The 72,089-nt window shown below is 46.7% G+C and overlaps 1 protein-coding gene across 1 annotated transcript; it reads left to right on the forward strand.

Moving 5' to 3' along the window:
- Positions 1-31,924: 31,924 nt before the first annotated feature.
- On the forward strand, positions 31,925-39,789 carry LOC311226648 (transmembrane protein 238-like; the record flags this gene model as incomplete). Its single annotated transcript, XM_084312065.1, has 3 exons — positions 31,925-32,075; positions 37,488-37,657; positions 39,683-39,789. The coding sequence occupies 2 exons, from the start codon at positions 31,925-31,927 to the stop codon at positions 37,649-37,651; spliced, it is 315 nt and encodes a 104-aa protein (XP_084168191.1). The 3' UTR covers positions 37,652-37,657; positions 39,683-39,789.
- Positions 39,790-72,089: the final 32,300 nt, after the last annotated feature.

The raw sequence follows: 72,089 nt of genomic DNA on the forward strand, positions 1-72,089 counted from the left end.
ACGTGCAACAGCACTTAAATAGAACAATCCTATTGTTACATCTTTCTTTTTCTTTTTCCAAGTACAGATATATACACAATCTCGATATTTAACTTACAGCTACTTAACCTGTGTTCTACTTACTTACTTACACCAGATCCAAACAACAACACTGTGTAAATGGCTCATTAGTACCCCTCCCCACTCAACCGCTCAAAACATGACTGTGCACACATAACCCATTTCACTCTTTTTTTTTTCTTTTTTTTTTTTCTCTCTCCAGTCCATTCTCTAATCACGAAGTATAGTCCTTCAGGTATTGAGGCCTAACAACCTGTCGACCAGACCTGGTAGTGACCGTACCTTGGCTCCCTACCGGGTTGACTGGCGGGCCGGCCTTCTCAGTCACTGGTGACGCAGGTGTGATTGTACTTGGTGTGTCTATAGTGGCGTGATCGTGTCTGAGGTGGCGACGATTTCTTCTCAGAACACCTCCCGACTCTAACTCCACCTCATATGATCTGTGGCTCACTGGTTGGATCACCTTTGCCACTCTCCAAGTCCTGTGTGTGTCACCAGGCTGTACTCTCACACTGTCTCCTCTTTTCAGAGTGTCCATGTCCTTTGCTGTGCGATTGTAGTATTTTTCCTGTCTCTGTCTGTTGCGTTTCAGTCCCTGGTCATTGTCCGTTACCTCTGGCTCCAGCAGAGTGTCTTTTGTAGGAAGCAGGGTTCTGGTCCTCCAGCTTAGGAGTCTCTGTGCTAGACTTGTGTTGAGGCCCTGGCTCGGCGTGTTACGATGGTCCAACATAGCCAGGTACGGATCCTCTCTCGCCGCTGCAGCCTTCAGCATCAGGCCCTTGGCTGTCTTTACCGCCGACTCCGCCTTCCCGTTACTCTGTGGGTATCCCGGCGAAGATGTCCTGTGTTCAAACCCCCACTTCTGACTGAAGTGTTGAAACTCTTGTGATGCATACTGTGGCCCGTTATCAGACATAACGACATCAGGTATCCCTTGCCTGGCAAAGTGGGCCTTGAGTTTTCTGATTACTGTGTTGCTCTTAGTGTCAGACAGATAGTCAACCTCCCAAAAGTTAGAGAAGTAGTCTACAGTGATCAGGTAGTCTTTGTTATGGAACGAGAAAAGGTCTGTCCCTACCTTGGCCCAGGGTCTGCTGGCCATGTCATGTGGGTGTAGTGTCTCCCTCTGTTGCCTTGGGTCCACTGACCTGCATATACCACATTTAGCGATGAAGGTCGTTAGCTCCTCGTTCATCCCCTGCCAGTATACACACTCCCTCGCTCGCCTCAGACATCCTTCTACTCCCAGATGCGAGGAGTGGATCCTGTACGTGATGTCACCCCTGAGTGCATCTGGTATCACGGCTCTTTCTCCTCAGAAAACGATGCCGTCCTGGAAACTCATTTCCTCCTGGAACGAATAGTAGTGCCTGATGTCACTTGGCAAGTCTCTTTTCCTCTTGGGCCACCCTGACAGTATTCTATTTGCCACACTCTGTAACTTTAGGTCATCCTTTGTTGCAGCTCTGATAGCGCTCAGCCTCTCTGCTGAGATGGGTAAATAGCTAACCATGTTTACCGTCTCTACCTCTGTCTCACTGTCTCCCTTAGTGCTCTCTGGTAAGTATGCTCTACTCAACGTGTCTGCAAGCAACATATCCCTTCCTGGCACATATGTCACACTAATATCATAGTGCTGCAGTCTGAGTAGCATCCTTTGTAATCTCTTCGGTGCACTAAGCAGTGGCTTGCAGTGGATATTTTCTAGAGGCTTGTGGTCGCTTTGCACGGTCACCGGTCTACCATATGTATATTGATGGAACTTTTCCATACCAAACACTATGGCTAAACACTCTTTCTCTATTTGGGCATAGCCCTTTTCAGTTGGCGTGAGCGCCCTACTACTAAATGCTACAGGCTTACCTTTCTGTGTCAGGGCGGCCCCCAGTCCTGTGTCGGACGCATCACATTGTAGCGTCAACTCCTCTTCTCTGTTGTAATACTGTAGGACTGGTGCTTTGGCTATCTTGTCTTTCAGCCTTTGAAACGCTTCCTCTTGGACATCTGCCCATTCCCACATGTTTTCCTTCCGTGTGAGTTGTCTAAGAATCTCGCAGTCATCTGACAGGTGGTCAAAGAACTTCGCCAGGTAGTTGACCATCCCAACCAGTCTTTGTACTCCTTTTACATCTGTTGGCTTCGGCATCTCTCTGACCGCCCGTACTTTCTCCGGGTCAATTCTCAGCCCCTTAGCCGTGAGCAGATGACCTATGTAGGGCACCTCTTTTTGTCGAAGCTTGAACTTATCCGCGTTCAGCTTGATGTTGCGCTCCCTGCATCTGGTTAGAAAGCCTCGGAGTTTCTTGTCGTGGTCCTTTTCTGCCTCCTCCTGCGTTGCTCCTTCCCCTGTGATTAACATATCATCTGCTATGACGTAGACTCCTGGTAGGCCCTCTAGGGCCTGCATGAGCTTTCTTTGGAACACCTCCGGTGCTGGGCTTATTCCCATCGGCATCCGGAGCCAACGGTAGCGACCAAATGGAGTGGCGAATGTGGTCAGGTAGCTTGACTCCTCTTCTAGCTTGACGTGCCAGAAACCGTGCTTCACGTCGCAGACTGTGAATACTTTTGCCGTTGACATCTCCGGCAGGATGTCATCTATAGTCGGGAGTGGATAGTGACTTCTCTTTAGTGCCCGATTCAGAGGTTTTGGGTCTATGCACAGCCTTAGTTTCCCATTCGGCTTCCTTAATGAGATCATGCTGCTGATCCAGTCAGTGCTGTGTTCCACTGGTGTGATAATCCCTCTTCTCTCCAGATCCTTGAGTTCCTCCTGTATCGGTATGATCATCGCTACAGGCACTCTGCGCTTTGGCAGTTTCACTGGCGGCACTCTGTCATCTATCTCTATTTTATACTCCCCCTCCATGCATCCATCTCCGGTGAACACATCCCCAAACTCAGCATTTATTCTGTCCCTTGTCATGTGACTGTCACTTTCTCCCCCTGTCACTGGACTCTGCTCTTTCCTCACTATGCTGTCTATAGCTAGGATATTTTCGTACTGTACCTTTATCAACTTCATAGCCTCACTGTCTTTCCTGCCCAGTAAAGGGATTCTGCTACTCTGGTCTACCACCTGAAACTCTAGCCTGTAACGCTTGTTGTTTCTGGGGTTTCTGATCCTAACCTTACATGTACCCAGAGGAATCACCCTAGTCTTATTGTACATCACCAGCACTTTCTCAGTGTGTTCTAGCTGTGTGTCAGGGTTTAACAAATGTATAGGGATGACATTACAGGTGGCCCCATAGCCCCTTTCGTGACTTTCGGTTTGCAAGCCTGTGGCTTTTGTGACCGGAGTCACTTGCCCACCCGCCCCGATCACCCAGTAGAGAAACGACCAAGCGTCGTCAAGGGGCTCGCGGTGTGTCAAGAATACATCAGATCTGAATTTCAAAGATACCCAGCGTACAATATGGGTCTAACACAGCTTCACGATGGGGTCTGGAAGCTCGGAGTTGCTAATAAACAGTTTAAAACATTGTTACTCGACGAGTGGTATTTACAGACCGAACGTCCATCTCCGCCGTTGGTGTCACAGCGCATGCGCACCATGCCGCGTTCACGTTACTGGGAAGAAGCGGAAGAACCAGTTTCCGACTGGGAAAAACCATTCACGTCAGCCTCCTAGTGGTAATTCCTACTAGGACATATGGGATTCTTTTATAGACCCCATATCTCCCACTTCGCGTCACGAATTGCGGAAGTATGGATGTGGGCGTTTCATCCATAGATATATATAGAGTCAAAGCGTGAAGGCTTCCTAGTTGTAGCAACGAGATGTCCTCTGGTTCTTCCGCTTCTTCCCAGTAACGTGAACGCGGCATGGTGCGCATGCGCTGTGACACCAACGGCGGAGATGGACGTTCGGTCTGTAAATACCACTCGTAGAGTAACAATGTTTTAAACTGTTTATTAGCAACTCCGAGCTTCCAGACCCCATCGTGAAGCTGTGTTAGACCCATATTGTACGCTGGGTATCTTTGAAATTCAGATCTGATGTATTCTTGACACACCGCGAGCCCCTTGACGACGCTTGGTCGTTTCTCTACTGGGTGATCGGGGCGGGTGGGCAAGTGACTCCGGTCACAAAAGCCACAGGCTTGCAAACCGAAAGTCACGAAAGGGGCTAGTGGCCCCACAGTCTATTTGGAAGTTAACTAGCGTTTCCCCCAACATCATCCCTGCAAAAAGCTGTTGGCCCTGCCTGTGGCCGTCTTTTACCTGATTAACATTTTCATCCTCTCTATTTACTTCTGTTATGCAGCAGAGGTCTTCCTCATAAGAATCACTATCACTGTGCTGTTCTGCTACTGCATGCACTTTCCTAGTTTTCTTGCTGCTCTCCTGTTTTGACTTGCATTTAGCCGCAAAGTGATTTTCTCTCCCACACTTTTTACACTTTTTCCCAAAAGCTGGGCATTTCTTCTTGTTCCTCTCATGTGTTTTCCCACAAAACATGCAGTCAACCTCGCTGTCTTTTTTCCACTCTTCTGACTGTTTTAGCGCATGTACCTCTTCCACTGCCTGCCCTTGTTGCAGTGTCCTGCTATTAGACCTTGACAGCTCATACGCTCTACATATTTTTAGGCATGTTTCCAGAGTCAGCCTATCCTCCCTGAGCAGTCTCTCTCTCAGTTCTGAGCTATTTGTACCACATACAATTCGATCTCTGATCAGGGAATCTCTAATGTCCTCAAAGTTGCAACTACTAGCAAGCATTCTTAAGTCTGTTACATAGCTGTCCACGTTTTCATCCAATCCTTGGTTCCTGATAAAGAATCTGTATCTTTCCACTGTTTCATTTACCTTTGGATTGCAGTACTCGTCAAATTGCTTGATAATAGTCGTCACTGTTGTCTTCGCCGACGGACTCGGCAGAGTTGTCCATAGTTCTCTGCCCTTTTCTCCGACGAGATATTTAAATAGCTTGACTTTTGTTGTCTCTTCGGCGTCGGGCATGGTAAGGTCTGTATACAATGTGAACTCCTCCTTCCAACTTTTCCATGCCTTCGCCAAGTTGCTGGAGTCCAAAAGTAGTAGACCAGGAGGTCTCAGCGCATTTAGCCCTTCCATCGCCGATAGCTAGTAAGAGTTTTCTCCCCGAAGTCCGTGTTAGCCACTGACAGCTCGCCACTGACAGCTCGCCACTGACAGCTCGCTAGCTCAACTCTTTACTTCTCCCGCTACCGCGCGAATTACTTTCCCGATCTGTACCCAGCTGTCACCATGTTTCAATGCGTTCTGTCCGTGTCCCGACTGTACACAATGAAGGGTTAAAGCAGACTTGCTTACTTGTACTTTATTCACAGTTGTTATGGTTACAACATAAGCTTGGTTCCACCCTAAGCGAACCCTCGGTGTCACCTCTAAAAGCGTCCTACGTGCAACAGCACTTAAATAGAACAATCCTATTGTTACAAAGACGAAAGTCTTTCTCTGGTCTGCATCCCCTTAACAATTGTATGTATTGAGCTGTACTGTACTGTACCCATTCTGCAATCTGTTAATAAAGTTTTCAATCAATCAATCAAAAAACTTAAAACCAGATTCTCAAACATAAACATAAAGACGGACAACACGCTCATCACAGACAAGCTGGATGTGGCCAATTACTTAAACATTTTCTTCACAAACATAGCCACAACACTGGTAAACAAACTACCCTCCCACTCAGGGCATTATGGGGTAGAACACATAGTAGCATAGGGGAGAGTGGGGTGAGAAGAGCCACTTTTTACTTAAAGTGCCTTTAAAGCAAGGGGATTACAGTAATGCCCCCACCCCAACTAAAATATGTACATATAGTTTAGGATGTTGTGCATCCCTGGGGACAATCACTTTGGATCTTAAATAAACTTTCAGAAATATAGCTTTAGAAAAAAAAAAGTGGTTGTAAGGGCAACCTAACAAGAAAAGATGCCAGTGAGGGAATACTGGGTGAAGCTCTTTCCAACGCGTGATGCTTGTTGATAATAAAATGATGTCTTCTCCTTGAGTACTGTTGAGAGTTTTTATTCTTACTTGCAGTGTGGACAAATATAAACCTACTGTAAACTCTGTGTTTAAACTGGACTTTAAACACAGGATAATTGCTACAAAATAAACCCAAAAAGTGACTCAATATAACTGAAAACAATACAAACGAGCACGATAAAAAGACAGTGTGGCTTCCCTGTGATAATTACCCAATTCCCTCCCGCTGCACACCTGTGAACACATACATATAGACTGCACCTGAGCACATCTGAGCTCCGCCTCCTGTGCCCACTGCCAGCTAATTGGTCAACACTTTCATGGTGACACGGTGCCTTCATACAATAACGTAACGGCAGAAAATCAGTAAATTGGCTACAACACACCGGCCCCAATTGATACTATATAAACATGTAACAATTCAATGCATGCAAGTGATTGTAGCCAAGTGCGTAGTCCACGTTGATATTTAATTCGTAATGTCCAAAGTTCATGTAGTCCAAAGGAAAATGGATATTAATCTAGTCAGCTTCCAAAAGAAGACAGATCTTGGTGATAGTTCAAAGTTCATGTAATCCAGTAGGGTTGGTAACCCCAGTAATAGAAAATTGGCTTCAGTCTATTCAGCGTCCAATAGAAGATAGGTCTTTGCGATGGTTTGCTCCAGGACGTTGTACTTGATCCGGACATTCAAACTGCACAAGTCCATGTCTGACAGGATCCACGAGGCGCATTAGAGTCCGCTACCATGGAAACGTCTCCTATGAAAAGTTCATCTTGTTCTTTGGCCACCGTTGTCTTTGTCTTTTCCTCGCTGGCATCCCTCTTGTCCGACAGCTCCTGTTTCCTTTTCTTTTCCTAATTAGAGTCAATTGACATTGTCTTTACGTTCCTTGTGTTCCTTGTGTGTGTGTAGCATCCACAGAGTCTCTTATCTTTGTTGTGTTTCTCCAGGGAGTCCTTCCTCTCTTTAGCCATGTCAAATATGCCCTTTTTCCTCCTTCTTCTCTTTATGGTCTTTCTCTTTTGTTTTTCTGTTGGGAAGTGGTTCAGTTCATCCTGATCAGGTGTTGAGTCTTTCCTATGGGAGTCAGAGAGGCCTGGAGAGTCACTTAACTTAGCTACACAGCGTTTGTGGGATTTGTATTCCTTGTACTCCTTCACAGGACCGTCCCAACTGTTGTCCCCGTAGAGGCAGGAATCAAAGAAGGGGTCTGAGGCCCACCTGTCGTGGTGGTCATCGGAGGCACTGAGCTTGGTATCTTCCATGTTCAGGAAACAGTTGTTGACGTCGTAACCTTCATGTTTCGGCTCCCCCTTTGGTGCCTTTTCATTTTTAGATTTCTCCTTCTCCTCCCTGGTGTTCTTCTCCTTGTCCATCTGCAGATGTTTCTCCTCGTTCTGTTCACTTTTCCTGTCAGCCTTTGAGGAGGACTTCTCCAGGGACCTTTTCTCCTCTTTGTGAGCCTTAGGTTTCTCCTCCTTGAGCTTGTCTCTCTTTGAGGGTCCTTTCCTTCTTGGCTGATTCTTTAACTTTCTTAATTTTCTCCTTCTTCGCCGTTCTCTGCAGCTCTTTCCCAGAAGACCAGTCCTCGTCCTCAGGTTCCATTTTTGAAAGCCGCTCCTTTGACTTATCTTTCTGAGAAATGGAGATGCGGTTGGCTGTGACTGTGGGGCAGCTAATCCCACTCTCATTGCCTCCTCTAAATGGTCCGTTGACAACCCATCCCAAAAGGGTTCTAACAGCGTAAGGTCCTCTACTCCTGCTGTTTATCACCTCCCATGGCTCCATTGCTTCTGGAGTGTTCGTTCCAATTAACAGCTCCACATCAGCATTGATAGTAGGAATGTCTACAGTGTTCAAGTACGGCCAAGCCCACAAGTCTTCCTGTCGTGGGATGTTATTGCGAGTTACAGGCATCTTATGTTGTGTGTACACATCAGGCAACTCGATGTAGGCGTCACCATTTAGTGCAGCGACCTCTAGTCCTGAGATGACATGACTGTTGACAAAACTCTCTTTGTTCATTGTTTTCATTAGGAATCTAGTGTTCCTTCCTCTCACATTGAGCTTCCTCATCAGTTGTTCAGAGCAGAAAGTGGATGAACTGCCGGGATCTAGGAATGCATACGTTTTTATGATTGTGCTGCCTTTCTTTGCCTTGATCTTTACAGGCACAATAGACAAAACGCAGTCCTGTGCTCCGGCCCCTATGTGGCCACAAGTCTTGGGAATGGTGACTTGACTCATTCTGTTTTCATCTCGTGTGTCATCTTGTCGTGATCTTAGTTCTTTCCATTCCCTTTCATGAATATGGAGAATGGTAGGATGTCTCAGGTTACATATCTTACAAAATAGCCTACTATGGCACTGTGAACTTATGTGCCCGACATATAGACATCCAAAGCAAGCACCCTTTCTTTTTAGAAAATCTATTTTTTCACCATGCCGCTTCTTCTCCATCTTAGGACATGCTTCCAAACTGTGGTCCTCTTCACACAGCAGGCAGGATCCTCTTGTTGGTTTGTCTCTCTCCTCTTGATTGTCAAACTCAACAGGTGCCACAGACGTAGCAAAACTGCTTCCTCTCTCCTGTATGCGTCCTTGTGATGTTGTATTTCCGATCTTCAATTTTGACATTGAGACAACAGTGTCTAGAATGTCCCCGTACAGTGGATCAGATGCAATAGACACTTGTCTTTCAATGAAGGTGACAACTTCACTGAAACCTGCTCGACGATGGTGTCTCTCCTGGTACTCAAAAGCAATGTTTCTCCATCTGTTTCTGAGTTTGTAAGGTAGCTTCATGATTATTGCCCGTAGGTTTGATGGCATATTCATCTCAAACATGTAGCTGATGTCCTCCATAGCATTACAGCAGATGCGTAGAAATAGTGAAAATGCGGGGGTAGTGATAGGGAAGATTGCTGTTGCACAAGTAATGCTGTGATGTCATTTTGCTTCTGCATGATCGTGAAAATATTGCCCTGATCCTCACTGCTTTGAATGGGCTGCTGTGGTGGATATACAGCATGAGGTAGGTGTTGAGACCCTTGTGGCATGCTTGCAGTGAGAGTTGGAGCACTTGGTTTTGTTTTGGTTCCTTGAGAAATGATTTCCTTGTGCCGGGTGGCTTCAGTACTGAGCTGATTGTATGGCTTTTGGTGTGATTGAGTTGGTCTTGCAGGTTTGCTAGTTGACATGACAGTCTGACATTGATGGAATTAATTGTACAGCAGAGGGGTTGAGAGCAGCCTTTTCTTTTGACGCATAAGAGTTCATTCCATCTGTAACTCTGCTTTCAATGTCAGACCCTCTGTTCCTGAGAACAGTCACCTTAGCTGTCTGAGCAGCAATTTGACTTTGTATTTGAAGCAATTGCCTTTTTTTTTATCTTATTTGTGCCTCCTGGGCTTCCATTTGTGCTTTTAGTTGTGCTTGCTGGGCTTCCATTTGTGCCTTTAATTGTACCTCCTGAGCTTCCAGTTCATGACTTTCTTTTAACGCCATTTCCAATACCACGAGTGCCGCCACCTCGGCCTGTGCCAAGATGGATGCAGAAATGTTTGATGACATTGAGTGTCTGGTAGAGCTACCACGTGACACCCTTGATTTACCCGTATTGGAAACACTGTCATCTGGCCCAATACTATCCACCTCCTCATTTCCATTTGACACAAAGTTGAAATTTGAACCGTCATTATCAAGAACCTCGTTTGTATATGACACAGCATTGTTATTTGAACCGTTGTTATTCAGAACCTCATTTGTACTCGACACAGCATTGTTCTTTGGGTCAACCACAACCTCAGTTGCATTGGGCACACCACTGAATTCATAATCATTGTCATCAACTTGTGTGGGCGTGCACTGCTCCCTGTTAGCACGCACCCATTTCTCCATTTTGTCAATGATTTGATTAACATTGTGCATGTGACCTTGAAACCATTTTGTTTGTTTAGACATTTCGTCTTCAGGCAATAGAGGTTTTAGTGATTCATGCACCCGTGTAGTTTCACCAAACAACTTCCACAGTGTGTCGTGCTTAATTTGCATGACGGAAATATTTTCATTTGAGCCCATCATTTGATCCAACTCTTTAGCCATTTTACACAATTGTTTCAGTCCAAAGTTCCTTTCTTTATGCAACAACATGATCTTTGTTTCCAAAGCTTTAAATGTGGGCTTAGAAAGCCTTTTGCCAAGTTCATTTTCTGTTTCATCTTGATTGACAGCTGCATCCATTTCAACGTTAATTTCCTGATTCCCCACGTTACTCATGTTTACAATGTCAAGCAATAGGCGGAGGTTTTACTTAGAATTCTTGATAGGATTTGCCTTTATCCAGTTGCGCGAGGCCACTCCTTCCACAACTTTATTCCATTCATTCATGAATCCGTCTCACCGTAGCTTCTTTGATGTGTTGTTCCGCGTTGTGCGTGTGATATGTGATGTTGATATCATGGTTGAATCGGCAGAAACGTCAATGAAAGGGGCACTGTTCCTTGACTCCTTCCGTGTCTGTCTGTCTTCGAAAACAATCTTGTTTAGAAGCATGTCTTTTTACTTGTGTAAGGGCAACCTAACAAGAAAAGATGCCAGTGAGGGAATACTGGGTGAAGCTCTTTCCAACGCGTGATGCTTGTTGTTAATAAAATGATGTCTTCTCCTTGAGTACTGTTGAGAGTTTTTATTCTTACTTGCAGTGTGGACAAATATAAGCATACTGTAAACTCTGTGTTTAAACTGGACTTTAAACACAGGATAATTGCTACAAAATAAACCCAAAAAGTGACTCAATATAACTGAAAACAAAACAAACGAGCACGGTAAAAAGACAGTGTGGCTTCCCTGGGATAATTACCCAATTCCCTCCCGCTGCACACCTGTGAACACATACATATAGACTGCACCTGAGCACATCTGAGCCCCGCCTCCTGTGCCCACTGCCAGCTAATTGGTCAACACTTTCATGGTGACACGGTGCCTTCATACAATAACGTAACGGCAGAAAATCAGTAAATTGGCTACAACAGTGGTTTTGTGGCACAACTTGCCCCCGGTGTGGGGTAATATGTGACATTAGAGAGAATACACTGGGGTCAATTGTGCCATTGATAATTTTACGTAAAACAGATCATTTTAATCTCAAAAGCGGTAAAAGCATCCTGCAGATCTTCATCTCCTTTCCAACCTGACGTATAGTCTTCCCCTGTTGCACCTCTTTCACTGCTCTTTCCAACTTCTCAAGAGGAGTTGAAACCCTGTCTGTCTTCCGCTTGTATATCTATCTCTTTCGAAGTTGGTTAAGGTTAGAGTTTGGAATCAGGGCTGGTGGTCTAAAATGTTCAATCAATCAATCAATCAATCAATCAATCAATCGGGGAACATAGGACTCTATTTGAACAACCACATCAAACAAGATGTGGACGCGGCAAATACTGCGGCATGGTCATGCTGGACCTACAAAGGGCCTTCGACACTGTCAATCACTCCATTCTGATTGACAAGCTAAAAGCAATTGGTTTTGATAGTCTGTCAGTGAGCTGGATGCAATCCTACCTGGAGGGGAGAGAACAGATGGTGGAGGTAAATGGTACCCTATCCCCCCCCTATGGAAGAAACGAAGAATGTTCGACGTCACTGATAGGCCACGCTGGAGAATAAGTCAAGATAAGAACTGGGTTGTGACGTCCGTACTCGACATAGAGCCAGGGACAGAGTGAAACTGTCTGAAATAGATAAGATGGATGGACGTACACCTGGCGATGTGCACGAGCTGGAGGGGAGGGACCCTTGACTGTCTCATCGCCCAATTCCCAAGCCAATACCCTTATCCCACTAAGCGGCAACTGTAGCTTAACCCCCTCCCCTCTGATACCTACTAATGGCAACTGTAATTAGGTTAGGCCAGAAAACCACTCTCCGTCCTCCCTCCCAACCCCCAAATCCCCTCCCCCTGGGGGTGCTTCCTGAGACACACGGACTCTCGGCTAGAAGAACATTGTAACAACAAATGTGCTTTGTTTGTATTAATTTAGGGTTGTGCCATTATTACTATGCAAATGTAATAATTGTGATTGATTTCCTGTAATGAGTTGTATGTGTTGTTTCAAGCATCCTTGACATCCAAGGACAACGATGTAAATAAGTCATTGTGCCTTTTTCGTTCCTATCCTTGACAAAAATGTATAATAGAGCAATAATCTGTATATGTTTTGTTGTCTAAATAAAAACCTTCAACCTTCAACCTCCCAGTGAGTTGTGGTGTTCCACAAGGAAGCATACTAGGACCACTGTATGGCGACTGTCCAAACATACTGTAGTCACCGAGAGACTAACACAGGGAAATAATGATACCTGCCAGACGCGCCGCTTGCCACATAATCACGGATCCAGGATACTGTGTTTGGTTAGTTTATTGGAGTTAAAACCAGTTCATATAGTATCAAAAATAAAGTGAGTCACGGTTTGATTTATCATAGTGTAGCGTGCGTGCGGTCAGCAAAGTGTGACTTCCCCGTTCACTCCCTCATCATTACCGTACCAAAAAGCCGCCGGTGAACAGCTGACTTTACTACTACAATTGTTAAGGGGATGCAGACCAGAGAAAGACTTTCGTCTTGTTTACATCAGGGTCCCCCAGCTACTGTTCCTAATCTATGCAAATGACATGCCGTCAGCTTGTGACTGCAACTTGTTCCTGTTTGCGGACGACTCAGCCCTGCTGGTCTCTGACAAGAACAAGTTACAGGTTGAAAAAACCCTCAGCTCGGAACTCGGCAAAATCTGCACCTGGCTCGCTGTATCATTACACCTGGGTAAAACAGAGTCCATTCTCTTCGGTTCAAATAACAAACTCAGCAAGACCGACGGCTTCTCAGTTACAGTGGGTGACAATATTGTCACAAGGAAAGAAGAAATTACCTACCTGGGTTCCATCCTAGAGGCAAATCTTTCCTGTGACAAAATGGCATCCAATGTAATAAAAAAAGTCAACCAACAAACTCGATTCTTGTACCAGATCTCCTCTCTGGTAAACAAGAATACCCTGAAGCCTGAAGAGGCTGGAATGGTCGTATCTATGGGCAGTATTAGAAAGGATGGGGTTAGGAAAAGGATTCATTGATATGATTAAAGTATTATACAAAGACCCATCGGCCATGATTACAACAGGTACATTCATCTCCAAAATCTTTCCGGTATCACGCTCAGCCAGACAGGGTTGCCCTCTTAGTCCCGGACTATTCGATCTATCATTAGAGCCTTTAGCACAATATATAAGACAATCCCAATCCATAGAACCAATCGTAATCAAGGGCACACAACATAAAATTAGTTTATATGCGGACGACGTAATATTGTTCATGCAAAGCCCCAACACCACATTGCCTCATCTACTCAAGTTGATTGAGAACTTTGGTGATTTATCGGGATTTAAAATAAATTGGCCGAAGTCGGCTTTCCTTCCACTTAACACCCATGCAAAAAAAGATACAACCCTCCCAGGTGAGATACCTATGGTAAAACATTTTAGATGCTTGGGTGTGGAAATATTTCCCACCATAAGACAAACGGTGAAGCACAATTACACAAAAATACAGAACAAAATCAAAGACGACCTGGACAGGTGGGCAAAACTTAAAAACTCAGTACAGGCAAGGGTATCAATAGTTAAGATGGATGTACTACCTAGAATCAACTTCATCAGTTCAATGCTACCGTTACCCCCTCCAGAGGGTTACTGGAAAAGATTACACTCCTCCACATATAAATTTATTTGGAATAACAAACCACCTCGCATAAAAAGATCCACCGCACAGAGAAATAAAGCAGACGGTGGCATGGCAGTTCCAGATTTTTTCCAATATTTTAAGGCATACACATTAAGACCATTGACAATATGGTTTGATCCCCAGGCATTGGTATCCTGGAGAAAATTGGAAGAAAACATAGTAGCCCCACATAGACTGAAGGACATAGCACACACTAAACTACCAATCAAGCACTGTGAGCGGAAATTTGGCCCCATAATTACCCATGCAATCCGGATATGACATGAAACACAAAAAAAATATCCTAACCCACAAAAATGGCATAATCACACTCCCTTATTCAATAACAATGCACTCTTAATTGAAAAACGTCCTATAAGATTCCCTATATGGGAAGAGCAAGGCATACACTCATTAGGGGATATTTTTAACAACCAGGGTTTTTGTAGTTATGGAGAAATATGCACAAAGTTTAACCTCACCGGGTCCACATGGCTTTTTTACATACAGTTACAGCTATGTTTGAAGTCTCACGGTGTTCCATTAGACATACCAGTTGAACACCACAGATACCACAAATTCTTCTATGAAAGAGAGACATCGAGAGGTTTTGTATCAGGTTTTTATTATCAATTACTAACGTCCTCGTATGAAACCCTCCAACTAGACTCTGTCTGGAGGAGGGATATACCAGACCTGGAAAGTGACTTTGATTGGCAAGGAGCATGGGCAAATGTCCGTCTTACATCAAGGAATCTTAACTATATTCACAGGACATACTTGACTCCTATAAGACTGAACAGAATGGGTCTTAAACAAGACTCAAAATGCTCCCAATGTACAAATGGAGACGAAGGGACATTTATGCACATGTATTGGGACTGCCCACCAGTTAAGGCATTCTGGAAAGATGTGACCCATCAATTATCAAAACTCGTATCTTGGAATATACCAGTACACCCCGCTGTATTACTATTGAATGATGTTTTTGAGTTTGCAGTAAATCCACAGCTAAAGAGATTGGTTTTATCGGGTATCACAGTAGCTAAAAAACTGATCGCATCACGCTGGTTTCAACCGGAAAAAATGTGCCGGAAGGTTTGGTTTCTTACATATCTCGATGTGATTTATCAAGAAATATCTACAGCAAGAATTCTGGGTCTCAACGAATCCAAAATGTCAATGTGGTTAGAAGTGGTGGAGAGAATAAAAGCTAGCTTACAAAGGTAGTGTCTGGTTAGGAGTGAGGGATAATGGAGGTACTATCCAAGGAGGGGTCCGGGAGGGGGGGGTTCGAGCTGGAGCATATGTGTGTAGGGTTTTAGATAATAGGTATTAGGGGTATATCCTGTATAAGGCATTGGTATAATTGGTAATTTCGTTGGATATACACTGTATACAGTAAAATATTATTATAGACTTTTTTTTGTTTTCTGTTTCTGTACTTGCATGTCATTTTAGCCACCTTAATTGTTAGTTTCATTATGCATTGTGTGTTGAGTACTGACTTTTAATAATTTTTGTTTTGCAATAAAAAAAATTTGTTTTGCAATAAAAAAAAAAAAAAAAAAAAAAAAACCCTGAAGACTCTGGCAGGAGCACTCATTCAAGGGTACTACGACTATGCTTGCACCTCATGGTACCAAAGCACCTCAAAGGCGCTAAAAACAAGATTACAAACATCTCAAAACAAACTGGTCAGACTACTGCTTGACCTTACTCCTAGAACCCACCTCACCCCTGCCCACTTTGACCTAGGATGGCTTAGAGTAGACGACAGAGTACAGCAACTTGCAAAGGGCCTGGTCTACAAGATACACTACATGACCAAGGTACCCATGTACATGTCAAAATACTTCCCAAAGGTCAGTGAATACCACGATCACAACACCAGAGGGAGCTCCACAAATCATGTTAAACCCAGATTCGGCTCAAACAAGGGACTAAACACGTTTCGCAATTATGCCACATCAATGTGGAACGCCCTACCCAAAGCTGTAAAGGAATGTGAATCACTACCCTGTTGTGACTTTTTGATAGTAATATAATTTGAACAGCTTGAAATATCATTTATTATTGTAGAAAAAGGTGTGTAAACGAATTGGCATAAATATGTTCTATAATAGCCTTAATGGATATTTACGTTAAATTGCTTATCATATTGTTTAGAATAAACATACATTATAGGCTATATTCTGTAACGCACCATGTTTGCCCCCAGTGGTAAGTCAGTTGAGCGCAGGCACAGCCCCACGCTCCAACGTTAATGGGAGACGCGTGCCGCCTGTAAAAGGGTGTTTGATCCTTCGGGAGAAGTGACAGTTTGTTTGTTAGATATAGAAGCCATGCCTCGCTGCTGCTCTGCCTAGAGAACCTGTAAAGGGAAAACAAATTAAACAAAATGGACTACTTTGCTGCCTTCTGGTCGTGAATGAAACATGAAGAACGAAAACTGTGAATTTTGAATAATTATATGTGTTTTAATAAGAAGAGGATCTTGAACAGTTTATTGTGCAAACATAAGGTGGTGCCGAAACCAGGGAGAATTTAAGTATATTCCACACGGACGGACTAATTGGATAAAGAAGAAGAATGACTGAACTCACAAGATTGAAGGCTATCCGAGGAGCAGTAAGGACGTCTGTAACCAAGTTGCTGAACAAGATAGACGAGCAGATAAAAATTCTAAAGCAAATTGATTGAAAACGTATTAACAGATTGCAGAATGGGTACAATACAGTACGGCTCAATACAAAGCAACTGCTAAGAGGATGCAGACCAGAAAAAGACTTTCGTCTTGTTTACATCAGGGTCCCCCATTTTCAATTCATTATGACATTTATGACTTACAGAATAGTAAAAAGAGATCATAAAAAATATACATCCGAAGGGGAAGAAACTGTACATTGGTAAACAAGACGGAAGTATTTTACTGCAATCTGTTAATAAAGTTTTCAATCAATCAATTCCTGGCCGTGACCCTCTCTCCAACTGCACATCTCAGCCGAGCTTGGTCAAGGGGGAGGAGAGAGGTTGGTCAAGGGGGAGGAGAGAGGCTGTGTGGGGGAGGAGAGAGGTTGGTCAAGGGGGAGGAGAGAGGTTGGTCAAGGGGGAGGAGAGAGCTTGGTCAAGGGGGAGGAGAGAGGTTGGTCAAGGGGGAGGAGAGAGGTTGGTCAAGGGGGAGGAGAGAGCTTGGTCAAGGGGGAGGAGAGAGGCTGTGTGGGGGAGGAGAGGGGTTGTGTGGGGGAGGAGATGGGTTGTGTGGGGGAGGACAGAGGTTGTGTGGGGGAGGAGAGAGGCTGTGTGGGGGAGGAGAGAGGTTGTGTGGGGGAGGAGAGAGGCTGTGTGGGGGAGGAGAGAGGCTGTGTGGGGGAGGAGAGAGGCTGTGTGGGGGAGGAGAGAGGTTGTGTGGGGGAGGAGAGAGGTTGTGTGGGGGAGGAGAGAGGTTGTGTGGGGGAGGAGAGAGGCTGTGTGGGGGAGGAGAGAGGTTGTGTGGGGGAGGAGAGAGGTTGTGGGGGAGGAGAGAGGCTGTGTGGGGGAGGAGAGAGGTTGTGTGGGGGAGGAGAGAGGTTGTGTGGGGGAGGAGAGAGGTTGTGTGGGGGAGAAGAGAGGCTGTGTGGGGGAGGAGAGAGGTTGTGGGGGAGGAGAGAGGCTGTGTGGGGGAGGAGAGAGGTTGTGTGGGGGAGGAGAGAGGTTGTGTGGGGGAGGAGAGAGGCTGTGTGGGGGAGGAGAGAGGTTGTGTGGGGGAGGAGAGAGGTTGTGTGGGGGAGGAGAGGGGTTGTGTGGGGGAGGAGAGAGGCTGTGTGGGGGAGGAGAGAGGCTGTGTGGGGGAGGAGAGAGGTTGTGGGGGAGGAGAGGGGTTGTGTGGGGGAGGAGAGAGGTTGTGTGGGGGAGGAGAGGGGTTGTGTGGGGGAGGAGAGGAGTTGTGTGGGGGAGGAGAGGGGTTGTGTGGGGGAGGAGAGGGGTTGTGTGGGGGAGGAGAGAGGTTGTGTGGGGGAGGAGAGGGGTTGTGTGGGGGAGGAGAGGGGTTGTGTGGGGGAGGAGAGAGGTTGTGTGGGGGAGGAGAGGGGTTGTGTGGGGGAGGAGAGAGGTTGTGTGGGGGAGGAGAGGGGTTGTGTGGGGGAGGAGAGGGGTTGTGTGGGGGAGGAGAGGGGTTGTGTGGGGGAGGAGAGGGGTTGTGTGGGGGAGGAGAGAGGTTGTGTGGGGGAGGAGAGGGGTTGTGTGGGGGAGGAGAGAGGTTGTGTGGGGGAGGAGAGGGGTTGTGTGGGGGAGGAGAGAGGTTGTGTGGGGGAGGAGAGAGGCTGTGTGGGGGAGGAGAGAGGTTGTGTGGGGGAGGAGAGAGGCTGTGTGGGGGAGGAGAGAGGCTGTGTGGGGGAGGAGAGAGGTTGTGTGGGGGAGGAGAGAGGCTGTGTGAGGGAGGAGAGAGGTTGTGGGGGAGGAGAGGGGTTGTGTGGGGGAGGAGAGAGGTTGTGTGGGGGAGGAGAGGGGTTGTGTGGGGGAGGAGAGGAGTTGTGTGGGGGAGGAGAGGGGTTGTGTGGGGGAGGAGAGGGGTTGTGTGGGGGAGGAGAGAGGTTGTGTGGGGGAGGAGAGGGGTTGTGTGGGGGAGGAGAGGGGTTGTGTGGGGGAGGAGAGGGGTTGTGTGGGGGAGGAGAGGGGTTGTGTGGGGGAGGAGAGAGGTTGTGTGGGGGAGGAGAGGGGTTGTGTGGGGGAGGAGAGAGGTTGTGTGGGGGAGGAGAGGGGTTGTGTGGGGGAGGAGAGAGGTTGTGTGGGGGAGGAGAGAGGTTTGCAAGGTTGTCCTGCTTGTGGGGGGGCATGAGGCCGGGGGTTGTCCTGCTTGTGGGGGGGCATGAGGCCGGGGGTTGTCCTGCTTGTGGGGGGGGCATGAGACCGGGGGTTGTCCTGCTTGTGGGGGGGGATTAGGCCGGGGGTTGTCCTGCTTGTGGGGGGGCATGAGACCGGGGGTTGTCCTGCTTGTGGGGGGGCATGAGACCGGGGGTTGTCCTGCTTGTGGGGGGGGCATGAGCCCACGGGTTGTCCTGCTTGTGGGGGGGCATGAGGCCGGGGGTTGTCCTGCTTGTGGGGGGGCATGAGGCCGGGGGTTGTCCTGCTTGTGGGGGGGCATGAGGCCGGGGGTTGTCCTGCTTGTGGGGGGGCATGAGGCCGGGGGTTGTCCTGCTTGTGGGGGGGCATGAGGCCGGGGGTTGTCCTGCTTGTGGGGGGGCATGAGGCCGGGGGTTGTCCTGCTTGTGGGGGGGCATGAGGCCGGGGGTTGTCCTGCTTGTGGGGGGGCATGAGACCGGGGGTTGTCCTGCTTGTGGGGGGGCATGAGGCCGGGGGTTGTCCTGCTTGTGGGGGGGCATGAGGCCGGGGGTTGTCCTGCTTGTGGGGGGGCATGAGACCGGGGGTTGTCCTGCCTGTGGAGCTGGAAACAGTTGAACATGTGCTGCTTCATTGTGCTCGGTATGAGAGGGAGGGGGGGGTCTTGTGGGGTCGGGTGAGGGAGAGGGGGGGTGCAGAGAGGGATGAGGTGGGCAGTAAAGGGGTGCAAAATTTGGTTTTGGGGTTTGTGTTTTCAATTGGTTTGGGGGGTAGGATTTGAATTTTATTTAATTTATTTTGTTTGTATTTAGGTCTTAGTTTTAATTGTATTAGGTTTGTATAGGGTGGTGATGTTAGGGATGGGTATTTTGTTTTGTTTGTGATGGGTTGGTTTTTCTTTATTGTTTTCTTTTCTTTGCCAGTAGGTGGCGGTATGGGCCTTTCTGTGGTTGCGACCCGAAGAAGACACCTGGCGTGGGGCGGGGCTCAGGTGAGCAGCAACACTAGGTCACGTGAGCTGCTGACGTGGAGTCTGGACTCAAAACAGCTCAACGTTTCTTCTGAAACCCTGTGAATGAATGAATGAATGAAAACTTTATTTAACAAATTGCAGAATGGGTACAATACAGTACGGCTCAATACACACAATTGTTAAGGGGATGCAGACCTGAGAAAGACGTTTGTCTTGTTTACATCAGGGTCCCCCATTTTCAATTCATATAGACATTTATGACATACACAACATACATGACATTTATGGCATAGGGACATATAGGTATTTAGTACTGATACATTTGTGACATAAACGGTATTCAAATATACAGTACTGTTACCCCTAGATCCTGACAGAGTATATACATATGATGGGGAGGGGACTGTACATTAGGAGGGGGTGGGTGGGTGGGAGAGAAATATACATACGGCAGGGAGGGAATATACATGCGGTGGGGAGGAGACTGTCTATTAGGAGGTGGTGGGGGTTTTGGGCATTTACGGTGGCCAGTTTCGAATTGCAGCGGTTTTGAATGTGGGTAGGGATTCACATTCCTTTACAGCTTTGGGTAGGGCGTTCCACATTGATGTGGCATAATTGCGAAACGTGTTTAGTCCCTTGTTTGAGCCGAATCTGGGTTTAACATGATTTGTTGAGCTTCCTCTGGTGTAGTGGTTGTGGTATTCACTGACCTTTGGGAAGTATTTGACATGTACATGGGTACCTTAGTCGTATAGTGTATCTTGTAGACCAGGCCCATTGCAAGAGTGAAGAGAAACCTTTTTTTATCGCCAGACAAGCAGCGCTGAACAGTGAGTTGAAATATAAGTTTTATTACTATTGTGTTCCGTGTTCGCGCTTCTTTATTGGACTCCGTGTAGTATTCTCCAAGTCAGCTCCTTGTCTGTTTAACTGTCTGTCTGCGGCTTGGGGGGGAAACAAACACTTAGAATCACCAGAAAGGCTTTCGAAAATAGTGAAATGCCATGTTGTGGCCTCAACATTTTCAAAACAAATGATATGAAAAGGTTATGAAATGAACAAGAATGTGATAAAACATGTAATAAAAACGGAGCTCAACATTTGATAAAAGTAGAAATCCGGTTGTTTCCCCCATACAAGATGGCGGCGGTCTCGTGACGTCAGAGTGTCTTCGAGACTGCTCTCTGGTCGAGGCCTACGTCACAGCCAGCGGTTAGTTGTCGATATGAATGAATGAATGAATGAATGAATGAATGAAAACTTTATTTAACAGATTGCAGAAAGGGTACAATACAGTACGGCTCAATATTTCTGTCTATCCTAAAGTATCATGGTAGTTTGGTGATAATGTCGGGTTTATCATGGTACTAAATGGGGGACCCTGATGTAAACAAGACAAGTCTTTCTCTGGTCTGCATCCCCTTAACAATTGTGTGTATTGAGCTGTACTGTATTGTACCCATTCTGCAATCTGTTAATAAAATGTTCAATCAATCAATCTATCAATCAATTTATTGGCCATGCTATAAGTAATTTCCCATAATACTGCATTGGTATAATTGATGTAGTATCACCATAGTACCACTTTTGTACTGTGTATTGTACAATACCATTGTATATAATCCAATGTAAACCATGGTGGTAATATAGTCACTATCGTCATGGCAGTGAACACAACATCATACAAATACCATGATACTAAAGGGATACCAAGCCAGGGATATTACGAGTTATGTTATGTTACTCCTACTCATCTGGGAAAACCTGGACATCCAGAGACTTTTCCAGTCGTGGAAAACCTGGAAAATGTACTAAAATGACCAAATATCCAGAATTTTCTTTTTGTCCTGGGAATGTTTAATTGTATTTGATCCCCTCACTCAGGTGGCCTCTGTAAACCTCGAGCCCCTTTGGTGACTGTGATGCACCTTGTTGGCCGAGTGAATCCACAGTCCCTTGCTCCTCAATGGCAAACCAACCTAGATTTACCCTGAAGAACTGGTCCTACCCAAACCGTTCGTTATACAAGTATCACAGAGACATTTCAAAGGTCGCCGTTGCTAATAAACATTTTAAATAATTTTTATAAACTAGTCAAAACTGGTCAACACAGCTTTATTTCCGGCATCAGGCAGCTAAAGCCGTTTTGAGCAGTGTTGACCAGTTTATAAAATCTCTCTCTCTCTCTCTCTCTCTCTCTCTCTCTCTCTCTCTCTCTCTCTCTCTCTCTCTCTCTCTCTCTTCTCTCCTCTCTCTCTCTCTCTCTCTCTCTCTCTCTCTCTCTCTCTCTCTCTCTCTCTCTCTCTCAATTCAATTCAATTCAAATAGGCTTTATTGGCATGAAATATTAACATACTTATTGCCAAAGCAAGTTCAACATACAAACAATAACATATATATTAAGCAATCAAATATCATAATATTAGTAATAACAGTAAGGACAATCAACAAGAAACATTAATTTACAAAATAGTCACTCGATCGGGTAGTCATTTTTCAAGTGTGGCCACTCAGATACATTTACAGGGCTTGTTCTCTTATTTTGTGACAACCATCTACATATTTTGCAGCTAATGCTGTACACTGACTTTTTCTCCCCACACATGTATAGTAGCTTTTGGTGATCAGGGAGATGGATAAACTGTGCATCAATTTTGTTTATTTTATCAGAGAAGACTTCTCTTAGGTCCTTGTATTTCTCACAGTACAGTAGGAAGTGAGGTTCTGTCTCAATGTCCCCCTGATGGCAAAGTGAACACAGCCTGGCCTCTCTGGGCAGCCAGTTTTGCCTGTGACGGCCTGTTTCTATGGCTAGACTGTGTCCACTCAGTCTGTACCGTGTCAATGTTTTTCTTAATTTTGTCTCATTCACAGTAGTCAGGTATTCTGCCACCATGTACTCTCTGTTCTAATTTACTTTGAGATTTGGTTGATTTGTTCCAATATTCTATATAATTTTCTTTTTGTTTTGAGATTATTTGGTTGGGCCAGATTTCTTGGTATCTGTCCTGAAGCGTTTGTGGGCAGAGATTTCTGACTAGCTGGCAGAGGGGACTCTTATCTGGGTTCATCTCTTGGCTCTGAAGGGCTTTGTAGTGGTAGGAGTGGGGGTCACTTGATTGGAGGTGTGTGTAAAATTTTATGGCTCGCTTTTGAATTTGAATGATTAGGGGGTATTGGCCAAGTTCTGCCCTGCATGCATTGTTGGCAGTGTGTCTGTGGACCCTAAGTAGGTTTTTGCACAATTCTGCATGCAGTACTTCTAATGGGTGTTTTTCCCATTTTGGGAAATCTTGGTTAGTTAATGGACCCCACACTTCACTGCCATATAATATTATTGGATTTATTACAGAATTTAGAATTTTGAGCCAGGTCCTAATTGGGCTGTCAATTGGAATTTTCCTTTTGATGGCATAAAAAGCCCTTCTTCCCTTCTCCTTCAGTTCATTCACAGCCATATTGAAGTTTCCATTATGATTTATTTTCAATCCCAAATATGGGTAGCTTTTTGTGTTTTCTAATATGTGTGTGCCTAATTTAAATGTATTATGTGAACTCTGAGACTCGTGTCTCCTTTGAAAGATCATGACTTTAGTCTTCTTCATGTTTACGTTCAGAGACCATGTCTGGCAGAACTGGTGGAGGATGTCTAGGTTCTGTTGTAGACCCTCTTTAGTGGCTGACAGCAGAACCAGATCATCTGCGTACATCAGTAATTTTACATTGGTATCGTGCAGAGTCAGACCGGGTGCAGTAGAAAGTTCTAATAACGACTTCTGGTATGAGGGCGGAAGAGTAGCACGCATGCGGTGAGGCTCCTGGTCAAAAGAGCGAAAAACGGAGAAATAAAGACCCGAAAAGTGACGAAAAGTGATCAAAAATCAAGATGCAAACGAGAAGGAAGGAGGAGAAAACAAATATGAAGGAAAGAGAAATGGAGAACTCACAGGAAGAGGAGAGTTCGATGGAGCAGAACCCCCGAGGCGAGACCGAGAAGGAGCAGGCGGAGGAAGGGGGAGTCTCGGTTGAGACGGACAAGGAAATGCCAGGATGGGCCGTGCTCATGCAGGCCGGGATATTGGCGACCATAAAATTGAACTCGGACACGATGCAGGCGACCATGAAACTGAACTCGGACACGATAAGAAGTGATATTGGGAAGTTACGGGAGGAATTGAGGAAGGAACAGGAGGACTTCAGAGGTGAAATGAATACAGAACTCAAAAGGGTGGATGAGAAGATGGCGGAACAGGACAGAAACGTAACAGAGGTACAGACTAGAACGGCGCAAATGGAGGAATGGAACACAGAGATACACGAGGTGTTAACGTGTGCGATTCAAAAACAAGAACAGATGGAGACAAAGATATCGGACATGGAGGGGAGGTCACGGAGAAATAACATCAGAATATGGGGATTGAAAGAAAGAGTCGAAGGGGAATCGGTGATCCAATATGTGGAAGAGCTTATCAAGGAACAACTGAAGGAGACGGGACTGGAAAAAATGGAGATACAGAGGGCCCACAGGGCGCTGGCTCCGAGACCGAAACCGGACAGACCTCCGAGGGCGGTGATTATTAACTTTCTGAGATTTGAGATTAAGGAATTGATACTCAGAACCGCGTGGACCAAGAAGATAGAAATCGAGGGGAAAAGACTGTCGTTTGATCAAGATTACTCGACAGCGGTAGCAATAACACGCAGGTCCTACGCGGGACTGAAGAGAATTCTGAAAGAAAACGGAATGAAATTCCAATCACCCATGACCTCGCTAAGGATTCACTGGAAGGAAGGGACGGTGACGTACGCGACGGCGCGGGAGGCGGCGGAGGAGATGAGGCGACGGGGGATGCAGATGGCGGAGGACGGAGAAGGAAGGGGACAGGAGGGCCAGACGCGGAGCCTGCAGCAGAGATTGGAGAAGGCACGCAGATGGACCAGAGTGGGAGATCGAAACCCGGGAGAGGAGGGAGGAGAGAGGAGAAGGCCGAGGTGAGATGTGACAGACCGAAGGCGGAGACGGACGAGGAGGCCAGAGACGGAGAAGGAGAGGAGAGGAGGCGGGAGGAGACGAACGGATGAGTACACGCACAAGAGATGGAAAAAACTATCCAAATAGAGACAAAATATAGAAACTGAAATAACATATACATAAACACACATTCCCAGGTAGAGGCAGGATATAGGAACGAACATAACGTATACATGGACACATAATACACATGCTGACGGAGGAAATAAATGGAAATATAATTAGGTATGATAGACGGAACACAGAACATATTGAAACAAGTACATAGACACACGCTGCGAGTAACACAGTTGGAAGGGATTAAGGGGATAAATGGACATCACATAGAAAATAGAGAGGAGGAAAAGAAAGTAAAAAGGGGTACACAGAAGACACCACACACGGGTTTGGGAGGAAGGAGGGACATTGGAACATATGAGCCACATTGAGAGGGACCTAGGAAATGGGGGTCTTTGATCAGAATGAAGGACAGAGCGCTTTTGACCAGGAGCACGACAGCAATAAAAAAAGTAAGAAAGCTGGACAAATATGACGAGCGGTTGGGGGTAAAGGTTTCAAACCCCCAAGCCGTCAGGAGGAGGCCTCTCACTAGGAGAGCAATTACTCCTCACCCACCAGCAGGGGACAGGGGGGGACACAGGGACCCCCCGAACGCCTTGGGAGCACTTTATGTAAAGTTTATGTTTTTTATTTATGTTAATCATTATATGTATTCGGTGAAGAGAGCGGAGGCTACAACCGGAGGGGGGAATGAATGTGACATGGGGGGGACTGACAGACGAAAGAAGAAGAAAGATGACAATGGTTAAAGGTATAAAAATGATGTTGTTAAACGTTAATGGAATGAATAATACGATAAAGAGGGGCAAAGTGATGTTGAAGTGTAAAAAAAGTGAGATGGAAGTGATTTTTCTGCAGGAGACACATTTGGTAGCACAGGAGCATGAGAAACTGAAGAGATTTGGATATGAAAATGCATACTATAGTTCCTTTAAACGGAACCTGAGGAGAGGAGTAATCACGTTAATCAAAAACACAGTCAAATTTGAATTGATCAAGGAAGTAAGAGACAAGGAGGGAAGGTTTGTTCTGGTGAAGGGAAAAATGGAGGGTCAAATGATTACGTTAGTGAATGTTTATGCACCCCCAGAGAGTGAGAGGGATTTATATGAGACCATTTTTGATATGATAGTGATGGAACTAGAAGGGATATTGGTATGCGCGGGAGATTTTAATGTAGTACTGAATCACGACCTAGACACCACGAGTACTAGAAAAGGACGGGCACCAATCAGTAGATATATGAATATTCAGATGACGGAAATGGGAATTACAGATGTTTGGAGGGGGATGCACGCCATGGACAGGGAATACACACATTACTCACACCCGCACGTGACATATGCAAGAATAGACTACTTTTTGATGATGACGGGGGACAGTTACAGGGTACGGGAGAGCAGAATAGGAGTAGCGGACATATCGGATCACAGTGCCATATATCTGACAGTAGATCTAGAAGGGAGACGGAGGAACACGATCTAGAGACTAAATGTAGGAATATTAAATAACAAGGGGGTGGTGAGTCAGATCAAGGAGGAGATAGCCAGGTATAAGGAAGAAAATGACAACGGGGCGGTAGATCCGAACATTCTATGAGACACACTGAAGGTGGTGATAAGGGGGACATTGATGGAGAAGACAGCAATGCTGAAGAAGGCCAGAATGGAGACATATCACAACCTGATAGGGAAGCTGAAGAAGCTAGAGGGGAGACACCAGATATCAAAAGAACAGGAAACGCTCGGAGAAATCAAAGAAGTAAAGGCCAGGATAAATAGGGAATTATTGACGGAAATAGAAAAGAAAGCGAGGTTCATGAAACAAACATACTATGAAGGGGGACCAAAAGCGACCAGACTGTTGGCTAGGAGAATTAGGACGCAACAGAAGTTGAACACGATACACACAATAAGGGATACAAAGACTAATGAAATATTGAGAGACCCAGCTGAAATAGAGAGGACATTTAGAGAATACTATGAGAAACTATACACACAGCCAAAAGCAGCGGGAGAAGAGGAAATAGAAGCATATCTGGAGAAGCTAGAGTTACCATCGATAGGGAAAGAACAGAATGAAGAATTAAATAAAATAATTACGGAACGAGAACTGGAAGAGGCAATTAGTAGAGCTAAAAACAACAAATCTCCGGGGAGCGACGGATTCCCATCGGAATTCTACAAGACATTTAGAACGGAATTAGCACCCATGTTAGGGGCGGCGTTCAGACACACGATGGAAGAGGAAAAAATGCCCCCCTCGTGGAAGGAAGCCATAATCACCACGATACCGAAGGAAGGGAAGGATCGAGAATTATGTAGTAGTTTCAGACCTGTGTCCATACTCAACGTGGATTACAAGATGTATACATCGATAATATCAAAGAGATTTGAGACGTTTATGCCAGACATTATAGATGAAGATCAAACTGGATTTATTAAAGGGAGACAGACACAGGACAACGTGAGAAAGACATTACACATAGTAGAGGAGATACAAAAACAAGGTGGTAGCGCGGTACTGATTAGCCTAGATGCAGAAAAAGCATTCGACAGTGTGAGTTGGACATTTTTATATAAAACATTGATGAGGTTCGGACTGAACGGGAGGGCGATGAAGATGATCAAGGCGCTATATCAAGAACCGACAGCGAGGGTTAAGGTGAATGGCAGCTTGACGGATAGAATCAGATTAGAGAGGGCTACCAGACAGGGATGTTGTCTCTCACCGACGCTCTTCGCCGTTTTCATAGAACCACTGGCACAACTGATCAGACAGACCGAGGACATTAAGGGAGTAAGGATAAAGGGAACGGAATATAAACTAGGCCTATTTGCGGGATCTACTGAAGGAATATGGCCACTACTCAGGATACAAACTAAACATGACAAAGACACAGATCTTAGCATGGAACTATACCCCAACGACGGAAATTAGGGAACAGTACGGGATAAGATGGGACATGGACAAGATTAAATACTTAGGGGTGAACATCACGAGATGGGTGGAGAAACTGTTTGAGGCGAACTATACACAGATAAATCAGAACATCAAGAGAGACTTAGAGAGATGGACAGTAATGCCCTTGGACTTCAATTCAAGAATAGAGGTCATTAAAATGAACATACTATCAAGGTTACTGTACCTATTCCAGTCACTACCGATACAAATACCACAGAATCAATTCAGGGAGTGGGACAGACTGATATTGAGGTTCATATGGGCGGGGAGAAGACCACGGGTCAGATATAAAACACTACAACTACCAAAGGAAGAGGGAGGGATGGCAGTACCCAGCCTACAAGATTATTACTATGCAGCACAACTGAGAGCAGTGACGTGCTGGTGTAACGACAGATATGAGGCAAGATGGAAAGACATTGAAAAAGAAGGGGAGGGATACAAGGTACAAGCTCTGGTGGGAGATAGGGAACTATTTAAAGAAAAAGAGGGACTATTAGATCCAATCACCAAATGCACCTTGACCATATGGAACAGAGTAGTAAAAACACACAAATTGGAGAAGCAGTCAGGGGTTCTGAGATGGGTAGCACATGACAAGAGATTCAAACCAGGGAGGTTAGACCATGGATTCAGAAGGTGGGAGAGGGGGGGGGGGCAACAGCGATATGCAAAATGATAGAGAAGGGGGAAATGCAGACACTACAAAAATTAAAGGAGAAATTTGGACTAGAAAACAGGGACCACTTCAGATATCTACAGGTTAGAGACTACTACAACAAAGAAATAAGGGGGGCCAAAGACGAAGAACAGAATGGAATAATAAAGATGATAGTATGGGCATACGAAGGGGGGCAAGGAAGAGTAATATCAGCAATATACCGGGCTATAATGAACAGCAAGAGACACACGACCGATTACATAAGGGAGAAATGGGAGAGAGAGCTAGAGATATAAATAACAGGGAAGGAATGGGGGAACATATGCGAGGTGCAACATTCAACAACAGGATCGAGGATATGGAAAGAGTTTGGATGGAAAAACATAATCAGATTCTTTATAACCCCAGAGCTGAAGGGAAAATATGCACCAACACAAAGAGCATGCTGGAGGATGTGTTGGAAGGAGGGGGCAAATCACACGCACATATTCTGGGGATGTCAGAAGCTGAAGGGGTATTGGGAGGGGAGGGTATAGGGGAGGCAATGATCAGAATATTAGGATACGGGTTACCACAAACAGGACTGGTGCTTTACTTAGGAGACCTGACACATGAGGGAATACAAGGGGGGGACAAATATTTAATAAAGATAATGTTGATAGCGGCCAGAAAAGCAATAACGAGACTGTGGTACAAGGAAGACCCACCGACAATAGCACAATGGGTATGAATAGTGGAAGAGATACAGGATATGGAGAGGATAACACACATGCTGAGGTTACATGAAGAGAAATTTGGAGAAAGATGGGGAAAGTGGGAGGATTACAAGGGGAACGAAAACGACATCACAGAGGAAGAACCAAATACACCACAAGAGGGCGAAGGGTAAAGGAGGAAAGAGGTTCAAAGAGGGTCTCTGAACCCATGTCACACACTTAATGTTTTCTAATTTTATTTTGGTTTAAGGTATGACAACTGTTTTATGTTTTTTATTTGCTTAAGTCAGTATTTTTAATTTTTCGTCTTTTGGGTATTAAAAATTTTCTTTATTATTTATGTCTGTTTAATAGTGTTGTTGAGGTTATTGTATATGTCGTGTTGTTTGTCTATAAATGTTAAAAATTTAAGTTTAAAAAAAAAAAAGTTCTAATAACTTTGCTAATTCATTTATATATATATTAAACAATGTTGGGCTTAAATTGCACCCCTGGCGAACTCCGTGACCCTGGGTGAAGAAATTTGTTCTTTTATTGCCAATTCTAACAGCACATCTGTTTTTTGTGTACATGGATTTGATCAAGTCATATGTATTTCCTCCAACACCACTTTCTAGAATTTTGAAGAAAAGACCTTTGTGCCAAATTGAATCAAAAGCTTTTTCAAAATCGACAAAGCAGGAATATATTTAGTTTTTGTTCTGTTTTTTATGTGAATGTCAATTAGGGTTTTAAGAGTGTATATATGGTCAGAGGTACGATAATTTGGTAAGAATCCGATTTGGCTTTTACTTAGAACGCTGTGTTCTGTAAGGAATTCTATGAGTCTGGTGTTGATGATACTACATAGAAGTTTGCCCAAATTACTCGTCACACAGATACCCCTATAGTTTTTTGGGTCATGTTTATCTCCACTCTTGAAAATTGGGGTTATGAGTCCTTCATTCCAGACATCAGGAAAATAGCCTAAATTTAGTGTCAAATTGAATAATTTTAAAATAGCCAATTGGAATTTTTCAGAGCTGTGTTTAATCATTTCATTTAATATGCCATCTGTACCACAGGCCTTTCTATCTTTAAGGCACTGGAGTTTTGATTTCAGCTCTTGTTCTGTGATTGGGAAGTCTAGAGGGTTTTGATGATCCTTTATGATATTTTCCCATTTTTGTAATTTTTCACATATCTGGCTGGTTTCCGTTTTTGTATTCAGGGGTACAGTTGTAAAGAGTGATGTGAAGTGGTTTGTCCAAATATCCCCATCTTGGATAGCCATTTCTTCCGGCTTATCTTTATTTAATGAGTTCCAGTGGTCCCAGAAGGAGTTAGAGCTTAGAGAGTCCTCTATTTTGCACAATTGTTTATTTACGTGATTGTTCCTTTTAATTCTGATGGTCTTTTTGTAGTGTTTCAATTATTCACAGTATTGGAGGCGTAAGGTGTCATTTTGTGGGTTTATGTGTTTCTGGTTTGATATTCTTAGCTGTGTTCTAAGAGCTTTACATTCTTTGTCAAACCAGTGGTCCTTTTTAGTTTTTCTCTGTTTGTTACCTGATAATTTTAATTTGGACTTTATTGCAGTTCTTTCAAAAATATAATTTATGTGTTCTACAGCTAGGTTGACTCCTTCAACACTGTTAGAGTATGGCATGGCTAGGAACGTATCTAACAGTGATTGTGTCTCATCACTGGCGATGGCTCTCTGGTAGTCCTGCATGCTGTTCTGGGACCATCTGTAGTATTTGGGGATGTTGTGTAGTTTACTGGGCTGTGTAGGGGGATTTTTGAGAGACTCAGTTCTTTTCATGTATGCAGTGATCTGACTGTGGTCGGAGAGTGGGGTCAGGGGTTTGACTGTGAATGAACTGAAGGATACTGGATCCAGATCTGTTATCATGTAATCTACTGTGCTGCTGCCAAGGGATGAGCAGTAAGTGTACCTTCCTTGTGAGTCCCCTCTCACACGCCCATTGACAAGGTAGAGACTCAGTCCTCTACACAGCTGTAATAAATCCTTCCCATTTTTGTTTATGGAAGTGTCATGGTTATTTCTAGGGGACGGGTTTACATGGTTGTATATGGTGTGGTCAGATATGAAATTGTCTCCATGTGTACTGGTGAAATCAGGGTGGGTTCCCGTTCGGGCATTGAAGTCACCGCAAACAAGCACATGACCTTGACTTTGAGAAGAAGGTGATTTAAGTGTTGATCTTTGTCCTATTGGATCTATGTATATTCATGTTGCCTTTGTGAAGTTATCTCTTCCTTCTGTTTAGTTCTTCCATTAAAAGTTGAATATTCTTTAGGGGCTCATCTTAGCTGAGCTTCTCTGCTGCTTCTCTCTCTGTCTCTCTCTCTCTCTCCAGGTCTACATGGGTCTGTGTGACGGTCTCTCTCTCTCTCTCCCTCTCTCTCTCTCTCTCTCTCTCTCTCTCTCTCTCTCTCTCTCTCTCTTTCTCTCTCTCTCTCTCTCTCTCTCTCTCTCTCTCTCTCTCTCTCTCTCTCTCTCTCTCTCTCTCTCTCTCTCTCTCTCTCTCTCTCTCTCTCTCTCTGTCTCTCTCTCTCTCTCCAGGTCTACATGGGTCTGTGTGACGGTCTCTCTCTCTCTCTCTCTCTCTCTCTCTCTCTCTCTCTCTCCTCTCTCTCTCTCTCTCTCTCTCTCTCTCTCTCTCTCTCTCTCTCTCTCTCTCTCTCTCTCTCTCTCTCTCTCTCTCTCTCTCTCTCTCTCTCTCTCTCTCTCTCTCTCTCTCTCTCTCTCTCTCTCTCCAGGTCTACATGGGTCTGTGTGACGGTCTCTCTCTCTCTCTCTCTCTCTCTCTCTCTCTCTCTCTCTCTCTCTCTCTCTCTCTCTCTCTCTCTCTCTCTCTCTCTCTCTCCAGGTCTACATGGGTCTGTGTGACGGTCTGTCTCGCTGTAAGCTGGCGTTGGCTTTCGCGGTGCTGATGGATCTGCTGGGTGGTGCCGCCCTGCTGGTGGGAGTCTTTGCCCCCCTGGAGATCAAAGGGCGAGACTTTGGAGACCTGCTGGTCTACACGGGTACGTAGACTTTGGACTTCCACTGAGCTCATTCAGTACCTTCTTGAGATCACGTGTACAAAAAATCTAAGCAAATGAATAAAGGGAAGACAATTACACAGCAGGTTTTGTAGATACAGTACTGAATTCTGCCATCCGGACACATGCAATTTGAAATATGATTATAGAATATCAAGCCTAGGGCGGCCGGGTAGCGCAGCAGACGAAGCATCTGTCTACCACCGCAGAGACACTGGTATCGAATCCGGCTGTCAGCGGTGCCTCCGGCTTGGTCGGCCGTCATACTGACACAATTGGCAGAGTCAGCGGGAGGGAAGCCGGTGGATGGTAATCTGGTCGTTGTAAACGGCGACTCCTACAGGTCGGTCAGGGCGCCTGCACAGCGAGGAAGGGATCTGGGTGAGGTAGTGTGCCCTCCCACACTCACCCAACGAGAGTCCTCACTGGCAGGTGAAAAGAGGCTGCTGGCTGTCTCCTATGTATCGGAGGAAGCATGTGATAGACTTCAGGGCTCCCTAGACCGGCAAGTAGGGCGCAAATGCGCGCAACGACCAGGAAGGGGAGGGGGGAATTGGCATAACGACTAAATTGGGATGGGAGGAAAATACAAGAAAAATAGGAGGAGAAAAGGTGGATTAAAAAAAAATATATATATATCAGGCCTATAAATGACCTTATTATGGCCAAGTCGCACATCTATGGATCGGGCCAAATCTCCCCTTTCCAATGGCAGAGTTCAATCTGGATTTATTATCACCAGGTTCCCCTGACAGGGCGGCAAAAACCGTGAATGAAATCTACTCTAAGTACAGTTACTTTTTTATAATTCACAGAAAGGTAGAGAAACTAACTGCGTTCTGTTTTATGGCAAATTATGACGTTTAGGTTTGTTCTAGCCGTGAGATATGAATCATATGATCAGAAAATAAAGAGGGAAATAAAACTGAAAAAGAAGTCTGTTGATTGACAGGGGCTGGTGTGAGCTGGGAAGTGTAGTTTTTTTTATTCGAACGCCCTGGGTCTCTTCTCTCAAAAGACTACACTCAAGTTACGTTGCGCCAAATCCTTGCATCAATCCTCGCCTTTTTCAAGTTCAAGTTCAAGTTCAAGTTCTTTAATAGTTGTCATACAGAAGTACAGAATACTTTCATACAAAATGCTTCTTACTGTTACGCTCCAGAGACTGTGCTAGACAAGATAGTATCAAATAACATAATAACATAATATAGCATGAATTTAGAAGAAGAAAATGAGGTCACAGTGTTCGGTATAGACATATGTACAATGTTCTGAGTTACCATATAATATACAATACACAATACTATGCAGTGTACTAATGTACAGTACTATCTAGTGCAAAGCAGAAATGGGATGAGGTACAATTTTAGGTACAATTTACAGTAAGGTGTACGAGTTGTAGTGCAATCCTTCATCCATAAATATAAAGTGTGGGGAGTGGGTGCTACAGTGTGTTTGTTTAAAGTGGGTGTGTGCTATAAGTGTGTGGAGTGGGTGCTACAGTGTGTTTGTTTAAAGTGAGTGTGTGCGTGTGGATGTGTGTGCTATGTGCGTTTGGTGGTTGTTGTTGTGTAGTGTTCATTCATTGTTCGTTTAGCAGCCTGATGGCCTGGGGATAGAAGCTTCTTCTGAGTCTTTCTGTGCTCGCCTTGAGACTCCTGTATCGCTTGCCTGACGGCAGCAGTTCAAAGAGGCAGTTGTTCGGGTGACTGGAGTCTTTAATGATTCTCTTAGCCTTGCCCTTGCAACGCTTGTAGTAAATGTTCTGGAGGGTGGGGAGCCCCCCTCCAATTGTGCGTTCGGCTGAACGTGTCACTCTTTGTAGTCTGCTTTGGTCTTGTGCAGTGCTATTCCCAAACCAGGAGGTGATGTTGCCGGTCAAGATGCTCTCTATTGTACATGAGTAGAAGTTCTTAAGGATCTTCTGGCTGACTTGGAACTTCCTTAGGCGCCTGAGGAAGTAGAGGCGTTGTCGTGCCTTCTTCACAACACTGTTAATGTGTGTGGTCCATGTCAAGTCCTCGGATATGTAGGCTCCGAGGTACTTAAAGCTGTTGACTCTCTCAACCGGTGCCCCGTCGATGCTGAGGGGGCTGTAGTCCTTGACCCCCGACCTCCTGAAGTCCACAATCATCTCCTTTGTTTTGCTGACGTTCAGGGAGAGGCTGTTTTCCTGGCACCATCCCGCCAGGACCTTGACCTCTTCCAGGTAGGCCCTCTCGTCGTTGGCAGAGATCAGGCCCACCACCACTGTGTCGTCAGCAAATTTGACGATTGTATTGCTACTCCGCTGAGCCACACAGTCGTGTGTGTACAGGGAGTAGAGGAGGGGACTCAGAACACAGCCCTGGGGGGCCCCTATGTTGAGGGTGATGGATGAGGAGGTGCAGTTGCCTGCTCTCACCACCTGGGGTCTGCCAGTCAGGAAGTCCAAGACCCACTGGCAGAGGTCATAGCCCAAGCCCAGGTCCCTGAGCTTGGCTATGAGTATGGAGGGGACTATGGTATTGAATGCCGAGCTGTAGTCGATGAATAGCATTCTCACATAGTTCCCCTGCCTCTTGTCCAGGTGTGATGCTGCTGTGTGCAGCACATGGGATATGGCGTCCTCCGTGGACCTGTTGGGGCGGTATGCAAATTGCAGGGGGTCCATGTTGATGGGGAGGGAGGAGCAGATGTAGCCCTTTACTAGCTTCTCGAAGCACTTCATGGCTATGGAGGTGAGAGCTACAGGGCGGTAGTCGTTGAGGCAAGCAGGCTTGGATTTTTTGGGTACAGGGATAATAGTGGACTTCTTCAGGCAGGTGGGGATGACAGCCTGTTCTAAGGACAGGTTAAATATGTCAGTGAATACTGGGGCCAGTTGGTCGGCACAGACTTTTAGGACGCGGCCGGGGATGCCGTCTGGACCTGCTGCCTTCCTGATATTCACTTTTTTAAAGGTCCGCCTCACCTCATGCTCTGTTACCCTGAACACTGCGCCTCCATCAGCAGCCGACCCCCCCCCCCCCATTGCCGAGGCTTGTGAGCTGGTGTTGTTATTACCAGCATCAAACCTCGCATAGAAGGTATTGAGGTCATTTGCTAAGGAGATGTCACTGTTCAGTTTGAGGGAGGCGCCTTTGTAGTCTGTCATCGTTTTGAGCCCCTGCCACATAGCTCTAGAGTCAGCTTGTTCAAACTGGAGTTCAATTTTATCCCTGTAGCGTCGTTTGGCCTCTGACACAGTCCTCCTTACGTTGTATCGCGCCACCTTGTGGTCATTCATGTTGCCTGCCTCTAGGCCGTCGTTGTATGCTTTGGTGCGCTCTCTCAGAGCTTCACGGACGGATTTGTCTACCCAGGGTTTTTGATTTGGGTAAACTTTCATTTTGGTAGTGGGGATTGTTTCTTTCACCCTAGTACAAACATAGTCCAGCACTGTCTCCGTGTAGGCATTAATGTTATCTGTGTCGCGGAACACATTCCAGTCTGTGTTGTGAAACACTGACCGGATCGTATCCTCTGACGTCACATCCCATTTCTGCACCTCTCGCGAGACTACGGGAGTACTTTTAATTCTCTGTCTGTACTTCGGTGTAAGAAAAATTGATGCGTGATCTGACTTACCGAAGCCACTATCAGAATGAGCCTTGTAGCCACCTTTAAATTGCGTGTAACAGTGATCTAGGATGTTACCGCCTCTGGTGTTGCAAGTCACATGCTGATAGAAGTCGGGCAATACCTTTCTCAGATTGGCGCTATTGAAATCTCCCAGAACTAAAATGGCGGCGTTAACATTCGCCTCTTGGATTCTATTTACCTCGTCGTGTAGTCTGGAGAGCGCAACCTTGTTGCTGGCTTCAGCTTGCGGTGGAATATACACTCCGACCAGGACGATCGCCGTTAACTCCCTCGGGAGGAAGAAAGGACGACACTTGATGGTTATATATTCCAGTTCTGGGGAGCAGTGGTTGGATAGTTCCTTCACGTTAGTTGGGTCACTCCAATTTTTGTTCAACATGAAGGCAATACCTCCTCCACGTTGTTTACCGGATTCTGCTGTTCTATCCTTGCGGTGAATGAAGAAATGATCGGCCGGTTGGATGGCGTGGTCTGGGACTTCTGCCGCCAGCCACGTCTCGATGAAGCAGAGAACGTTACAGTCCCTAACGTCTCTCTGGAATTGAATCCTTGCTCGGATGTCGTCTAGTTTATTGTCTATTGATTGTACATTGGCTAGCAATATACTGGGTAGTGGTGTCCTGTGCCGCCTGGTTCTCAGCCTGTTACGGACTCCAGCTCTCTTTCCTCGCCGTCTGGGTCCTTTGTCCCTGGGGGCGAGATCCGGTCCTGATGTCCTCAAGATCTGAACGGGCCATTGTTGCGGTTCAGAGAGCTGATCCAGAAAGTAATCCAGTCGGTAAGTTTCCCGTAATCCAATGTCTATTAGTGACTGACGGTCATACACATTAAATGCACCTACTGTTGGTACAGACAAAACTCTTAAAACTATAAATATTAACAAAAGTATGCACAGTCTCGACGGAGCGCACAGACAGGCAGCCGGACGTAGCGGCGCCATCTTTCTTGATGCCCTGAGATTTCTATAACTCTTAATTCACTAACACTTAAAACCATTGGTAAACAAACGTAGTGCTGAAAAATATACACGTTGACTGCTGTTTTGACAGGATTAGGGTCTTTACTCTTGGCTACATTTGAGGGGGAAAAACGCAACATTAATTCATACATTCTGTATAGGGATGCACCGATCCGACTTTTTCAGTCACGATACCGATACCTGGCTTTGGGTATCGGCCAATACCGATACCGATCCGATACCCATTGTCCAATTTTCTTTCTCAAAAAGTAAAAAACTAAAAGAATTTATCCACGTTTTCTTTATTTTTTATATTAAAATATATTTTGTTTTTAAGAATTGTAAAGGATCACAAGTGTGTTTTTGATTTATTGTAAACAAAGACAGAAAATAAACTTCATTCATTCAATTAATAAACTGTATGCCTCACTGTCACTGTGTGGAAGAGACTGGGATCATTCTTTTGTGCAAGGCAACATCAGGCTTGACTTAAAACATTACTTTCCTAACTTAGTGAAACTACATGTAACAAATTAATTAACACATAGATATAAATGTACTGAATGGTTATTTCTTATTTTATTTATTATATAAAATAAAATAAATCCGATTTTCTTTTTTTTTACCGATACCCGATCCAGCTATTTGACTGATATTCTGTAGTAGGGATGCACCGAATGGGAAATTCTTGGCCGAAACCGAAAATAGGAAACAGTTGGCCGAAAGGCCGAATATGATTAATATAAATATATATAAATATATCTATATATATAATGTATTTAATTTATTTATTTAATACTGCTGTGGTCCAGGTGCCCTGTTCGTCCTCATGTCCCTGTGGGGCTGGGTCCTCTGGTACAGTGGGAACATCGAGGGCCTCACGTCCCGCAAGGAGGTGGGACACATCGGCAGCGCCGTGGACAGACTGGCCCGCAACCTCAGCCGCAAGATACGCACCTACAGGGGGCGCCACTGATCCTGGGTAGGTACAGCCGCAAGATACGCACCTACAGGGGGCGCCACTGATCCTGGGTAGGTACAGCCGCAAGATACGCACCTACAGGGGGCGCCACTGATCCTGGGTAAGTACAGCCGCAAGATACGCACCTACAGGGGGCGCCACTGATCCTGGGTAGGTACAGGATATAGTAGGTGATGATTACCTCCTAACCATTCCTTTTTTTTTTTTTTTTTTTTGGTCTTTTTCCCCCTCCATTTTCCGCCGATTTTCTCCCATCCCAATGTTAGTCGTATGCCAATTCCCAGTCCCTTCCTGGTCGCTGCGCACTTACCCCCCACAGTCAGATCATCTGGGAGAGTGGAGGCTACCACGTGCTTCCTCCGACACACGTCCAGCCAATCACCGCTTCTTTTCACCTGGCAGCGCGGATTCTCATTGAGAGGGCGTAGCGTGTGGGAGGACCACACTATCCCCCTCACGTCCAATCCGCGCTTAGCAGGCGCCCCGACCGAACTGTAGGAGTCGCTGTTTACAACGACCCGGACCCACCCCGCCAGCTTCTCCCACCCTCTGATACAGCCAATTGTATCAGTGCAGACGGCCAGCCAAGCTGGTGACAACCCCGGAGCTGTGAGCTGGATTCGAACAGGCAAATCCAGCTCAGCTCCGGGGCTGGTGACGAACGCAATCTCCGCTCGGCCACCTAACCGCCACCTCCTAACCATTCCTAATGATTACCTGATTACCTCCTAACCATTCATAATGATTACCTGGTTACCTCCTAACCATTCCTAATGATTACCTCCTAATGATTACCTCCTAATGATTACCTCCTAACTATTCCTAATGATTACCTGATTACCTCCTAACCATTCCTAATGATGACCTCCTAACCATTATTTTATGACTGCATCACCTACAGATGCATTTAGCCACATATTTCTTTATTTTATGTTAATGTTAACACATTCGGCGCCAAACCCGAGATAAGTCGTGTTAACCCGCCGTGCGTTGGACGCCAGACCCGCGATATCTTGGGTTTTGGTCGTTTTTTCTTTTATTCAATATTTGTATTCATTATTCATCCACTGACCTCTGTGTTGCCATAGGAAAGGATTTTGAGATTGCCAAAGTGTAATACCGGCCGCATCCTGCCAGATGGCAGTGTCGCCCACCCTTTTTGATCAGCGTCTGTAGTGTTCAACACGAATGCCGTTACTGGCCATCAAAGCATAATACATTTGATTTGGAAATAGTAGCGTGTCCAGGCAAGAAACGCCAACGCTTATAGTAGAATACACGTAGCGCCCTGTAACTCAGCGTTTCAGAAATTATCCCGGATCACTCCTAAACTATACTTATATTCACCACGGGATAACGTGGCACATACGCATGAAAAAATCTCTTTTTTGCATGTTCAACGGAAGAAAGTCACTGTCAAATGACTATAGTATTGTCTCCATAGCTATAATATTGATATAGCTCTGCAAACATGGTGACGCACGGTGAAAATATGTTATGGAAACGTGGCACGTTAGCCACAAGGGCCAGACTAATCCCTGGTGCTGAATGTGTTAAAATAAACACAAACGGACTTCATTTACACTTTGACTTGATGAAATGTTACACAATATGAATCACTATTTAGCTCCATTCTGTCGCTGATTAAATAGGCCTTCTGTCTCCTAAATGATCAAATACTGGATATCTTTGTTATCATTTGTAGTATATTGAAAGATAAGAGAAACCATATTATCCCAGCAGGGGTGTATTACCGTATTATCCCAGCAGGGGTGTAATACCGTATTATCCCAGCAGGGGTGTAATACCTTATTATCCCAGCAGGGGTGTAATTGTGTGTATAATATAGAATCAAACCCCGCCCTCTTTTCTTGATCCTCCAATCACAAACATTGCTTCCCTCGGACAAACTTGGGGAAGCAACAGTTGTTGATTGGAGGATCAAGAAAAGAGGGCAGGGTTTGTGATAGGTGATGTTTAAATGAGTGGACTCTGTATTTAGGATCTTCTTCTGTTTCCTGTTAGAGCCAGACACTGGAGCGGAACACTTCCTGGACCGATGTCTCCCTCAACGCTCTCCATTCATAATGCATCCATCATTCATCTGTCAGTATTAATATCCTCAGACTACAACGCTACTAAAATACCCTCGGCCTAAACATCCATGTTTGCAAACTTGGACTGTGAAAAAAGAAGATTTCAACTATGATATTATTGTATGATATTATTCTCATATAGTTGATATTATGTTACATAGTAACACTGCTGAGTTTTTTTTTTTTTAATCTTTTATGTGCATGATTTTAGATGTACTTGTTTTAATACAAGGAGTATCTTTAATAAAGTTTTTTTTCACAAATTGGTGGCCACAGATATCTTTGGATGACTTTAATCAAACCTGGGGCGACAGCAGCTCAGGGGGTAGAGGAGGTCAAGTTTCAAGTGTGTTTATTATTTGTCACAACAAAATACAGAATACTTTATGATGAAATGCTTGTTTCTGTATGAGCCCCTGAGAGTGTGCTACATACAGTAAAGAGAAGGTAAGTAATCAAGAAGTAAGTGAAGGAATGTTCAGTCAATATACAATATACAATACAGAGTAAAATGAGTAACAGTGAGGTACAATGCAGAAATGAGATGAGGTACAAAACTTAGGTTAGGGTGCAAATGAGGTATGAATGTAGTGCAAATGTCTTTAATAATAGATAAATATAAAGTGTCTAAAGTGAGTGGTGTCTGATCCAGTGAATGCGTGGCAGAGAGCCCAGGTTCAGGGCGATGGTTCTGGTTGTCGTTCCAGCTTTGAAGGAGATGCAGATTTGCGCAGCTGCCTTCAGAGTCTTCATGTGATGGAAATGAGTCAGAAGGATTACGACAACACCTGGGTCTCCAGTGTGCCCCCTCCCCAGATGTTTGGAGGGCGTGGAGTAGGGTTGGGCATCGTTTGGATTTGAACGATTCCGGTTCCGGTTCCGATTCTCCATTTCGATTCCTGTTCTAGCCGATTCTCGGTTCCGATTCTTTGAGGTGCAGGTCAAAACAGGTCACAGCTTATTTCGCAGGACATTTTTCTTTTTTCTTTTTATCTTACATTTTTTTCATACTATTCACATTGTCAGTTGACTTGACACAGTTTAATTTGGTTGCTGTACTGTAACTAGGGTATTAACCCTTTATTTGCCACCGATTATTCTGATCTTATACCACTGTCTGCCAGCTCTATTTGTCTATGGAGATATTCCCCTTCTTTGCAGGTCTATAACTTTTTAAATTGTATTGCTAAATTGACATTACTATGGCCCCCTTCAGCGTCAAGTATCTATAGTTTAGGATGTACGTTATACTTTTTCATTCACATATTCATACTAAAATACTGTCTAAAGTATAAATATGTTTTTATCGTTTTCTGCAGCATTCTGCAGAACGTGATTTATAGCCACAAATACATAAATTAGATCATCAGATGTAGTTTTATACCGATTGATGTCATATAAAAAATTTCAATTCTAGAAGGTCATGCCTCACCATCTGCTGGTGACCGGAGGGGGGGGGGGGGTTATAAGTCCGTGGCCGACGTTAAATCATATATGTAGTATGTTGATATGTTGATCGGAGCAGTTTATAGGGTTAATAATAATTAAATACGCTGAAACTTACCGTAGCCTCCTCGGACCGTTGGGTGAAGAAATTTCACGATTATGGGATGTTGATATATGCGATCCATTTCCAGGTTGTATAATGCTATATGCGTCCAAATCATGTTGTTTATCGAGTTATTTGCAACGGATCGCTATCTAGTGTGTCGAGCTCGAGTCCCGCGAGCGTTAGCGAGTGCCCGGACCGAATATGGATGAGCACCACTTCCGGCGCGTCACTTCCTGTTTGGGCGATCCGCCGATCCGCCACCAGATGGCGCTCTTGAACCGTTGGAGAGTTGAGAGGAGATCAACAGGAGATCTCAAGTCTCAATGGGTAAAATATGATTGACATGACAGATTTTTTAAATATTGATATCAAAGACACCTTACGGCGTCATTGGCAGATTGCGCATGGCGAGCAATGACGTGTAAACTCGTCCTTGGCGAAGAAAGGGTTTTAATTAACAAAGTAAAACAAAATTATTATTATTATTTTTTTTTTTAAGAATCGAAATGCAAATATGTTACTTCCGGTTACAGAACCGGACGTTAGGAACCGGTTCCTATTAGAACCGGTTCTCTGTGCCCAACCCTCGCGTGGAGGAGATGTACTATAGGACGCGAGTGTCCGCTTCCTCGTGGTTGCATTGATCCATTAGTCGGGGACTGTTTCCAACATGGTGGACTTGATCACCTGCACTCTTAAAAAAAATTATTTTTACGGGACTTTCAATGTATTATTTTACAGATTACTTTTGTTTTTCTACTTTAAGTGTAAATGCCATAGAAATACAGTAAATGCCATAAAAATACAGTAAATAACCATTAATACAAAAATTAACCATTAAATAAAGGTTGTAATCTGTAAATTGATTTAATAAGAAATGATCTTTTTTTTACAGGATTATTCCAGTGCTTAATTGTCTTGAATGTTAAATTACATGTAAAACACCTAGAATATACATCATTTTACTGTATGTGAAAATAAGGCAACTTTCTGTTTTTTTTGCTGTTAAACTTTAAATGTAATGTTAAATAATGTTAAAAAAGAGAATAATATAATTAAAAAACAGTAAAAACCTTCAGTTATTCTACAGGTAATTCTTTTTAAATACATGTATTTGCTTAATTGTGTTGAATGTAAAATTACATTGAATTGTATGTAAAAACACATAATATACTCATCATTTTACTGTATCTGAAAATAAGGCAACTTTCAGTATTTAAAAAAATTACGATCAAACTCCTTCAATAAAGTGACAGAACTTAAAGTTCACCAGTGAAACACTGTTATTTCACAGGTTTTTCCTACATTTACGATGAAACACCTTCAATTACGTGACATAACTTAAGTTCAGCAGTGAAACACTGTTATTTTACAGGTTTCCCCATAATTATTACAATCAAACTCCTTCAATTAAGTGACAGAACCTCGTTCAGCAGTGAAACGCTGTTATTTGGCAGGTTTTTCCTACATTTACGATGAAACACCTTCAATTAAGTGACATAACTTAAGTTCAGCAGTGAAACACTGTTATTTGACAGTTTTTTCCTAAATTATTACAATCAAACTCCTTCAATAAAGTGACAGAACTTAAAGTTCAGCAGTGAAACACTGTTATTTCACAGGTTTTTCCTACATTTACGATGAAACACCTTCAATTAAGTGACAGAACTTAAAGTTCAGCAGTGAAACACTGTTATTTTACAGGTTTTCCCATAATTATTACAATCAAACTCCTTCAATTAAGTGACAGAACTTAAAGTTCAGCAGTGAAACACTGTTATTTTACAGGTTTTTCCTACATTTACGATGAAACACCTTCAATTAAGTGACAGCACTTAAAGTTCAGCAGTGAAACACTGTTATTTGACAGTTTTTTCCTAAATTATTAGCTAGCCTAGCTTAGCACAAGGGCTGGAAGCAGTAGGGACCAGCTAGCCTAGCTTAGCATAAGGACTGGAAGCAGTAGGGAGCAACTAGCCTAGCTTAGCACAAGGATTGGAAGCAGTAGGGAGCAGCTAGCCTAGCTTAGCACAAGGACTGGAAGCAGTAGGGACCAGCTAGCCAGCCTAGCTTAGCACAAGGACTGGAAGCAGTAGGGAGCAGCTAGCCTAGCTTAGCACAAGGGCTGGAAGCAGTAGGGACCAACTAGCCTAGCTTAGCACAAGGAATGGAAGCAGTAGGGAGCAGCTAGCCTAGCTTAGCACAAAGGCTGGAAGCAGTAGGGACCAGCTAGCCTACCTAGCTTAGCACAAGGACTGGAAGCAGTAAGGAGCAGCTAGCCTATAGCTTAGCACAAGGGCTGGAAGCAGTAGGGACCAGCTAGCCTACCTAGCTTAGCACAAGGACTGGAAGCAGTAGGGAGCAACTAGCCTAGCTTAGCACAAGGACTGGAAGCAGTAGGAAGCAGCCAGCCTAGCTTAGCACAAGAGCTGGATGCAGTAGGGACCAGCTAGCCTAGCTTAGCACACGGGCTGGAAGCAGTAGGGACCAGCTAGCCTAGCTTAGCACAGGGGCTGGAAGCAGTAGGGAGCAGCTAGCCTAGCTTAGCATGAGGGCTGGAAGTAGTAGGGACCAGCTAGCCTAGCTTAGCACAAGGACTGGAAGCAGTAGGGAGCAACTAGCCTAGCTTAGCACAAGGACTGGAAGCAGTAGGGACCAGCTAGCCTAGCTTAGCACAAGGACTGGAAGCAGTAGGGAGCAACTAGCCTAGCTTAGCACAAGGAATGGAAGCAGTAGGGAGCAGCTAGCCTAGCTTAGCACAAGGGCTGGAAGCAGTAGGGACCAGCTAGCCTACCTAGCTTAGCACAAGGACTGGAAGCAGTAAGGAGCAGCTAGCCTATAGCTTAGCACAAGGGCTGGAAGCAGTAGGGACCAGCTAGCCTACCTAGCTTAGCACAAGGACTGGAAGCAGTAGGGAGCAACTAGCCTAGATTAGCACAAGGACTGGAAGCAGTAGGAAGCAGCTAGCCTAGCTTTGCACAAGAGCTGGATGCAGTAGGGACCAGCTAGCCTAGCTTAGCACAAGGGCTGGAAGCAGTAGGGACCAGCTAGCCTAGCTTAGCACAAGGACTGGAAGCAGTAGGGAGCAACTAGCCTAGTTTAGCACAAGGACTGGAAGCAGTAGGGAGCAGCTAGCCTATAGCTTAGCACAAGGGCTGGAAGCAGTAGGGACCAGCTAGCCTACCTAGCTTAGCACGAGGACTGGAAGCAGTAGGGAGCAACTAGCCTAGCTTAGCACAAGGACTGGAAGCAGTAGGAAGCAGCTAGCCTAGCTTAGCACAAGAGCTGGATGCAGTAGGGAGCAGCTAGCCTAGCTTAGCACAAGAGCTGGATGCAGTAGGGAGCAACTAGCCTAGCTTAGCACAAGAGCTGGAAGCAGTAGGAAGCAGCTAGCCTAGCTTAGCACAAGGACTGGAAGCAGTAGGGAGCAACTAGCCTAGCTTAGCACAAGGACTGGAAGCAGTAGGAAGCAGCTAGCCTAGCTTAGCACAAGAGCTGGATGCAGTAAGGACCAGCTAGCCTAGCTTAGCACAAGGGCTGGAAGCAGTAGGGACCAGCTAGCCTAGCTTAGCACAAGGACTGGAAGCAGTAGGGAGCAACTAGCCTAGTTTAGCACAAGGACTGGAAGCAGTAGGGAGCAGCTAGCCTATAGCTTAGCACAAGGGCTGGAAGCAGTAGGGACCAGCTAGCCTACCTAGCTTAGCACAAGGACTGGAAGCAGTAGGGAGCAACTAGCCTAGCTTAGCACAAGGACTGGAAGCAGTAGGAAGCAGCTAGCCTAGCTTAGCACAAGAGCTGGATGCAGTAGGGACCAGCTAGCCTAGCTTAGCACAAGGGCTGGAAGCAGTAGGGAGCAACTAGCCTAGCTTAGCACAAGGACTGGAAGCAGTAGGGACCAGCTAGCCTAGCTTAGCACAAGGACTGGAAGCAGTAGGGAGCAACTAGCCTAGCTTAGCACAAGGAATGGAAGCAGTAGGGAGCAGCTAGCCTAGCTTAGCACAAGGGCTGGAAGCAGTAGGGACCAGCTAGCCTACCTAGCTTAGCACAAGGACTGGAAGCAGTAAGGAGCAGCTAGCCTATAGCTTAGCACAAGGGCTGGAAGCAGTAGGGACCAGCTAGCCTACCTAGCTTAGCACGAGGACTGGAAGCAGTAGGGAGCAACTAGCCTAGCTTAGCACAAGGACTGGAAGCAGTAGGAAGCAGCTAGCCTAGCTTAGCACAAGAGCTGGATGCAGTAGGGACCAGCTAGCCTAGCTTAGCACAAGGGCTGGAAGCAGTAGGGACCAGCTAGCCTAGCTTAGCACAAGGACTGGAAGCAGTAGGGAGCAACTAGCCTAGTTTAGCACAAGGACTGGAAGCAGTAGGGAGCAGCTAGCCTATAGCTTAGCACAAGGGCTGGAAGCAGTAGGGACCAGCTAGCCTACCTAGCTTAGCACAAGGACTGGAAGCAGTAGGGAGCAACTAGCCTAGCTTAGCACAAGGACTGGAAGCAGTAGGAAGCAGCTAGCCTAGCTTAGCACAAGAGCTGGATGCAGTAGGGACCAGCTAGCCTAGCTTAGCACAAGGGCTGGAAGCACTAGGGACCAGCTAGCCTAGCTTAGCACAAGGACTGGAAGCAGTAGGGAGCAACTAGCCTAGTTTAGCACAAGGACTGGAAGCAGTAGGGAGCAGCTAGCCTAGCTTAGCACAAGGGATGGAAGCGGTAGGGACCAGCTAGCCTACCTAGCTTAGCACAAGGACTGGAAGCAGTAGGGAGCAGCTAGCCTAGCTTAGCACAAGGGCTGGAAGCAGTAGGGACCAGCTAGCCTAGCCTAGCACAAGGACTGGAAGCAGTGGGGAGCAACTAGCCTAGCTTAGCACAAGGACTGGAAGCAGTAGGGACCAGCTAGCCTAGCTTAGCATAAGGACTGGAAGCAGTAGGGAGCAACTAGCCTAGCTTAGCACAAGGATTGGAAGCAGTAGGGAGCAGCTAGCCTAGCTTAGCAGAAGGACTGGAAGCAGTAGGGACCAGCTAGCCAGCCTAGCTTAGCACAAGGACTGGAAGCAGTAGGGAGCAGCTAGCCTAGCTTAGCACAAGGGCTGGAAGCAGTAGGGAGCAGCTAGCCTAGCTTAGCATGAGGGCTGGAAGCAGTAGGGACCAGCTAGCCTAGCTTAGCACAAGGACTGGAAGCAGTAGGGAGCAACTAGACTAGCTTAGCACAAGGACTGGAAGCAGTAGGGAGCAGCTAGCCTAGCTTAGCACAAGGGCTGGAAGCAGTAGGGACCAGCTAGCCTACCTAGCTTAGCACAAGGACTGGAAGCAGTAGGGAGCAACTAGCCTAGCTTAGCACAAGGAATGGAAGCAGTAGGGAGCAGCTAGCCTAGCTTAGCACAAGGACTGGAAGCAGTAGGGAACAACTAGCCTAGCTTAGCACAAGGAATGGAAGCAGTAGGGAGCAGCTAGCCTAGCTTAGCACAAGGGCTGGAAGCAGTAGGGACCAGCTAGCCTACCTAGCTTAGCACAAGGACTGGAAGCAGTAAGGAGCAGCTAGCCTATAGCTTAGCACAAGGGCTGGAAGCAGTAGGGACCAGCTAGCCTACCTAGCTTAGCACAAGGACTGGAAGCAGTAGGGAGCAACTAGCCTAGCTTAGCACAAGGACTGGAAGCAGTAGGAAGCAGCTAGCCTAGCTTAGCACAAGAGCTGGATGCAGTAGGGACCAGCTAGCCTAGCTTAGCACAAGGGCTGGAAGCAGTAGGGACCAGCTAGCCTAGCTTAGCACAAGGACTGGAAGCAGTAGGGAGCAACTAGCCTAGCTTAGCACAAGGACTGGAAGCAGTAGGGAGCAGCTAGCCTAGCTTAGCATGAGGGCTGGAAGCAGTAGAAACCAGCTAGCCTAGCTTAGCACAAGGACTGGAAGCAGTAGGGAGCAACTAGCCTAGCTTAGCACAAGGACTGGGAGCAGTAGGGACCAGCTAGCCTAGCTTAGCACAAGGACTGGAAGCAGTAGGGAGCAACTAGCCTAGCTTAGCACAAGGAATGGAAGCAGTAGGGAGCAGCTAGCATAGCTTAGCACAAGGGCTCGAAGCAGTAGGGACCAGCTAGCCTACCTAGCTTAGCACAAGGACTGGAAGCAGTAAGGAGCAGCTAGCCTATAGCTTAGCACAAGGACTGGAAGCAGTAGGGAGCAACTAGCCTAGCTTAGCACAAGGACTGGAAGCAGTAGGAAGCAGCTAGCCTAGCTTAGCACAAGAGCTGGATGCAGTAGGGACCAGCGAGCCTAGCTTAGCACAAGGGCTGGAAGCAGTAGGGACCAGCTAGCCTACCTAGCTTAGCACAAGGACTGGAAGCAGTAGGGAGCAACTAGCCTAGCTTAGCACAAGGACTGGAAGCAGTAGGGACCAGCTAGCCTAGCTTAGCACAAGGACTGGAAGCAATAGGGAGCAACTAGCCTAGCTTAGCACAAGGAATGGAAGCAGTAGGGAGCAGCTAGCCTAGCTTAGCACAAGGGCTGGAAGCAGTAGAGACCAGCTAGCCTACCTAGCTTAGCACAAGGACTGGAAGCAGTAAGGAGCAGCTAGCCTATAGCTTAGCACAAGGACTGGAAGCAGTAGGGAGCAACTAGCCTAGCTTAGCACAAGGACTGGAAGCAGTAGAAAGCAGCTAGCCTAGCTTAGCACAAGAGCTGGATGCAGTAGGGACCAGCTAGCCTAGCTTAGCACAAGGGCTGGAAGCAGTAGGGACCAGCTAGCCTACCTAGCTTAGCACAAGGACTGGACTAGCGTCGACTAAAGACTCACTTCTTCAACCATTATCTGAAATGATAAAAAAAAAAAAAAAAAAAAAAAAATCTAACCCTGACTAACCTTACACTTGTCCTAATAAACTAACCTACACTGTAACACGCAACACTTGATGAACATTGTTACTCAGCTGATAGAGTTGTACCCTTCTTGCTGTCTTGTCGTACAGAACTTGTAAGTCGCTTTGGATAAAAGCGTCAGCTAAATGACTAAATGTAAATGTAAAATGTAAGGACTGGAAGCAGTAGGGAGCAACTAGCCTAGCTTAGCACAAGGACTGGAAGCAGTAGGAAGCAGCTAGCCTAGCTTAGCACAAGAGCTGGATGCAGTAGGGACCAGCTAGCCTAGCTTAGCACAAGGGCTGGAAGCAGTAGGGACCAGCTAGCCTACCTAGCTTAGCACAAGGACTGGAAGCAGTAGGGAGCAACTAGCCTAGCTTAGCACAAGGACTGGAAGCAGTAGGAAGCAGCTAGCCTAGCTTAGCACAAGCGCTGGATGCAGTAGGGACCAGCTAGCCTAGCTTAGCACAAGGGCTGGAAGCAGTAGGGACCAGCTAGCCTAGCTTAGCACAAGGGCTGGAAGCAGTAGGGACCAGCTAGCCTAGCTTAGCACAAGGACTGGAAGCAGTAGGGAGCAACTAGCCTAGCTTAGCACAAGGAATGGAAGCAGTAGGGAGCAGCTAGCCTAGCTTAGCACAAGGGCTGGAAGCAGTAGGGACCAGCTAGCCTACCTAGCTTAGCACAAGGACTGGAAGCAGTAAGGAGCAGCTAGCCTATAGCTTAGCACAAGGGCTGGAAGCAGTAGGGACCAGCTAGCCTACCTAGCTTAGCACAAGGACTGGAAGCAGTAGGGAGCAACTAGCCTAGCTTAGCACAAGGACTGGAAGCAGTAGGAAGCAGCTAGCCTAGCTTAGCACAAGAGCTGGATGCAGTAGGGACCAGCTAGCCTAGCTTAGCACAAGGGCTGGAAGCAGTATGGACCAGCTAGCCTAGCTTAGCACAAGGACTGGAAGCAGTAGGGAGCAACTAGCCTAGCTTAGCACAAGGACTGGAAGCAGTAGGGAGCAGCTAGCCTAGCTTAGCATGAGGGCTGGAAGCAGTAGGGACCAGCTAGCCTAGCTTAGCACAAGGACTGGAAGCAGTAGGGAGCAACTAGCCTAGCTTAGCACAAGGACTGGAAGCAGTAGGGACCAGCTAGCCTAGCTTAGCACAAGGACTGGAAGCAGTAGGGAGCAACTAGCCTAGCTTAGCACAAGGAATGGAAGCAGTAGGGAGCAGCTAGCATAGCTTAGCACAAGGGCTGGAAGCAGTAGGGACCAGCTAGCCTACCTAGCTTAGCATAAGGACTGGAAGCAGTAAGGAGCAGCTAGCCTATAGCTTAGCACAAGGACTGGAAGCAGTAGGGAGCAACTAGCCTAACTTAGCACAAGGACTGGAAGCAGTAGGACGCAGCTAGCCTAGCTTAGCACAAGAGCTGGATGCAGTAGGGACCAGCTAGCCTAGCTTAGCACAAGGGCTGGAAGCAGTAGAGACCAGCTAGCCTACCTAGCTTAGCACAAGGACTGGAAGCAGTAGGGAGCAACTAGCCTAGCTTAGCACAAGGACTGGAAGCAGTAGGGACCAGCTAGCCTAGCTTAGCACAAGGACTGGAAGCAGTAGGGAGCAACTAGCCTAGCTTAGCACAAGGAATGGAAGCAGTAGGGAGCAGCTAGCCTAGCTTAGCACAAGGGCTGGAAGCAGTAGGGACCAGCTAGCCTACCTAGCTTAGCACAAGGACTGGAAGCAGTAAGGAGCAGCTAGCCTATAGCTTAGCACAAGGACTGGAAGCAGTAGGGAGCAACTAGCCTAGCTTAGCACAAGGACTGGAAGCAGTAGGAAGCAGCTAGCCTAGCTTAGCACAAGAGCTGGATGCAGTAGGGACCAGCTAGCCTAGCTTAGCACAAGGGCTGGAAGCAGTAGGGACCAGCTAGCCTACCTAGCTTAGCACAAGGACTGGAAGCAGTAGGGAGCAACTAGCCTAGCTTAGCACAAGGACTGGAAGCAGTAGGAAGCAGCTAGCCTAGCTTAGCACAAGAGCTGGATGCAGTAGGGACCAGCTAGCCTAGCTTAGCACAAGGGCTGGAAGCAGTAGGGACCAGCTAGCCTACCTAGCTTAGCACAAGGACTGGAAGCAGTAGGGAGCAACTAGCCTAGCTTAGCACAAGGACTGGAAGCAGTAGGAAGCAGCTAGCCTAGCTTAGCACAAGCGCTGGATGCAGTAGGGACCAGCTAGCCTAGCTTAGCACAAGGGCTGGAAGCAGTAGGGACCAGCTAGCCTAGCTTAGCACAAGGACTGGAAGCAGTAGGGAGCAACTAGCCTAGTTTAGCACAAGGACTGGAAGCAGTAGGGAGCAGCTAGCCTAGCTTAGCACAAGGGCTGGAAGCGGTAGGGACCAGCTAGCCTACCTAGCTTAGCACAAGGACTGGAAGCAGTAGGGAGCAGCTAGCCTAGCTTAGCACAAGGGCTGGAAGCAGTAGGGACCAGCTAGCCTAGCTTAGCACAAGGACTGGAAGCAGTGGGGAGCAACTAGCCTAGCTTAGCACAAGGACTGGAAGCAGTAGGGACCAGCTAGCCTAGCTTAGCATAAGGACTGGAAACAGTAGGGAGCAACTAGCCTAGCTTAGCACAAGGATTGGAAGCAGTAGGGAGCAGCTAGCCTAGCTTAGCACAAGGACTGGAAGCAGTAGGGACCAGCTAGCCAGCCTAGCTTAGCACAAGGACTGGAAGCAGTAGGGAGCAGCTAGCCTAGCATAGCACAAGGGCTGGAAGCAGTAGGGAGCAGCTAGCCTAGCTTAGCATGAGGGCTGGAAGCAGTAGGGACCAGCTAGCCTAGCTTAGCACAAGGACTGGAAGCAGTAGGGAGCAACTAGCCTAGCTTAGCACAAGGACTGGAAGCAGTAGGGACCAGCTAGCTTAGCTTAGCACAAGGACTGGAAGCAGTAGGGAGCAACTAGCCTAGCTTAGCACAAGGAATGGAAGCAGTAGGGAGCAGCTAGCATAGCTTAGCACAAGGGCTGGAAGCAGTAGGGACCAGCTAGCCTACCTAGCTTAGCACAAGGACTGGAAGCAGTAAGGAGCAGCTAGCCTATAGCTTAGCACAAGGACTGGAAGCAGTAGGGAGCAACTAGCCTAGCTTAGCACAAGGACTGGAAGCAGTAGGAAGCAGCTAGCCTAGCTTAGCACAAGAGCTGGATGCAGTAGGGACCAGCTAGCCTAGCTTACCACAAGGGCTGGAAGCAGTAGGGACCAGCTAGCCTACCTAGCTTAGCACAAGGACTGGAAGCAGTAGGGAGCAACTAGCCTAGCTTAGCACAAGGACTGGAAGCAGTAGGGACCAGCTAGCCTAGCTTAGCACAAGGACTGGAAGCAGTAGGGAGCAACTAGCCTAGCTTAGCACAAGGAATGGAAGCAGTAGGGAGCAGCTAGCCTAGCTTAGCACAAGGGCTGGAAGCAGTAGGGACCAGCTAGCCTACCTAGCTTAGCACAAGGACTGGAAGCAGTAAGGAGCAGCTACTCTATAGCTTAGCACAAGGACTGGAAGCAGTAGGGAGCAACTAGCCTAGCTTAGCACAAGGACTGGAAGCAGTAGGAAGCAGCTAGCCTAGCTTAGCACAAGAGCTGGATGCAGTAGGGACCAGCTAGCCTAGCTTAGCACAAGGGCTGGAAGCAGTAGGGACCAGCTAATCTACCTAGCTTAGCACAAGGACTGGAAGCAGTAGGGAGCAACTAGCCTAGCTTAGCACAAGGACTGGAAGCAGTAGAAAGCAGCTAGCCTAGCTTAGCACAAGAGCTGGATGCAGTAGGGACCAGCTAGCCTAGCTTAGCACAAGGGCTGGAAGCAGTAGGGACCAGCTAGCCTACCTAGCTTAGCACAAGGACTGGAAGCAGTAGGGAGCAACTAGCCTAGCTTAGCACAAGGACTGGAAGCAGTAGGAAGCAGCTAGCCTAGCTTAGCACAAGCGCTGGATGCAGTAGGGACCAGCTAGCCTAGCTTAGCACAAGGGCTGGAAGCAGTAGGGACCAGCTAGCCTAGCTTAGCACAATGACTGGAAGCAGTAGGGAGCAACTAGCCTAGTTTAGCACAAGGACTGGAAGCAGTAGGGAGCAGTTAGCCTAGCTTAGCACAAGGGATGGAAGCGGTAGGGACCAGCTAGCCTACCTAGCTTAGCACAAGGACTGGAAGCAGTAGGGAGCAGCTAGCCTAGCTTAGCACAAGGGCTGGAAGCAGTAGGGACCAGCTAGCCTAGCTTAGCACAAGGACTGGAAGCAGTGGGGAGCAACTAGCCTAGCTTAGCACAAGGACTGGAAGCAGTAGGGACCAGCTAGCCTAGCTTAGCATAAGGACTGGAAACAGTAGGGAGCAACTAGCCTAGCTTAGCACAAGGATTGGAAGCAGTAGGGAGCAGCTAGCCTAGCTTAGCACAAGGACTGGAAGCAGTAGGGACCAGCTAGCCAGCCTAGCTTAGCACAAGGACTGGAAGCAGTAGGGAGCAGCTAGCCTAGCTTAGCACAAGGGCTGGAAGCAGTAGGGAGCAGCTAGCCTAGCTTAGCATGAGGGCTGGAAGCAGTAGGGACCAGCTAGCCTAGCTTAGCACAAGGACTGGAAGCAGTAGGGAGCAACTAGCCTAGCTTAGCACAAGGACTGGAAGCAGTAGGGAGCAGCTAGCCTAGCTTAGCACAAGGACTGGAAGCAGTAGGGACCAGCTAGCCAGCCTAGCTTAGCACAAGGACTGGAAGCAGTAGGGAGCAGCTAGCCTAGCTTAGCACAAGGGCTGGAAGCAGTAGGGAGCAGCTAGCCTAGCTTAGCATGAGGGCTGGAAGCAGTAGGGACCAGCTAGCCTAGCTTAGCACAAGGACTGGAAGCAGTAGGGAGCAGCTAGCCTAGCTTAGCATGAGGGCTGGAAGCAGTAGGGACCAGCTAGCCTAGCTTAGCACAAGGACTGGAAGCAGTAGGGAGCAACTAGCCTAGCTTAGCACAAGGACTGGAAGCAGTAGGGAGCAGCTAGCCTAGCTTAGCACAAGGGCTGGAAGCAGTAGGGACCAGCTAGCCTAGCTTAGCACAAGGACTGGAAGCAGTAGGGAGCAACTAGCCTAGCTTAGCACAAGGAATGGAAGCAGTAGGGAGCAGCTAGCCTAGCTTAGCACAAGGGCTGGAAGCAGTAGGGACCAGCTAGCCTACCTAGCTTAGCACAAGGACTGGAAGCAGTAAGGAGCAGCTAGCCTATAGCTTAGCACAAGGGCTGGAAGCAGTAGGGACCAGCTAGCCTACCTAGCTTAGCACAAGGACTGGAAGCAGTAGGGAGCAACTAGCCTAGCTTAGCACAAGGACTGGAAGCAGTGGGAAGCAGCTAGCCTAGCTTAGCACAAGAGCTGGATGCAGTAGGGACCAGCTAGCCTAGCTTAGCACAAGGGCTGGAAGCAGTAGGGACCAGCTAGCCTAGCTTAGCACAAGGACTGGAAGCAGTAGGGAGCAACTAGCCTAGCTTAGCACAAGGACTGGAAGCAGTAGGGAGCAGCTAGCCTAGCTTAGCATGAGGGCTGGAAGCAGTAGGGACCAGCTAGCCTAGCTTAGCACAAGGACTGGAAGCAGTAGGGAGCAACTAGCCTAGCTTAGCACAAGGACTGGAAGCAGTAGGGACCAGCTAGCCTAGCTTAGCACAAGGACTGGAAGCAGTAGGGAGCAACTAGCCTAGCTTAGCACAAGGAATGGAAGCAGTAGGGAGCAGCTAGCCTAGCTTAGCACAAGGGCTGGAAGCAGTAGGGACCAGCTAGCCTACCTAGCTTAGCACAAGGACTGGAAGCAGTAAGGAGCAGCTAGCCTATAGCTTAGCACAAGGACTGGAAGCAGTAGGGAGCAACTAGCCTAGCTTAGCACAAGGACTGGAAGCAGTAGGAAGCAGCTAGCCTAGCTTAGCACAAGAGCTGGATGCAGTAGGGACCAGCTAGCCTAGCTTAGCACAAGGGCTGGAAGCAGTAGGGACCAGCTAGCCTACCTAGCTTAGCACAAGGACTGGAAGCAGTAGGGAGCAACTAGCCTAGCTTAGCACAAGGACTGGAAGCAGTAGGAAGCAGCTAGCCTAGCTTAGCACAAGAGCTGGATGCAGTAGGGACCAGCTAGCCTAGCTTAGCACAAGGGCTGGAAGCAGTAGGGACCAGCTAGCCTACCTAGCTTAGCACAAGGACTGGAAGCAGTAAGGAGCAGCTAGCCTATAGCTTAGCACAAGGGCTGGAAGCAGTAGGGACCAGCTAGCCTACCTAGCTTAGCACAAGGACTGGAAGCAGTAGGGAGCAACTAGCCTAGCTTAGCACAAGGACTGGAAGCAGTAGGAAGCAGCTAGCCTAGCTTAGCACAAGAGCTGGATGCAGTAGGGACCAGCTAGCCTACCTAGCTTAGCACAAGGACTGGAAGCAGTAGGGAGCAGCTAGCCTAGCTTAGCACAAGGGCTGGAAGCAGTAGGGACCAGCTAGCCTAGCTTAGCACAAGGACTGGAAGCAGTAGGGAGCAACTAGCCTAGCTTAGCACAAGGACTGGAAGCAGTAGGGAGCAGCTAGCCTAGCTTAGCACAAGGACTGGAAGCAGTAGGGAGCAACTAGCCTAGCTTAGCACAAGGACTGGAAGCAGTAGGAAGCAGCTAGCCTAGCTTAGCACAAGAGCTGGATGCAGTAGGGACCAGCTAGCCTAGCTTAGCACAAGGGCTGGAAGCAGTAGGGACCAGCTAGCCTACCTAGCTTAGCACAAGGACTGGAAGCAGTAGGGAGCAACTAGCCTAGCTTAGCACAAGGACTGGAAGCAGTAGGAAGCAGCTAGCCTAGCTTAGCACAAGAGCTGGATGCAGTAGGGACCAGCTAGCCTAGCTTAGCACAAGGGCTGGAAGCAGTAGGGACCAGCTAGCCTACCTAGCTTAGCACAAGGACTGGAAGCAGTAAGGAGCAGCTAGCCTATAGCTTAGCACAAGGGCTGGAAGCAGTAGGGACCAGCTAGCCTACCTAGCTTAGCACAAGGACTGGAAGCAGTAGGGAGCAACTAGCCTAGCTTAGCACAAGGACTGGAAGCAGTAGGAAGCAGCTAGCCTAGCTTAGCACAAGAGCTGGATGCAGTAGGGACCAGCTAGCCTACCTAGCTTAGCACAAGGACTGGAAGCAGTAGGGAGCAGCTAACCTAGCTTAGCACAAGGGCTGGAAGCAGTAGGGACCAGCTAGCCTAGCTTAGCACAAGGACTGGAAGCAGTAGGGAGCAACTAGCCTAGCTTAGCACAAGGACTGGAAGCAGTAGGGAGCAGCTAGCCTAGCTTAGCACAAGGAATGGAAGCAGTAGGGAGCAGCTAGCCTAGCTTAGCACAAGGGCTGGAAGCAGTAGGGACCAGCTAGCCTAGCTTAGCACAAGTTGCAGTTTGCATACCAGTTAGCCTAGCTTAGCACAAGCTGCAGTTTGCATATCAGCAGAACATCGGTGTGGAGGATGCCATAATCTACATGGTCCACAAGGCCTATCTTCATCTGGAGAAGCCGGACAGGTCAGTGAGGGTAACATTCTTTGACTTTTCTAGTGCCTTCAACACTATTCAGCCTCCACTACTGGCTGAGAAGCTGTCAGTGATGGGGGTGGAGGACGACTTGGTGGCCTGGATCTTCAACTACCTCACTGGCAGACCACAGTCTGTCAAACTGCAGGGGTGCCACTCCGACGTGCTGATCTGCAACACTGGAGCCCCCCAGGGAACTGTATTGGCACCCTTTTTATTCACCCTGTACTAGCTTAGCACAAGGACTGGAAGCAGTAGGGAGCAACTAGGAGATCTGGGAAGATGCTTATCAGAGGGGGAAATGGCTGATTTGATGTGCCGTTCTGCCGAGGCCTTGGAACTCATTCACATACAGAACACACACACACACACACACACACACACACACACACACACACACACACACACACACACACACACACACACACACACACACACACACACACACACACACACCCTTGCATTGCTGCACTATACACTATTCCGTCCATTGCAAGTCAATGCCCCCCCCCCCCCCTCCATCCATTAACTCAACTGGACTGTCACTGTAATATTTATGTACAGTTGTACAGTGTCCCCCACCCACCCCTCCTACCCAACCCCCCCACCCCCCCCCACCCAACCACCTCCAATGTACAGTCCCCCCCCCACTCCACCTACCCAACCTCCTTCAATGTACAGTTTCTATGTATGAGCTGCGAGATACCCTGAATTTCCCCAAGGGGATTAATAAAGTATCTATCTATCTATCTATCTATCTATCTATCTATCTATCTATCTATCTATCTATCTATCTATCTATCTATCTATCTATCTATCTATCTATCTATCTATCTATCTATCTATCTATCTAGCAACACCAGCTAGCCACACCAGCTGCTAGCCACTCCAGCTAGCCTCTGTAATATCACATCAGATGTTGTAATCTCACAGTAGCATTATGAATATTTCACATAATTAAATTATTATTTCACAATAAAATAGTCCCCCCCCCCACCCCACCTATACCCAACCCCCACCCACCTCCCCCAATGTACAGTTTATTCGTCAAATGTACTCTATTTTTTTTCTTTTTTTTGTAAATACAGTACTGTATTTGTAAATCTGGTATGTCATAAATGTATAGATGTAGCAGTACTGTCTATGTATGTCATGTATGTCATATATGTTATTATGAATTGAAAATGGGGGACCCTGATGTAAACAAGACGAAAGTCTTTCTCTGGTCTGCATCCCCTTAACAATTGTATGTATTGAGCTGTACTGTACTGTACCCATTCAGCAATCTGTTAATAAAGTTTTCAATCAATCAATCAAAGGTGAGTTCAGACTTGTTCACCCAGAATGCATTGCACCTGTGCTCCGCCTCCGCCTCCCAGACTGCACTGCACTTGTGCCCTGCCTCCCAGAATGCACCTGTGCGGCAGCTTCCTGGCAGCTACCTCATGTCTCTCTGCATCGGACTGGTGAGTACTGCATGGCAATAATGTCGATTATGTTGTATGTTGTATGTTGTATGTATGCTTTCGATTGCAAACGCCAGCGGAGTAGTGCCGTGTTCGTTTTTACATGGTAGAGAATATTATATTAACCGTTATGCATGCCTGCTAGCTGAAGCTAATTTAGCTAGTAGCGTTAGCAGTTAGCTATAATGAATGTTTCTTGATTTTGGTGTTTAGTGATATCCACCTGTTGCATAATATACTGTTATACATTTTGTGTAGGCTAACGTCAGTAACGTTTCAAAATGTGGCTTATGCTGTATTCTTTAACAGGATACACTGGCACAATCAGTTAGCTTAGCATTGCTGCTACCATTATGCTTGCTTGCTAAAAAGTCATGGTAAACCAACAACATGGCAGGGTGCAGGCATACAGGCCGGGCCTGTCTCTCTCCCTCCCTCCCTTATGTGTTTGTGCTTAAAACAGTGAATGATGACCGCATGTTCTCAGAGCATTTTCAGAGCACTGTTAAACTGTTAAATGGTCATTTTAAAACTAATATAAGAAATTAATGTATATAGTGGTATATTTATGAGGGGAAAAAAATATTTGCAACAGCTTTTAACATTTATACAGGTAGGTTATTGATAACTAATTCTGTTATGAGTGTCATATTACAGTGACATTCATACAGTATCCGTTGATTTCACATAATTTAATTATTATTTCACAATAAAATACTGTAATCAAAATCCTCTGTAATATCACATCAGATTTTGTAATCTCACAATAACATAGCAATATTTCACATTTAATTATTATTTCACAATAATAGTAATCAAAATCGAAAGGCCCATTTGCATATTATTGGTATCTAGGGACATCTATGGACCTCAGGGAATGTATTCACATTGTCAGAAATATTGTGTCTATTACTAGGCTTGCTTAAATTGTGATGAAACAAAGGAGAATATGAATTATGATTTTTCTTTGCATCTTTGACAGTGAATAACACCATGCTAATAATGACCAAACATTAAAAACTGCCACTGATCTCGTTCAGTCCCCTCTTGAGATCATGTGTAAAAAGAAATCTAAGGAAATTAATAAAGGGAAGATGATTAAACCGAAGGTTCTGTAGATACAGTACTGAATTCTCCCATCCGGACCAATGCAATTTGAAATCCTTTAAAATGCTTGTATTTCAATGTGCTGTTTTCAAGGTTTTAAATGTGCTTGAATTGTGTATAAAGTGCTGGAAAGTTATTGAAATTGTAATTGCACTTTATACTTTCATAATAAATCGCTCTCTGACTGAATAGTTTGGTTTTTAGATAAAGAAATAAAATAAGTCGGAGCGACTCGAGCAAGCCTAATTGCGTTCGCCTTTCACGCAAAATGAAATGTGGCTGGGCTCGACCCGTAGTGTTTTTTTTACCTGTGCCATCTGAGAACAGCGCGCCCGTGTGTGTGTGTGGCCAACATGCCGGGAGGCTGCCGTTTTAATGAGCTCTGGCTTGGAGATATAAAATATAATTCATGGTTAAAAAGAGGAGAACATCCCAGAGTAGGCGTGTGCAAAATATGCAGAAAGGACTTGCAGATTTTTACCATGGGGGAGTCTGCACTTTCGAGCCACATGAAAGGTGAGCCAATGAACCATGGATGTTATTAACGTGTCTCGGCCTGGCTCGCCAGGTACTACTAAGTTCGAGACTACAAGTGCTCCACACCTGTCTCCGTAAATGTTCGTTATAAAAATACCACTTCAATAATCGAAATAGTCAAGTAACAGGCAGAATACACTATTGGAATTACAAACTCGTGTTTACCGGACTCTGTTTTTCACCGCAGTGTTTTGAAATAGGCAGCATGTAGCCTAGCCTAACGTTAGCTAATTCCCTTCCATGTATTCCCTCTCTCTCCCTCCCTCCTAGCAGAGGCGATGGTCCAGGGTCAGCAGCAGCAGGTCCTACCAGAGTGGGAGGCCGTGGTTCAGGGTCTGTCCCCAGAGCAGCAGCGGAGTTACCGCCGGGAGCAGCAGCTGAGGAACCGCCTGGCCCAGCAGCAGCAACTGAGGTACCGCCGGGAGCAGCAGCTGAGGAACCGCCTGGCCCAGCAGCTGAAGAACCGCCTGAACCAACTGCTGACCCTAGTGTTCTCGCTGCACCGCGAAAGCAGATCACGACTGCTGCTGGATTCTGTTGCTGCCCGAGGTAGGTTGACAAGTTAATATAATGTATTATATATGATGCCAAGTCTACATAATTTTGGTTGTTTATAGCACAATAACATCTGATTTAATGTGATGGAAGAAATGAAATAATCATTTTGAGTAAATATTTAATTTACCACAGCCGCATAAGATGCTGGAAAATCTTGAAAATGCACCTTGAAAATGCTTGAAAAGTGCTTGCATTGGAGCGGTTAGGTGGCCGAGCGGAGATTGCGTTCGTCACCAACCCCGGAGCTGTGAGCTGGATTCACCTGTTCGAATCCAGCTCACAGCTCCGGGGCTGTCACCAGCTTGGCTGGCCGTCCACACTAATACAATTGGCTGTATTAGAGGGTGGGAGAAGCTGGCGGGGTGGGTCCGGGTCGTTGTAAACAGCGACTCCTACAGTTCGGTCGGGGCGCCTGCTAAGCACGGATAGGACTTGAGGGTGATAGTGTGATCCTCCCACACGCTACGCCCTCTCAATGAGAATCCGCGCTGCCAGGTGAAAAGAAGCGGTGATTGGCTGGACGTGTGTCGGAGGAAGCACGTGGTAGCCTCCACTCTCCCAGATGATCTGACTGTGGGGGGGTAAGTGCGCAGCGACCAGGAAGGGACTGGGAATTGGCATACGACTAACATTGGGATGGGAGAAAATCGGAGGAAAAATGGAGGGGGAAAAAGATCAATAAAAAAAAAAGAAAAGTGCTTGCATTTTGCCTTGGAAAAGGTGTACAAACCCTGATTATCCCGAATAATAACAGTTATTGAAATAATTTATACAGAACTCTGAACCTTGAATCCCATTATAATCTTCCAGGAAGTGTAGTTCAGAAAAATTCCCACGGTTCAAAATTTTCAAAATGGTCGCCCTATCAGAATATACTTCAGCAAATCGAAAAGTTAAATCTATCTAATGGCACTTTTAACCTATTGCTAAACTAACGTATTGATGATAATATACATTCTACATGCTTTTGTGACATGTTGGTGATGTTAATGGCGTGTCGGTCAAGCGAAATTCGGGGCCTGCGTTTAACACTGCACGAAATGTTGTTTGGCCGATGTATGGTTGTGCCAGGCTTGCGCGCAGCAGGCAAAGGTCCGAGTTTGGACATCCTGGACCACGAGATGCGTGAGTACGTGAAGTACATGTCAAAGCTCCATGGGGCAATCTATGATTATGTCTCTAGTAAACGAGAGACAGAAGAGGAGGAGAATAGGCGGAGTACTCCTCAGATAATACCAGGAGATTACGTTTATGTAAAAGTGTTCAGACGCAAGTGGTACGGAGCGCGGCGAGAAGGACCGTATGAGGTCGTAAGAGCTACGGAAAAAGCTCTACAGGTTAAAGGATCACCAATGTGGTTTCATCTTTCGCATTGCGTAAAAGCCCTGCAAGATGGGCAAGAATTGGAATCCGAACCCCTGTTCATTGATCAAGAACAGGAGGAAATGCACGACGAAGGGGAAAATGAAGACGATTATGGGGAACCAGGCAGGGGGCAACATGATTGTCCCTCTGGGGGAAATGAAGGATTCTTGCAGGAGCCAGACAGAGGAGATCATGAATTGGAATTGAAAAATGATGATTTTTCCTCTGTGGAATTTGACGGAGTGCCGACAGCAGTGCAGAAGACGCCGGAGGAGATGGCGATTAGCGCAAATGCAACGTAAAGGCCACAGCCACAAAGGGTTATCAATAGACCTCAGAGGTTTCGATGAGGATAACTGGCAGGATTGCAGCTAAAAGTAAATAGACCTCAGAAGGTCCTTGCGAAGGAGAAATTAAATTTGTATGGTTTATTGTTTAAGTCACCTTCGTTTTTATTAGAACTGTTAGTCTTTTATTGGCGTGATGTAATAATCTTTTCTTGCAGAGTCAATTACACAAAATAGACACATTTGGTTAATTACATGGATAATGTATAGTCATAATCAAAAAAGTTGTTAAAACTGGAAGCCAATTCTTGTTTGATTACCTTCCATAGTCGGATGTCATATCAATAACTGATATTGTGAGTGAAAGATTGTACAACTGTGAAAATGTTGATGAAATGATGAATTTAGAAATTTTAGAAATTTTTAGGTTGTTTGAAAAATGTTTAAGTATTATAGGAAATATTATATCATTTTGATTTTGAAATGTACTGGTTACATAATGAGGGTAGACCCCTCAGAGAAGGGATTGTCGTAAATTAATTGGATCAAAATGACCCGTATAAGCATTACAGGAGGGATCAAAATCATCTAGCGGTCTCTGTAAAAGGCCACAGGACACCCCAGCCAAAAGCTAACAGTGCAACCCTTCACCCTTCACCTAGCAGCTATAGGAAAAGGCCCAGAGTGCCATAAAGATAAAAACAGACCAAATGGCAAACAGATGAAACATCTTCCCCCACACAACGAAGTGGGATGGTGGGCCCAATTTGACTGACTTTAAGTCATTAAATGACAAACTGAAGGATAAATGGAGATAGTAGGCTAGAAGGGTTGTTTACTCTAGTCAGGAGAACAAAACAGGCCTATGAAAGACCCAAGGTTAGGTTTGAGGAGATAATCTATTCCAAGCTTCAGGGACAGCTGGTTGACTCATTCTAAAAGGAAGTGCTTGAATTTGGACAACAGCCACTCAGCAGAAAACTCTGGCTGGAAAGACAAAATGATCAGGAATATTCTAGCCAATAGGAGAAGTCCGAGCCCTGGGGGACGTCACGGACGTCCCCGGGGGCTCGGGGGAAAGTTTTTCCTTTTAAGCAGGCACGGAGAAAGGAGAAGGAGAGCGCTCAGACGAAACCGAGACAGACGGAGACGGAGACGAAACAGCTTGAGACTCGAACCTGGAAAACTCCACCACTGAACGAGAAAAGAGATGCTATAACGAGGAAGCTCTCCTGAAAAGCTGCTTAGAGATAGAAATAATTGATGCTGTAAAACTGGATAATTAAGCTGCTGTTTCATTAAACAACAGCCCCTCTGTTATTGAACTGCTGCGCTGACTCCGTCTCCAACTTGATTTCGACCAATGAAATGACTGAACTTTTTAAACGTGTGATGATACAACGAGCAGAGTAAGGTAGCTATCCACTATACAACTTGAGACTTATAGCTACATAGAATATTGAAAAGACACGTTACTTGGCTATGAGTTTGGAGGGGACTATGGTATTGAATGCCGAGCTGTAGTCGATGAATAGCATTCTCACATAGTTCCCCTTCCTCTTGTCCAGGTGTGATGCTGCTGTGTGCAGCACATGGGCTACGGCGTCCTCCGTGGACCTGTTGGGGCGGTATGCAAATTGCAGGGGGTCCAGGTTGATGGGGAGGGAGGAGCAGATGTAGCCCTTTACTAGCTTCTCAAAGCACTTCATGGCTATGGAGGTGAGAGCAATGTTGACTGGAAAATTATTCTTTGATAAGCGACGTGCAGATTAGACACATAATTTAAAACATAGATTAGGCGATATTAACGTTAACATTGGCCGTGGATGGTGGCATTCAAGGAGGTAAAAAGGAAAACACGGCTGGCGCTCAAAGTGTTAAGAAGATTTCACTCTGTCCCCAAACGCTGTTTGCCGCTCTACTAATGATGTTGAGTAGCCTGTGGAGGAATTTTGTTTTGTTTGCTTTTTTATGCACCTTATTTTTGTCAGTTCAGTTCAGTTTGTCAGTGAATTCAGAAGTGTTGAATAAATGGAGACTTTTCAAAGATATAGAATAGAATAGAATAGAAATGCATTATCCTTAGGGAAATTTGACACTGCAAATCACTCAACATTAAACATTTAGACAGAACAAGTCACGAATAAGAATAACAAAACAAATGGCCTAAGAATAGAATAAAATGAAATAGAATAAAAATAGAATAAAAGATACAGTAAATAAATACAGTAAAAATATACTGAAGTCTAGGTGTAATATTGCACAGTGCTGTTTAAAAAGTAAGAGTCCAGGAAGATGGTAACTGTCACTCTGTGCTCAGTGATGCAGTGAGGCACAGTGATGCATTGTATAGTCTGATGGCTGTCGGAATGAAGGACTTCCTGTGCCGTTCAGTGCTGCATTTAGGTAGTGTGAGCCTATAACATGCTCCTCCTGTCAGCCAAGTTTGTGTATAGTGGGTGGGAGGGGTTTTCCCTGATGGCCTGGAGCTTAGCAAGGTTCCTCCTCTCCGCCACCCTCGCTAGAGTCCAGCTCCACCCCAACCACGCTACTGGCCTTCCTGACCATCTTATCCAGCCTGTTAGTGTCCCCTGCTCTCAGTCCGCTGCCCCAGCAGGTCTGTTATATATATCCGTTCATTCTGTTTTTGTATAAGTGAATGTTCTTAAGATAGAGAGAAATTAGATTTTTCAATTGCCTCTCTGCTGTTTAGTTCAGCACCGTGGGCAGCGCCAAGCAAGCCACAGCGCCGTTGTCCCAGCTGAAACGTATAAAAGGGAACCTGTGTTGAAAAACCATTGTGCCCCCCGAGAACATTTTATGCCCCCCCACTAATTTGTTTCTGCAGCCTGGTCTGGTGAGAGAACATGCACCTCTTTGGGATTAACCCAGCCATTGTTTGTGAGGAGACAGACCCCACTGCCGACGCTCATTCCTGTATAAGAGAGCCCATATACACAGAGCGTTCCCCTGGGTGCTGAGTGTCTCACATCATTCATGTATAAGAGAGTCCATATACACAGAGCTTTCCCCTGGGTACTGAGTGTCTCACATCATTCCTGTATAAGAGAGTCCATATACACAGAGCGTTCCCCTGGGTGCTGAGTGTCTCACATCATTCCTGTATAAGAGAGTCCATATACACAGAGCTTTCCCCTGGGTGCTGAGTGTCTCACATCATTCATGTATAAGAGAGGTGTAGTCTGACGTCACTTTGGACCGCCCGCGAGGTCCACCCGTATAGGGATTCATCATTGGGAAAATGGATTATCGGCTATTGTAACAATTGTGCCTCATGAACAATGGCAAGGTTTCCATTTTTGCACAAAATTAGTTCCCTTCTATCACTAAAATCTTTGTTTAAGCATTTTTGGGTGAAAAGAAATTCTGCTTTTTTTTTTTACAATTAATTGCGAATATTTTCATGTTGAGTGATTGATTGATTGAAAACTTTATTAACAGATTGCAGAATGGGTACAGTACAGTACAGCTCAATACATACAATTGTTAAGGGGATGCAGACCAGAGAAAGACTTTCGTCTTGTTTACATCAGGGTCGCCCATTTTCAATTCATCGTAACATATATGACATACATGACATACAGATAGACAGTACTGCTACATCTATACATTTATGACATACCAGATTTGCAAATACAGTACTGTTTGTGATACGAAAAGAGTCCAGAAAAAAGAGTATATACATTTGACGTAGAAACTGTACATTGGAGGAGGTTGGGTAGGTGGGGGGGGGGGGGGGGGGTGGGGGGGACTGTACATTGGAGGTGGTTGGGTGGGTGGGGGCGGGGGAGGTTGGGTAGGAGTGGGGGGGGGGAGGTTGGGTAGGAGGGGTGGGTGGGGGACACTGTACAAGCAAAACTGTACATTGGAATATTGACAAGACCATACTTGGTAATTTACTGTACATTGGAGGGGGTTGTGTTAGGACATTTACAGGGGCCAGTTTCGAATTGCAGTCTCCCGTAGGTATTTTTTGAGAGTGTTTTTGAAAGTGGGTAGTGATCTATAGATTGTGGATGAATACGCACAGAAAAGGTACACCATGCAAATGTTCATGCTTTATTTGTTTTAAACGAGACCATTTAGAAATGGGCAATGGGGAAATACATTGCAATTTCGCGAGGTGGACTGGAAGTAACCACTACACCTCCCTATAGACCAGGAAGTACCCACTACACCTCCCTATAGACCAGGAAGTAACCACTACACCTCCCTATAGACCAGGAAGTAACCACTACACCTCCCTATAGACCAGGAAGTAACCACTACACCTCCCTATAGACCAGGAAGTAACCACTACAACTCCCTATAGACCAGGACGTAACCACTACACCTCCCTATAGACCAGGAAGTAACCACTACACCTCCCTATAGACCAGGAAGTAACCACTACACCTCCCTATAGACCAGGAAGTAACCACTACACCTACCTATAGACCAGGAAGTAACCACTACACCTCCCTATAGACCAGGACGTAACTACTACACCTCCCTATATACCAGGAAGTAACCACTACACCTCCCTATAGACCAGGAAGTAACCACTACACCTCCCTATAGACCAGGAAGTAACCACTACACCTCCCTATAGACCAGGAAGTAACCACTACACCTCCCTATAGACCAGGAAGTAACCACTACACCTCCCTATAGATCAGGAAGTAACCACTACACCTCCCTATAGACCAGGAAGTAACCAGTACACCTCCCTATATACCAGGAAGTAACCAGTACACCTCCCTATAGACTAGGAAGTAACCACTACACCTCCCTATATACCAGGAAGTAAGCACTACACCTCCCTATAGACCAGGAAGTAACCACTACACCTCCCTAGAGGCCAGGAAGTAACCACTACACCTCCCTATAGACCAGGAAGGCACCACTACACCTCCCTATAGACCAGGAAGTAACCATTACACCTCCCTAGAGGCCAGGAAGTAACCACTACACCTCCCTATAGACCAGGAAGTAACCACCACACCTCTCTATAGACCAGGAAGTAACCACCACACCTCCCTATAGACCAGGAAGTAACCACTACACCTCCCTATAGACCAGGAAGTAACCACTACACCTCCCTATAGACCAGGAAGTAACCACTACACCTCCCTATAGACCAGGAAGTAACCACTACACCTCCCTATAGACCAGGAAGTAACCAGTACACCTCCCTATATACCAGGAAGTAACCAGTACACCTCCCTATAGACCAGGAAGTAACCACTACACCTCCCTATATACCAGGAAGTAAGCACTACACCTCCCTATAGACCAGGAAGTAACCACTACACCTCCCTAGAGGCCAGGAAGTAACCACTACACCTCCCTATAGACCAGGAAGGCACCACTACACCTCCCTATAGACCAGGAAGTAACCATTACACCTCCCTAGAGGCCAGGAAGTAACCACTACACCTCCCTATAGACCAGGAAGTAACCACCACACCTCCCTATAGACCAGGAAGTAACCACCACACCTCCCTATAGACCAGGAAGTAACCACTACACCTCCCTATAGACCAGGAAGTAACCACTACACCTCCCTATAGACCAGGAAGTAACCACTACACCTCCCTATATACCAGGAAGGCACCACTACACCTCCCTATAGACCAGGAAGTAACCACTACACCTCCCTATAGACCAGGAAGTAACCACTACACCTCCCTATCGCAGACATAGTCTATCAGAACACCACATTAACAAACCTCCGTCCTTTAAATGTCACTTATAATAGTGTTTGCAGATTTATATTGAGGTGCCCTTATAGAACCCATCACTGTCTTATGTTTGAGTCGTTAAACTGGCTTTCTCCCCAATTCAGAAGACATTTTCATTGGTTGCTTTTTGTTTACAAATGTATTTACTTTACCTACTTTACCTGTGTAAAATGTATTGTATTGTATGTTTTGTATCCTATGCTAACACTTTCTCCGCCAATAACGCTGTACGACGTGTTTCAAGTTCATGCTAATTCTGCCAGACCACGGCGTACAACGTTATTTTGATCATATTTCATTTTTTCGACATGGTATTAATATTTCCCTCACGGACCCTGGTCTGATGCTGTGGGACTCGGCACAACTCTGCAACGCTTCAATACTGCCACCTGGTGGATGATCGGCGAGTTGCCAAACCGGAAATGCCGGTTGGATATTGGTGCGTCTCCTAAATACGTTCGGCCACTCTCTTATCGTTGCGGGACTCAAGACACGCGTCCATGTGTAGCGATCGCTGCCATAACTCAATAATCGACATGATTTGGGCTGTTATTATTATTATACAAACTGCAAATGGATCGCCTCGATCCCCATCAAATAACTGGGATCTCTTTGCTCCAGTGTCATCGCCCAACGGTCAGAAGAGGCTGTCGTGACTTTCAGCGTTTTTGTTTATTATTATCCATGTAAACTGCTCTGATCTATATATCACCCATACTACATAAATCATTTAACGACGATCACGGAATTATAAACGAACCCCCCCTCCGTTCACCCGTGCATTATCAGTCATAACGTTTAGGACCATGTACAGTAATTGAAATGTTTAATATAGCGTGTATAGGGAATAGACTGCAATCGATCATCTATGCATTTATGCCTATATCTCACGTTCTAGGAATTACTGCAGAAAATGATAAAAACATATTTATATTCTAGACGGTATTTTTGTATGAATGTGTGAATGAAAAAGTAAAACATTCCTACATCCTGAACGATAGATAATCGATGTTGAATGGGCCATAGGAATGTCAATTTAGCAATACAATTTAAAAAGTTATAGCCCTGCAAAGAAGGTGAACATCTCCATAGGCTTAGAGTGGTGGCAGTGATCATACATTGATGGATATAAGCGTGGCAGTTAATGTGTTAAGGACCCCCTCGAAAACGAGATAGCATATCTCAAGGGGTTTATCCTTCTAATACATTTCAATTCACAACATATCATATCGTTAGCCTCATATGATAATTACCTACTGTAAGTAGTTTTTTTTGCCAAATTGAGATTTCTGCCTAACTGTACTCTCCTAGCACTGCTGCATCGCCCTGGCTCATGTCCTCAGCCAATCAGCACGCTTGTTACGTTAAAAAATCCCCATCGGCCTAACTCACTCGTGTGACTTGTGCATTTTAATGTTACATACACAGACGGCGATCGCATGACTTAGGCAAGTAAAACAACTGCCTAGTGTTTGTATGACATGTATCTACGAGGAAAAAATGCCTAAGTCACGACATATTTTGTTTAAAAGTCACCTTATTTTGTTACGCAATGGTTGTTGTGTTTTTTTTTCTTTTTGCAAACTTGTTGATGCACCTTGTGGAACTTATTTTCAAAATATAAATTAAAAACTCTTATACATTTGCTGGAAAATGTGTTTTTTTCTTCTTTTCCAAACATCTTGAAAAATTACTTAGGCAATTATCGTATGAGGCTAACAATATAGTAAATATAATGTAGGGCCTCTGGGGTATAAGGGGCCCTCAGGGTCCTGCCAGGGGCTCTCAGGGATATAAGGGCCCTCAGGGATAGAAGGGGCCTCTGGGGTATAAGGGGCCCTCAGGGATAGAAGGGGCCTCAGGGATAGAAGGGGCCTCTGGGGTATAAGGGGCCTCAGGGATAGAAGGGCCCTCAGGGATAGAAGGGGCCTCAGGGATAGAAGGGGCCTCAGGGATAGAAGGGGCCTCAGGGATAGAAGGGCCCTCAGGGATAGAAGGGGCCTCAGGGATAGAAGGGGCCTCAGGGATAGAAGGGGCCTCAGGGATAGAAGGGGCCTCAGGGATAGAAGGGCCCTCAGGGATAGAAGGGGCCTCAGGGATAGAAGGGGCCTCAGGGATAGAAGGGCCCTCAGGGACAGAAGGGGCTCTCAGGGACAGAAGGGGCCTCAGGGATAGAAGGGGCTCTCAGTGATAGAAGGGCCCTCAGGGATAGAAGGGGCCTCAGGGATAGAAGGGGCCTCAGGGATAGAAGGGGCCTCAGGGATAGAAGGGGCCTCAGAGATAGAAGGGGCTCTCAGGGATAGAAGGGCCCTCAGGGATAGAAGGGGCCTCAGGGATAGAAGGGCCCTCAGGGATAGAAGGGGCCTCAGGGATAGAAGGGGCCTCAGGGATAGAAGGGGCCTCAGGGATAGAAGGGGCCTCAGGGATAGAAGGGGCCTCAGAGATAGAAGGGGCTCTCAGGGATAGAAGGGCCTTCAGGGATAGAAGGGGCCCTCAGGGATAGAAGGGGCCCTCAGTGATAGAAGGGCCCTCAGGGATAGAAGGGGCCTCAGGGATAGAAGGGCCCTCAGGGATAGAAGGGGCTCTCAGGGATAGAAGGGGCCTCAGGGATAGAAGGGGCCTCAGGGATAGAAGGGGCCTCAGGGATAGAAGGGGCCTCAGGGATAGAAGGGCCCTCAGGGATAGAAGGGGCCCTCAGGGATAGAAGGGGCCTCAGGCATAGAAGGGGCTCTCAGGGATAGAAGGGGCCCTCAGGGATAGAAGGGGCCTCAGGGATAGAAGGGGCCTCAGGGACAGAAGGGGCTCTCAGGGATAGAAGGGGCCTCAGGGATAGAAGGGCCCTCAGGGATAGAAGGGGCTCTCAGGGATAGAAGGGGCTCTCAGGGATAGAAGGGGCCTCAGGGATAGAAGGGCCCTCAGGGATAGAAGGGGCCCTCAGGGATAGAAGGGGCCTCAGGGATAGAAGGGGCCTCAGGGATAGAAGGGGCCTCAGTGATAGAAGGGGCCTCAGGGATAGAAGGGGCTCTCAGGGATAGAAGGGGCCCTCAGGGATAGAAGGGGCCTCAGGGATAGAAGGGGCCTCAGTGATAGAAGGGGCTCTCAGGGATAGAAGGGGCCCTCAGGGATAGAAGGGCCCTCAGGGATAGAAGGGGCCTCAGGGATAGAAGGGGCCTCAGGGATAGAAGGGGCTCTCAGGGATAGAAGGGGCCCTCAGTGATAGAAGGGGCTCTCAGGGATAGAAGGGGCCCTCAGGGATAGAAGGGCCCTCAGGGATAGAAGGGGCTCTCAGGGATAGAAGGGGCCCTCAGGGATAGAAGGGCCCTCAGGGATAGAAGGGGCCCTCAGGGATAGAAGGGGCCTCAGGGATAGAAGGGGCCTCAGGGATAGAAGGGGCCCTCAGTGATAGAAGGGGCTCTCAGGGATAGAAGGGGCCCTCAGGGATAGAAGGGCCCTCAGGGATAGAAGGGGCCTCAGGGATAGAAGGGGCCCTCAGGGATAGAAGGGGCCCTCAGTGATAGAAGGGGCTCTCAGGGATAGAAGGGGCCCTCAGGGATAGAAGGGGCCTCAGGGATAGAAGGGGCCTCAGGGATAGAAGGGGCCTCAGTGATAGAAGGGGCCTCAGTGATATAAAGGGCCTCAGGGATAAAAGGGGCCCTCAGGGATAGAAGGGGCCTCAGGGATAGAAGGGCCCTCAGGGATAGAAGGGGCCTCAGGGATAGAAGGGGCCTCAGGGATAGAAGGGGCCTCAGTGATAGAAGGGGCCTCAGTGATAGAAGGGGCCCTCAGGGATAGAAGGGGCCTCAGGGATAGAAGGGGCCTCAGGGATAGAAGGGGCTCTCAGGGATAGAAGGGCCCTCAGGGATAGAAGGGGCCTCAGGGATAGAAGGGGCCTCAGTGATAGAAGGGGCCCTCAGGGATAGAAGGGGCCTCAGGGATAGAAGGGGCCTCAGGGATAGAAGGGGCTCTCAGGGATAGAAGGGGCCTCAGGGATAGAAGGGCCCTCAGGGATAGAAGGGGCCTCAGGGATAGAAGGGGCCTCAGGGATAGAAGGGGCCTCAGTGATATAAGGGGCTCTCAGGGATAGAAGGGGCCTCAGGGATAGAAGGGGCCCTCAGGGATAGAAGGGCCCTCAAGGATAGAAGGGGCCCTCAGGGATAGAAGGGGCCTCAGGGATAGAAGGGGCCCTCAGGGATAGAAGGGGCCTCAGGGATAGAAGGGGCCTCAGGGATAGAAGGGGCCCTCAGGGACATAAGGTCAGGGTCCTGCCAGGGGCCCTCAGGGACATAAGGGGCCTCAGGGACAGAAGGGGCCTCAGGGATAGAAGGGGCTCTCAGGGATAGAAGGGGCCTCAGGGATAGAAGGGCCCTCAGTGATATAAGGGCCCTCAGGGATAGAAGGGGCCTCAGGGATAGAAGGGGCCTCAGGGATAGAAGGGGCCCTCAGGGATAGAAGGGGCCTCAGGGATAGAAGGGGCCTCAGGGATAGAAGGGGCCTCAGGGATAGAAGGGCCCTCAGGGATAGAAGGGGCCTCAGTGATAGAAGGGGCCTCAGGGATAGAAGGGGCCTCAGGGATAGAAGGGGCCTCAGGGATAGAAGGGGCCTCAGGGATAGAAGGGCCCTCAGGGATAGAAGGGGCCCTCAGGGATAGAAGGGGCCCTCAGTGATAGAAGGGGCCTCAGGGACAGAAGGGGCCTCAGAGATAGAAGGGGCCTCAGGGATAAAAGGGGCCTCAGGGATAGAAGGGGCCTCAGGGATAGAAGGGGCCCTCAGGGATAGAAGGGGCCCTCAGGGACAGAAGGGGCCTCAGTGATAGAAGGGGCCTCAGGGATAGAAGGGGCCTCAGGGATAGAAGGGGCCCTCAGGGATAGAAGGGGCTCTCAGGGATAGAAGGGGCCTCAGGGATAGAAGGGGCCTCAGTGATAGAAGGGGCCTCAGGGATAGAAGGGGCTCTCAGTGATAGAAGGGGCCTCAGGGATAGAAGGGGCCTCAGGGATAGAAGGGGCTCTCAGGGATAGAAGGGGCCTCAGGGATAGAAGGGGCCTCAGTGATAGAAGGGGCCTCAGGGATAGAAGGGGCTCTCAGTGATAGAAGGGGCCTCAGGGATAGAAGGGGCTCTCAGGGATAGAAGGGGCCTCAGGGATAGAAGGGCCCTCAGGGATAGAAGGGCTCTCAGGGATAGAAGGGGCCTCAGGGATAGAAGGGCCCTCAGGGATAGAAGGGGCCTCAGGGATAGAAGGGGCCTCAGGGATAGAAGGGGCTCTCAGGGATATAAGGGGCTCTCAGGGATATAAGGGGCTCTCAGGGATAGAAGGGCCCTCAGTGATAGAAGGGGCTCTCAGGGATAGAAGGGGCCTCAGGGATAGAAGGGGCTCTCAGG

This window comes from Notolepis coatsorum, assembly GCF_963971535.1.
Source record: "Notolepis coatsorum genome assembly, chromosome: 4".
Classification (NCBI taxonomy): domain Eukaryota; kingdom Metazoa; phylum Chordata; class Actinopteri; order Aulopiformes; family Paralepididae; genus Notolepis; species Notolepis coatsorum.